Genomic DNA, 71,870 nt, shown 5'->3' on the forward strand with positions numbered 1-71,870 from the left:
TTTAAAAAATTATTAAACAACTTGTATTATATTTTATATTTTGTAAATACTGTATACCATGTATTATGTGTATATTGTTCATACTTGAGAGGTACATTATAGTTTTGTTATGAAAGTATGTATTTTGCCCTACCAAATGGTAGGTGTTTTGTATATATACAGTGGAGAAATTTTAAGTGTGCTAAGGCACATGGAAGACCAATTTATTTGCACAAGGTACTGGGATTTTTTTAAACAGCTATCTAATCTCAAGGTGAAGATCTAAATGTGAACAGTTTACTAATGCACTACTGAAGTTTAAATCTGTGGCACAATCATTGTAAACATGGGGTTTGTCTGTGTTTCTCTAAATTGATTTCTGCCTTCTAATCTGTAATTACTGGAAAACTCCTATTCCCATTTTTACCAAACTTAATTTCTGGTTTTTGTTTTATCCATTCAAATTTATAATACCTCTAATTTTATTGCCAACAAAATTGGTTGTAATCAAATTTTAAAATAATAATATAATTTGGCCCCCCCTTTTATACTAGTCTTGACTCTTTGTGTGTGACTTTCATGTTTGAATGTGTGACTAGGAGATGGATTTTAACTTCTCCATTTTACGGACTAATTGTCTTAGTATTATATTAATTGTCCTTCCTCTGAAATTTATAGAGAGTCCAGTAATTTAATGCTACTACCTCCAAGGGGAGGAATTCCCCATTTTACAATGGAAATAGTTGTCAAAAGTACAACTGACTAGTTTATAACTTAGAATATATTTTTATATATGAACTGTTTCATAAGTACTATTTGACTTACTCTATAATTTCAGTGAAAGAAAATGACACTTGGTTTGGTTTACTAAATTTATATTGATTTTGAATGGTGGTCCTTGAACCAAAGCAAGCATAATTTACGTTAAAGTAGTAGGTGGAGATTTGAAACCTCTTGACTCTTTCTGCTAAAAGAAATATGGTAGCTTCTGTATTTGTACTTTAAAATTCAAACTTTGTTCTGAGATTCTAAAGCACAAGTTTTTCCTGTATGGTTTTTAGTTCTACAAAGCTAAAGTTTATCTTGAAACAAAAGGAAAGTTTTTTTGAGCAGTCAGGCGGTACTTAGACATACGAAAAGGGTGTTGAGGGTATATATGATTCTCTTAAGGTGGAATAGATGAGAAAGGTGCTACCATCCTTCCAAGAAAAGGTAAATGGAAGAGTCTTAATGTCTTGCACGTGTGGTTCACACAGTAGGGGAGACGTTCTGGCTGTGCAAAGGTGGTTGGTGTGGGCACAACCTTAGAATTGTTATGGATGAGCTGTGCCAGGAGGGTATGAAAACTTACATCGCTGGAAAATCTGAACTCGTTAACAGAAGTGCCTGCAGTCTTGTTTACATGACACTTACCAGCCAACCATTCTTTGGCCCTGGCTATAAAATGCTTTATCCTTGTTATGTATGCCTATTTACATATAAGTTACATACAGCTTGCTTTAAAATGCATTTAGAGAAACCTAACAAAATACAGTAAGTTTTCAACCTTGCAAAATTCTGGAAATAGATTATTATAAAGTAATAGGTTTTATGAAGAGTAAACAAAATTGGCTGAATTACACCACAGACGGTACCGTGAAAAGGTATTAGCAAACTTAGAAGTTCAATAGTTTTGGTATTATAGTAAGATATATTTAGCAGCCTTAGTCCCTTTGGACTGCTGTAACAATACTAAAGACTGGGTAGCTTACAAATTTCTCAGGAAGTCCCAAGATCAAGGTACCAGCAGATCTAGTGTCTGAGAGCCCACTTACGGTTCGGTTCATAGATGGGAAGTCTTCACTAAGTCACAGGGCAGAAAGGTTGAGGGAGTTTTCTCAGGCCCTTTTTGTAATACTAATCCCATTTATGAGGGTTCTGCCTTTATGTCCTAATCCCTTCCCAAGGTCTCCACCTTGTAATATCATTAATTGTAGGTTAGGTTTCAACATAGACACTGTAGTGCAGGCCAATTTAACAATTATTTTTCTCCTACTGAGGTCTTCAAACATTTTTCCTCCAGTGTTCCTGTAACTGGTTTTGTGGGTTTACAAAGCAAACACTTTGCAGTTACCAGTTTCAGGTATATATTTTAACTAGTAGTCTGGTAAAGGGGGCTCATAATTGGAGAAGGGTGAGAGGTTTATATGTGAGTGGAAATTACATTCTATAGTGAAGTGCCATTGCATATATCAGTATGTAGGGTATTTGAAAGAGAGCACAAGTAGGCAGAGTGGCAGGGAGAGGGAGAAGCAAGCTCTCTGCTGAGCAGGGAGCCGGACGTGGGGCTTGATGCCAGGACCGCAGGACCATAACCTGAGCTGAAGGCAGCTGCTTAACTGACAGCCACCCAGGCCCCCCTAGGGTTTTGTTTTTTTTAAGATTCTGAGAAGGGAACACAAGCAGAGAGGGCAGGTGAGGGCGAAGTCGGCTCCCCGCTGAATGAGGAGCTGATCCCAGGACCTGAGCTGAAGGCAGACGCCTAGCGGACTGAGCCACCCTGGTGCCTCAGCATTCAGGTCTTTAGGCGTATAGTTGACCTTTGAATAACATGGGTTCGAACTTGTTGGTCCACTTAGACATGGATTTATATATATATAGTACAGTGCTGTAAATATTTTCTCGTGTTTTTTTTTCTAGCTCACTTTATTGTAAGAATACAGAATACAGTATGTAGAAAATACGTATTAATTGACTTACCGGGCTTCTGGTCAACAGACTTAGTAAGTTTGGGGCAGTCAAGTTATATGTGGATTTTTTGACTGCACAGGAATTGGCACCCCTAAACCCATGTTATTCAGGGGTCTACTGGACTATATAATCACCCCTTTCCTTCACAATATTTTAGTATAAAGCTAGTGCTACACAAATGTGGGACTTAAATGGGATCCAGTTGTGCCACACTTGGGGAAAACCATTTGTATTTCTCCTACACGTGATTTCAAACAATCTAAAAAAACCCATGTCACTTGTTTTGTCTTTACCTGCCCTCTTTAAAAGCCCTAACTCAACTTCTGGTGTTGAGAGGGAACAAAAGTGAGGCTCTACCCCAGTGCTCCTGCCCCTCAGCATCAGGCCCCAGAATGGACCTGGGACAGCTGGTAACCCACCCAAGACCCTGAAATAAGATTGTGAGGAGCTGTGGCGTGGTAGGCTGGACTCCAGATGATCTGTCCCTCAACCCCCAGCATGTTCTTAAAAGCACTGAGATGTCTGGGAGAGGGTTTGGGTTGTCCTTGCTCAAGGCCACCCACCTTTGCCTTATTCCTGGTTCTTACAGAAATGTTGGGGGTGGGGGGAGATACTAAATGGCTTGAGATTACAAAAAAGGGGGACTGCTTTTGAGATTAAGGAGGCCTTCAAGAGGTGGTAAAGACACGTTTTGAGTGGGGACATCAATCAGTTTAGAAAAGAAGGGAGGGGCGCCTGGGTGGCTCAGATGGTTAAGCGTCTGCCTTCGGCTCAGGTCATGATCCCGGGGTCCTGGGATCGAGTCCCGCATTGGGCTCCCTGCTAGGCGGGGAGCCTGCTTCTCCCTCTGCCTCTGCCTCTGCCTCTCTCTCTCTCTCTGCCCCTCATGAATAAATAAATATTTTTTTTTTAAAAAAAGGGAAAGGGTTTAAAGATGCAAAGGAACTTGTATTTGATGTTCGCATTTTGTATGAGGCTCCATTCCTGCTCATGTAGATGCAAATACCTTCTTCACAAATAGTTGGGAAAACTCACTTTAGAAGTTCAGACCATAGTTTGAAAATTTCCCTCAATATTTAGTCACCAATTTTAATTTTTTCTAGTAATGTAAATACTAAAAGTAATGGGTTGCCTTAGATCTGACCTCTCTCCCAGTCTGATTCCAGAAAATGGTTCATTCTTGCACAGGTTTGATAACCCATTTCAAGATTATAAAAATTTCTTAACAAACTAATAAAGAGTCACTGTCTTTGGAAAATAAAACTGTCTCAGCCACCCCTCCCCACCCTTGTTTGACATTTCTCAGCTCCTTTGTGACATTTCTGAGCAGCATGTCTACAGTTAATGTGTGGGGGCTTCTGTGTGAGCTATGTTCAGGAAATAACAAGGATAAATGGCAGAGCTGAAAGTTTGCAGGTGGCTGGGGAAGAAATGACAAATGTAACTAATGCATTCATTCCCCTTCTCTACAACAAATGCCTGAAGAGATGAAAACAAAAGTCATTGTTTCTTCCAGAAGGTAGTGGTGAATTCTGGTGAGTAGGAATTGTCTAGTTGGGAATCTGACACCTTAGAAGTAGCATTGAGTTGGGCCTTAAGATATTTGACACAGTATTTGACATGTAAAGAAAAGGAAAATAATTGTCAGAGGTAAAAGTCTGTGTAGACAGGGGTGTGAAATAGATGCGGAATATCCAGTAGCTCAAGACAAGTGCAACGAAAGAACATAAAATATTGGAAGGTGTACTGCGGGTCTTGAATGTCGTAAGAGTTGAACTTTATTCTGCAAGCGTGGCAGAGCCATCAAAGGTTTATGAGCAAGGGAAAGAGATTCCTGCTTCAAAAAGAAAACAGTTGGGGCGCCCGGGTGGCTCAGTTGGTTAAGCGACTGCCTTCGGCTCAGGTCATGATCCTGGAGTCCCGGGATCGAGTCCCGCATCGGGCTCCCTGCTCAGCAGGGAGTCTGCTTCTCCCTCTGACCCTCTTCCCTCTCATGCTCTCTATGTCTCATTCTCTCTCAAATAAATAAATAAAATCTTTAAAAAAAAAAAAGGTGAAAATACGGAGAACAGTTTGGAAAGGGAAAGCTTGAGGAAAAAGGATTTGTTGGTAGTTTAAAATCAGAGAAAGGAGCCTAAGGACATTACTGGAGGGAACACCCAGGCATGGACTTACTTGGGAGATGTTTTGAAGGTAGAATTAAGAATTGAGCAACTGCATGGACAGAAAAGTTTTTAAATTGGGCAATTAGGAAGACAAAACTAGCAATTAGGGAACTCTGGAGGGGGATCCAAATTATAGAGGAAGGCAGTTTTGATTTGCATGTTGAACGTTGAGAGGTGCGTAGGATACCCACATGGAAATAAATACACAGCAAGTAGAAGACAGGTCAGACCTAGAAGTACAATTTGGGTAATAGTGCACAACATGAAAATGGAACTGAAATATTTTCTCTTCAGGTGGCCTCTCTTTTTCTCCCGCAAGGCTTAAAACCTTTACCAGTACTCTTGACCGACCTCATCCCTTCTGCCTCCTGTGGACGCTGAACTTCACCTATGAGAGTAAATTAGTTGTTGAATTAAAAAGTATTTCCTCTGGAGGCGCCTGGGTGGCACAGTCAGTTAAGCAGGAACTCTTGGTTTCGGCTCAGGTCGCAATCTCAGGGTCATAGGATCTAGCTCCATAAGATCCAGCTCAGTACCCAGTGTGGAGCCTGCTTGAGATTCTCTCTCCCTCTGCCCCTTCTGCTCGTGCACTTTCTCTCAAATAAATAAATAAATCTTAAAAAAAAAAAAAAAAGGTATTTCCTCTGAAACTGTTAAATGGTGGTTGGTTCTCTACCTTCCTGTAAAAGTCTGTTAGGAGATAGTTCCAATTCAAGTTCTGAATTCTGATAGCAGGGGGGCCCATTTGGTGAAGGGAGTAATAAAGTTTATTTACTTTTTGTTAGTCCAAGATTTCAAACTAGGTAAAACTGACCTTTTATAACTTTTTTTAAAGTAATCTCTACACACATTGTGGGATTCAAATTCACAACCCCAAGATCAAGACTTGCATGCTCTACTACTGACTGAGCCAAGTAGGTGCCCCCAACCTTTTATACTTCTATTTCTCTTTTTGTGCGTCTCCCATCTCCCAATGACCCTCCATTATGTTGCTGAATACATTATCCTTTATTTAGAGGTTGGAAATCTCAATTCCCATGTCCTCTACGCAATTGATATGTGCTTCAGGTATCAAAGGGAATCAAACATATTTATGTATCCTTGTGTGTGGAAAGGCTGACAGTCTCATCATCCATATATATTTAAATTTTTGAAAGACATTGCTGAACTAAATGCATTTTAAAATCATAGGCCTGCGTTTCTGAGCATCTGATCTCTGAGTTAACTCCTCAAAGTTGTTTTTTTGTACTTCCTTTTCTCCTGAATCCATAAATCTATCAAAACCCCCCAAATACAACAGTTTTCAAGTGGAAAGGGGCTGTCTGTGTTGTGAGATGAGATGGCAGAAGTTTGTAAACACAAATCATGTGTAATTCAGAACTACTTGTTTTTAAATTAAGGAAATTTGAGTACATTTTAAGAACGCTATTTATCAACACAAAAATTTAACCTTTGAAAGAACTTCCTTGAAAGTTTTACGTAGGATTCTCTGAAGGTATGGGGTAGATTGAGTTTTTTTTTTTTTAAGGGTTAGGGAATCATCTATTTTGTGCTTCAGCTAAACCGCTTTTCTTCAAATCTCCTGGATTAGATTGTTTTGAATTAATCTCTGACAGTTTTCAGATTAAGTTACTTTTCATATCCTTCGCAATTATTTTGGAATTCTAAATTAAATATGCTGAAATGTATCAGTAATGTTCCTAACACCCAGGAATTGTATTTGTCAAACTTAAACTTGTGCTATAACCCCAGATAGAATTACAATTTAAGATTTATATAAGGTGTTGCATTTACTGAGGGTTCATTGTTGAGATCTTAGAATTCATTTTCTAAAGTGGAGTTTATAGTAGTGGTCCCTTAGTGTAGAATCGATGACACAAATTTAAAGTTCTTTCTGTTAGAGGAATAGTTTATCATAGATTATGTGACATTAATTACAGTCTCTGAATTAAGTAATGGTAGAAAGAAAAAATGGGAGGACTTGCAGAAGCAACCTACATAGAAAATCATATGCACATTTGTCAAAGGAGGCTACGTGTTCTATTCAAGCTCCATTTAATCAGATCATATATTGTGAACATATAATAGCTTAAAGGATATTGATAAACAATAATGATGAAAATACTTCATTTCTCTAGTAATTCACACAATAATAACTTTTATGTATAAGAAAGGATTCAGGAAATTTTTCCTAACCTAATACATAAAGTGGCAGAAAATATGTGGTATTTTATATTTGGTTGTAAAGATAATAGATACTAATCAAATTCCTCCAAAGCTGGTCATATATACATAGCTACTCCTAAATTACTACAGATAGTTCCTTTTTTCTAAAATTAGAGATTAACCTTATAGTTGTCAAAAGCAACAAATGTGTTCTTGGCAGTCTAGAATCTTGAGGAGGGGATGGCAGGTAGAAGACATTTTGACGACTTTTGATTATTTCCAACATGCAAATGTTTGGTTTAAATTGAACTCAAAATTGCCTTTTAACAGGAAGATCTTTAAATAGGAAGATTATTATTATACTGTACTTAGCAACATCAGATCACAGAGAGCTTTGGTTCTTCCTGTCAAAACTTTGGAGGGACGCCTGGGTGTCTCAGTTGGTTAAGCGTCTGCCTTCGGCTCAAGTCATGATCCCAGGGTCCTGGGATCGAGTCCCGCGTCAGGCTCCTTGCTCAGCGAGGAGCCTGCTTCTCTCCCTCTGCCTTGTTGCTCCTCCTGCTTGTGCACTCTCTCTGACAAAGTCTTAAAAAAAAAAAAAACAAAAACCGGGCGCCTGGGTGGCTCAGTTGGTTAAGCGACTGCCTTCGGCTCAGGTCATGATCCTGGAGTCCTGGGATCGAGTCCCACATCAGGCTCCCTGCTCAGCAGGGAGTCTGCTTCTCCCTCTGACCCTCCTCCCTCTCATGCTGTCTCTCATTCTCTCTCGCAAATAAATAAAATCTTAAAAAAAAAAAAACAAAAACCCGTTGGAGATCTACAATTTTGGGGATCATCCTGCTGTGAAATAAAGGCTGTCAATGGTTGAAATTAGCCTTACTCTTTAAGTGATCAGGCATTTGTTGCTCTCAAATTTTAGAATGAAAGGGCTAATATCAAAGATCAGATTGCCCTTTTCCATTAGCTTTCCAAAGGTCCTACTCACTGTTTACTTCTTAACCATCTGTGTCTCTTAAGTTCCTTTAATCTGATGCTTGAGACAGAACCTAAATTTCAAAGAAAAAGAGAATTAGGTTCATGAAAGTTCTTCCACTAAGGTTTTCCAAGCACTCTTTAGCTAATTGGAATACCCTCTTTATGAACACTCCAGTTTTCAAAATCTTAAATTCAAAATAATTGGAAAATACATGGATATATATGTGATAAAGCAAGTATAATTTACTGCTAATTGTAGAATTTAGGTAGTGGGTATATGGGTGTTCACTGTAAAATTATTTTTTTACTAGAGTTTTGTAACAAAATGTTAATAGAATTTGGGAAGATTAAAGCTGCTTTACTAGTTCACTCCAACATTGTAAGTTGAGTACATGCCAATAACTCTAAAAGCTTATATGTAGCATACAACACAAATTATCTTTTGAGGTTGTAAACCGTAAATCTTCCAAATGTTTTCCTTTGCACTTCCAGGTTGTCTGGTTAGTTGGTTATCACACTTCTAAGAGAACAACTCTAATGACTGAAACACCAAAGCCATTGTAAATAAGAACTGAAAGATTAGAGAGAGGAAAATGTATTTAAGCATTGGCTTATTTGGGAAATGTGACAGTCAACCTATAATGTTAATGTTGATATAAAATGTTAATGCTTGAAGAAACTTTAATTAGGGAGGATAAAGGGGTAGATGGAAACTATTATAAAGATTCTGAAGGGGATTTAAAATAACTGTCCATGGTTGGAGAGAAAAGTTAGACATTATCTAAAGTGGAACAACTTGAACTTCAAGCAGTGAAAGGAAAAATGTATGGATGACTCCCAAAAGAGAAGAAAGGGGATGGCTGAAGGGCTGGTTGTCATTGAAGTGATTAGGGAGTAGGAGGGCATGGGGTGTAAAATTCTTAACTCTTTAAGAATTAAAGTTCCTACTCTTTAAAGCCTTTAATGCTGAATTAATACCAGTGGTGCTAATGGAAAGCTAAAAGCGTTTACTCCTTAAAAGATGTAGTTCCAGGCGCCTGGGTGGCTCAGTTGGTTAAGCGACTGCCTTTGGCTCAGGTCATGATCCTGGAGTCCCAGGATCGAGTCCCGCATCGGGCTCCCTGCTCGGCAGGGAGTCTGCTTCTCCCTCTGACCCTCCTCCCTCTCATGCTCTCTGTCTCTCATTCTCTCTCTCAAAATAAATAAATAAAAAAAAAAAAGATGTAGTTCCACTTTCCATGGTAGACATAATTCATATACAAACCATAACCTTTTAGTCAAAATAGATAAAGGGTGGAAAAAGTATAGTCCACAGCACCTCTTAAAGAGTTATATTTGATTACTAACAGGTAGGTCAGACATCGGTATAAAGTGCTTTTCATATGCGATATTTTAGAACAAAAATTTTTCATCCATCATGTTTTTATGTTTTTATTAAAAAAAAACCTCATCTAGTAGATTATATGGTAAGAGAAGGGAATTACAAAGTATAAAACAATACCAAAAATGGTTCGACTCATATATACATTAAAAATTGTAAGGAATATCTTAACAAACTAGAACATTAGTATTTTTAATTCAGCTACATTTAATATTTTAAGGCCAAAATTTGAAGGTTTACTGACAATGAGGAATATCAATATTTTTCTGTAAGGTTCTTATAAAATCATAAAAATATTTCACAATGTGTTAAAGGAAACTTAACATTTCTTCCATTTTTAAAATACAAGATTTCCCAGAAGAGTCTGACCAGTTGTATAGCTTATGTCAATTTTGAAAAGGTCTTCAACAGAATACGTTTCTCAAGTTGTGAAGTATTATTTTCACAAAGCAGATACTGCCTCAACCAATGTAACAAGAATGATTCTTAATCCCCCCCTAAAAAGCTATTACAATTTATTTACTTAATTTACTATTAAAAGAAATAGGCTATCACTTGGTGCTTGGAAGACTTTTTTTTTTTTAAGATTTTATTGATTGGTTTACAGACAGCCCATGTGAGCAGTGAGAGGGACAGAGGGAGAGAGAGAGCCCGATGCACGGCTTGACCCAGGACCCTGATATATCACGACCTGAACTGAAATCAAGAGTCGGACACGTAACCGACTGAGCCACCCAGGCACCCTTGGAAGACTATTTGATGCTGAGATTTTTCTTGAAACTTAAGTCAACAGCATTTTAAGTCTCTATCATTAGGGTAAGCTAAGAAAACTAGAATGTAGTTATTTCTTTAGAAAATAGGTGGTCGTAGCAAAGAATTCTGGTTTTCCTCAATGTACCTCTATGAAGCCCTTTCTAAAAAGTGTATAGTACTTAGGCATTTCGTTCTTAGAATTACAAACTAGAGAAGTAGTCATTTTGCTTCGTGTTTCAATTACACTTTTTTCTGAGAAACTACTCATCATACACCTAAGATCAAACAGTAATGAACATGCAACCAATCCATTTCTATGACTAAGTACTAATTACTGGCTAGGCATTCTCTCATCTGAAGAGACTGACCCTCTAAGTTTTTGGTCAGTGTTCTGAAAGAACCTGAAACCTGAGATATAATAAGATATTGATTTTAATTTGTAATTTACTATAAACATGTAGGTTGAATATGGTGTTTTGAAATCTATGAACCATATACTTAAAGTCACCTTTTTTTAAAAAAAGATTTTGTTTGAGATAGCAACAGGGAGAGAGTTGGGGGGGTGCAGAGGTCGACGGAGAGGCAAGCTCTCCACTGAGCAGGGAGCCTGATGCGGGAATTGATCCCAAGATTCTGGGATCATGAACTGAGCCAAAGGCAGATGCTTGACTGAGCCACCCAGGCATCCCCAAATCACCTACTTTTAAAAAACAGTAACCATCAATCTACTCTGCACCCATCTACCCCAAGTTGATACTATTTATTTCCATAAGTTCAGAGTTGCAGTATATTCCTAGAATGTAAGATTCATATAGCCCTTTCCCCCAAACAGAATAAAAACATTACAATTTGGGGGAGAAAATACTACTGATGGGGTATAATAGTCTGTATTTTTTATTTCAATCTTTCGCATGATTCCTTTAAGTAAAAAAATGGTATGTCATTATTATATCAACTTGAGAGTAGTTGAATCAACCTGTTATGTCAAACACTTCTATCAGAGTCTATTTCCAAAAAAGCTTCTTGACTCAATTATCTTTAATTTGCTTAATTTTGTAAACATCTTTAATTTATTTTGTTAATCACCATACATCATTAGTTTTTGATGTAGTGTTCCATGATTGTTTGCATATAACACCCAGTGCTCCATTCAATACCCTCTTTAATACCCATCACCAGGCTAACCCATCCCCCCCCCGAACCCTCAGTTTGTTCCTCAGAGTCCATAATCTCTCATAGTTCATCTCCCCCTCCGATTTCACCCCCTTCATTTTAACCTTCCTACTATCTTTTTTTTAACATATAATGTATTATTTGTTTCAGAGGTACAGGTCTGTGATTCAACAGTCTTACACAATTCACAGCGCTCACCATAGCACATACCCTCCCCAATGTCTATCACCTGGGTGATATAAACATCTTTTTAAAGGCATACAAGACATAAATTTTCCAGAAGGCCTAAATTGACCTTATAAACCAATGCCAGAGTTCATGATATGATCCTAAATACCCTATTCATCAAGGGAGGGATTTAGATCTAAGGTGCATAATCATCATTTAATACTTGAAAATGTTTCTAGTCAAAGGTTAAGTTCTGACTCCAAAACCCAGGTCTCACTGAACCACTTGGTCCTTAAACTCTTGCAAGTCATGGACTTGTCTGAAAATCTACAGGGCCTAGACCTGAAGTTTTGGTTCCATGATGCCAAGGTAACATTTCTGCACCAGACCATACTAAGTACCGTGTGTGTGTGTGTGTGTGTGTGTGTTTTTCTAAGTAAACTCTACCCTCTACACTCAGTGTGGGACTCAAACTCACCACCCCAAGATCAAGAGTCATTCTCTACCAACGGAGTCAGTCAAGTGCCCCTAAGTAGCATATATTTATCTACATACAAATACTCCAGATATTCTACCACCTGTCTGGAAAACAAATTTTAATGTTTAATTCTAAGAAATTACAATTTTAATATAGTTTAGAGGAATTGTAAAAGTATTTCTAAATACTTCAGATTTTTACTAATTTTGCCTCTTGCAGTGGGATGAGAATAAAGGTAGACATTCTTATTTGTAATACAACAGCTGCATCTCAAGTAAACACTACAAACATATAAAGTCCTGAAATTAGTTGTTTTTTTTTTTTAAGATTTGCTTATTTGAGACCGAGAGAGAGAGCGTGAGCACAAGTGGGGAGGAGGATAAGAGGGAGAGGGAGAAACAGACTCCCTACTGAGCACAGAGCCCGACTCAGGGCTCGATCCCAGGACCCTGAGATCCTGAGCCGAAATCAGACGCATAATTGACTGAACCACCTAGGTGCCCCGAAATTAGTTCTTTTCATTTAAAAATAAGTTTTAGCCCAGTGCAAGATGAAATCCTAGGCTTCAAATAAAAAATTTGGTATATTCCACTGTTTGCAGCTCCAAGTATCAGTTGCTATACAGAAATTATTTTTTTGTAAAGATTATATTTATTTGAGAGACGGTGAGCAAGAGAGAGAACACAAGCGAGGGGTTGGGGTGGTGGGGGGAGAGGCAGAGGGAGAAGCAGACTCCTCCCTGAGCAGGGAGTCCGACATGGGGCTCGATCCCAGGACCCTGGGATCATGACCCAAGCTGAAGGCAGAGGCTTAACTGACTGAGCCACCCAGGTGCCCCCAGAAATTGCGTATTATTCATGGGGAGAAAGAAAACAAATAGTAGTGGCCATTTTTATTTTCTTTGACATTAACTTATCCTCTGATCCTGAACAAATGTAGACTGGTAGTTCTCCTACACTAAACTTGGGAAGTACCTGAGTAAATATATTGTCTTTAAAGGAAATGATCACAGATGTGTAAAACATTTGCTTTATTTATTAACAATCTTATCCTAAGTATCCTCTCCTAAATGGTCCAAGAAACAATTCTATAACAAAAGTGAATCCTAGAAGAGATATACCCAGAAGACAATTTCTCAAGGAACCAGCACAATTGTCAGTTTCCACTTAGTCACAGAACCCATTTACACTGAAAGCTTATAATCATTTTCCTAATTCTATTTTCTCCTTTCCCTCTAAACATTCTCTTAGTTTAGCATGTATCTGTCAAAGATTTCTCTTCCAAAAAGTGTGACAGACAGGGAGGGGCTGTCTGGAGCCCAGCCACTGTCCACTCCCAAGTCTAACAGTGTGACCTAGTGGTTATCACCGAACCTGTCTGCATCTCACTTTCCTTATCTGCAGTGGTATTTATCTCATATAGCTTTTGTGATGATGAGTGAATAATGTAAATCTTATAAAGCAGTGCCAAGTAAATGCTCACAAGTCTGAACTATTATTATTCCAGTTTTTCCATCAAATCAAAGAGTATCCTCCTAAGCAGCCTAAAGATTACAATGGAAAACCAAGTCAGAGGTAAATCAAAGGATAAGCATCTTCAGAAATACCGCTGTATTGACTTTTTACTAAGACATAATCAAATGCAAAGTATAGACACGATAATCAATTCCTACTTAGTATTTCAAATTACTGCATGTATGTGTGGATAAACCCAAACATTTATTTAGAAAATATGAAACATCACTATTAATATTTGTTCTTTCTTTGGACTATCCTTTAGATTTTCAACAGTGCCACATAATTTTAGGACTAAATTTTATTACAGCTGAACACTTCAAAGATTTTGCTATTATGATTAAATAAAGAAAATGTATTCAGAAAGTACTGTACAGTTTACATGAATTTATAGTACTTGTCCAAATATTACCAGCATATAAATTATTTTGTAAAGTTATTTCTTACATAGGGTCAAAAATGCAAAGTGGAATTTATATTTAAAAAAAAAAAAAATAGAAGCAACACTGGCTCCTATATGCCAAAAATATAAGACAGATTTTTTTCTTAAGCACTCTAGTTACAAATATTAACTATATGGGCTGAGAACTTTTAATTTTCAATATACTTCAACAAAGTACGTACACAAGTAGAACTCTATAAATATATCCCCTATAATAATCATATGCAAAACCATTTTATCACAAATACTACCAAAACCCTCTGAAAAACATAAACTACAAACACATTTTTAAAGAAATTCTGTTTTAACTACTACAAAAGCAATATCAATAAAGTTATTTGGTTTATAAAAATGAAGGGCAGTGTAAAGTAAATCTGAATACCACAAAGCTTATTGAGGATGCAGTCTTGAATTCCTTAATACAAGATACTAAACACTTTAAAAAATAATAGGACTTATTCTATACAATTTAAAGTCTTGAGCTGAACTCCAAAAAGAAAAAATTAAGTAGTAGATGAAAAGTAGGTATGTAGAAATGATGTTATAAAATATGGTTTTTATACAAAATGTACCACTCTTCAAATGTATAAGGCTTAATATGAGTATTTTTGGATTATGAGTGCTGCACATGATTTTTAGAGTAGTCTCCAACCATTCAAAATTCAGTATTTTTAAAATGTTTTGATACTTCTGAAGTGAATGAACATGGTACAGGATGCAACTTAATGTCAACTTATCTATACTGTTCTACACAGTAAAAATACAAGTTTTTTGAGCTCAGGAGAGAATGTATCTTTTGAATGCTTGATCTCTATATAAATTCTACTTTTAGGAATGTCAGAATTTTGTAATATGAACTAATATCCACTAGGAACTGGCCCAAGTTTAAACAAAAGATATAAGAGAGACATACGTTGTCAAGCAGTTTAAGTCTGCCCTATGTAATTATACAGTCATAATTACTTTTTACATGAAAGTAAAAGTGCTTTAAAGTAAAAAATATTTTTGTAAAAGGTATCATTAATATTACTAATACTTCATATCCAAGTAGAATTTTCTACATTAGTTTCATTTTACCCATTTCCTTTGAAAAGTATCCTTCTGCCACAATGTAAACAAAAAACGGTCCATAAAATGGTGACATATCAGACACATCATAATTTGTGGTATGGGCCCTTTAAATTGAGACCAAGTCTTTATTAACCCAGAACTAGAGAGATTTTATTTGTTGCACATGCCCAAAGTAACTCACATTTTCTATAAGCCTTGAAGAATTTTTATTTAACATAATGAGAGGTTTAATAACACATTCAAGACTATGTAGCGCTCTTCTGTGGCTGTTCACCAGCTGTTTTTATGACGATAACTCCGAGATCTGGAATGTGATCGAAAATGAGAGTGTTTTGCTGTTTGTGCTTTAGCTTCAGAATTGGTATACCCTTTGGGAGATTTACAAGGGGATCTTGCTATGGAGTCAGAATGTCTTCCATGTGATCTTGATTTTGTTCCTGAGCTAGTCTGCTTTTGAGGTGAACTTGATTGTGATTTTCCTATTGACTTGGACCTTTTTGGTAAGGACTTGGACCTTGACCGTCCTCTAGAACCAGAATTCCTTCTTGGAGTTCTTGACTGCCTTGCTGAGGTAGACCGCCGTGGTAGTGATTTGGAGCGAGATTTAGATTGGCTATAAGAAAATCGCCTGTGTCGAGACCTGCAAACATTCATAACGTTAAGAGTATATATTTTACACAAAAACGTTTAATGAAAGGTTAGGAAACAGCAATTTCAGGAATTTATACACTTTATATAATATTATGCTTTTCCTGGATAAACTAAAAGAAACAATTTTATTTTGCATACTTTTAGTTCAAACATAAGTAACAAGTTTGTAATATTTGTTATACTAGAATCTATGACCAAAAGATTTTTGCTTTGCTAGATTTATCTTATGATATGAGTCAGTTCTGAAAAATGCCCTGCATGTTTAATCTGGGTTATACAACTCCCAAGAGGTATGAAAATTTGAAGGGAAAAAAAAAGATAAAAAAAGAGAAAGTAATTTTTTAAAGTATGTCAAATAATGCTTATAAAAACAAACACAAAACCTAGATGCAGGACTTTTGAATCCTGCCATGATAGAACAATGTGTATTAGCCTAATCTTCCCATAGAAAACATATATATACACACACACAAGAGCTAAATAACATTATAACAACTATTTAAAGGCACTGGAGAATAACCAACCCTAGGAGAACTTGAGGGGTTACAAGCCATGGCTCTTTTAACTAAGACCATTTTCCAAATGCTGGCAGGGGGAAACTGAACCCAACCAGAAAATGGCTATTTGACTAAGCTGAAGAGGCAAGTTAGGATTCAGATTTATCAAAATGGTTGGGACTAAAGAGGCAAAATCTCAGGAGGGAATAGCAGACAAAAAAATCTCCTAAAATTTGCCTATAAATTCTCTTCAAGTCACTGGCCATCTTTTAAGCTGTGCACATAGAGGATGAGACTCCAAGAAGTCAGCAAATATAGCAGTTGGAAGTATTCAAGAATTAAGCTGAAATTCTATCAGACACACAGTGCTGGGGAGAGAGGCTGGAGTTCAAGCCCCCAAAAGGTCAAGGAACCTTGAGTAACAACCCACACTTTCAGTTAAGAACCCATAAGGGCCGGGCGCCTGGGTGCCTCAGTTGGTTAAGCGACTGCCTTCGGCTCAGGTCATGATCCTGGAGTCCCAGGATCGAGTCCCACGTCGGGCTCCCTGCTCGGCGGGGAGTCTGCTTCTCCCTCTGACCTTCTCCCCTCTCATGCTCTATCTCATTCTCTCTCTCAAATAAATAAATAAAATCTTAAAAAAAAAAACAACCAAAAAACCCATAAGGGCCATATCCTACAGGTAAGGACCACCCCCTAAGGGTAAGTGTAAAGCTAAAATAAATCAACCTTAACAATGCCTCAAACCAAGCCTTGACAGATCAAGGTGATTTGCCAATACTCCACCTGCTAGAAGAAAACAATTTTCTTTGGAGGTTATCATCCAAAGTGTTGTCAACAATGTCCAACATTCAATAAAGAAATTATGAGGTATGTGAAAAATAGATAAAAATTACTAAAAGCAAAGGAAATAAAAGAAAAAAAAACAGACCCAAAGTAATACAGATATTGGCATTATTCAGACAGGAATTTAAAAAAATTACTGTTGACTTGTATGTTCAAGGAAGTAGGAAGAAAAGACAGGCAAAACAGATTTAAAAATAGAAAAGTTCAAGAGAATACTGCAATCTATAGACAGAAGCAAATGGACATTTTAGAACTGAAAATATATTTCTGAAATTTAAGTCATTAGATCAATTTAACAGCAGTCTAGATATAGCAGAAGAAAAAGTGAACTAACCTGTAAAACAGGTTATTAGAAAAACATATCTACTGAAACACAAGGAAAGAAAAGGAATTTTAAGAAATCCGTAACAGAGCATATCTCATGCAGTACACAGTCACACAGTCAAAAAGAAAAACTGAATGAGGCAGAAGCAATATTTAAAGAGATAATGACCTAGAATTCTCCCAAATTAATGAAAGGTATCAACTCACAATTTCAAGAAGCTCAGTATACCCTGGAGAATAAGACACATTACCTTTATTTGATTATTTTTATTTTTTTTTACAGCCGTGTTAAAACAAGGCCTTGAAAAATTGGTTTAAGACCCAGAGTTGTTCGTCTCCATGGAAATCTTTTAGTAAAAAGTGAAAGATTTATATGAGTTGAAGAGAAACCAGAGCATAAGACACACATTACCTTCAAAGGAGCAACATTAAGACTGACAGCTGACTATAAATATCAAGAAACAATAGAATAATATTATTTCTAAAAGCGGGGCTAAAGTGGTGCCTGGTTTGCTCAGTCAGTAGAGCATACAATACTCTTGATCTCAGCGTCATGAATTCAAGCCCCATATTGGGTGTAGAGATTACTTACATACATACATACATAAATACAAAAGAAGTCCCTGCCAACCCAGAATTATGTCCCCAGCAAAAAAATCCTTCAAAAGTGAATATAAAATGAAGATTTTTCAGATAAACAAAAGCTGAAAGAATTCACTGCCAGCAGACCTGTACTGTAAGAAATACTAAAAATGTTTTAGACTAAAAGAAAATAATCTCAGAAGTGTGGAATTATAGGAAGGAATAAAGAACACTGGACAGTATAAATACATTGATTGAGAATATATTCTGGAATAAAAGCACAGGCTTTTAGAAATTATTAAATTTTGCGGCACCTGGGTGGCTCAGTCGTTTAAGCATCTGACTCTTGATTTCAGCTCAGGTCAGGATCTCAGGGTGGTAAGATTGAGCCCCACATTGGGTTCCGTGATGAATGTGGAGCCCGCTTAAGATTCTCTCCCTCTGCTCCTCCCCACCTTCTCTCTCCCTCTCTTAAAAAAAAAAATTATTAAATTTCATTCCTGTTGTAGACAGCCAAATGGAAAATTATCCTTCAGAAAAAAATCCAACATAGAAAAAAAAGGGGGAGGGATGCTATATTTGGGCTAAGGCAGCTGAGGAGTAATTTTTCAGGAATATATATATACATTCATTGAAGTATGAATTCAACAAAAATTTATGGAATACCTGACATGAGCTAGGACTACTGCTAAGTGCTGGGGATATAAGCATGAATAAGACAAAAGTCCTTGCTCCTCAAAGAGCTCATCATAATCCAGTAGATAGCAACAAACTAGTTTGTTTTTTTAATCCATATCCACTAAAAACAAAATAAGAGACCTCTTTTTAGTCTAAGATAATACCACATATTCTGTATTTACTTATCATTTTTTTAGGCTTATACCAATTCTGCCTCATTTACATATACACACACACACATATGCAGACACAAAATCTGATCCTTATGAATATAACGAGAGCTGAGTAAGATTTGCATTCTTTATAATACAATTTTACAAATGAAAAAACTGAGGTCAGGGAGGTTAAGCAATGATGTTATAATGAGCAGAAAGCAAAACAGTATTGTCTTACAAGATGTGGTTCATTCTATTCCTGATACTCCAATGATGATTTGGGACAAATGACGGACATTTTTTGTTTTTCCCCAGCTAAGTGTATTTTTTTTTTTTAAGATTTTATTTATTTATTTGACAGAGAGAGACACAGCGAGAGAGGGAACACAAGCAGGGGGAGTGGGAGAGGGAGAAGCAGGCTTCCCCACTGAGCAGGGAGCCCGATGCGGGGCTCGATCCCAGGACCCTGGGACCATGACCCGAGCCGAAGGCAGACGCTTAACCATCTGAGCCACCTAGGCACCCCTCCCCAGCTAAGTGTATTACTCACAGAAAGAGAATATAAGTGCAAATGCTGTTTTTCTTTTTTTTTTTTAAGTAAACTCTACACCTAACATGGGGCTCGAATTCATGACCCCAAGATCAAGAATACCAACTGAGCCAGCCAGGAGCCCCAGTGCTGATCTTTAAGAACAGAATTTACTTTTATTCTTTTTTTTTTTAAAGATTTTATTTATTAGAGAGAGAGTAAAAGAGAGACAGAAAGCACAAGCAGGAGGAGAAGGAGAGGAAGTAGCAGGCTTCCTGCAGAGCAGGGAGCCCAATGTGAGGCTCAATCCCGGGACCCTGGGACCATGAAGTGAGCTCAAGGCAGATACTTAACCGACTGAGCCACCCAGGCGCTGCAAGGACAGAATTTACCTTTAAATTATACATGTCTATGAAAAAATTATAGCATTAAAACTCAAGATAAATACTACAATTACTTAAGAATTTAGGCATGCTAATACAATTTCAGTTATTATTTAAATAGCTTCACCAAGTAATTCCCATTATGATTTACTATTATTATAACAGAAACTCCTGGCTAACAAAATGGATAAACTGCAAATAATCTTTTTCTGAAAAACTTACTATTTTCGTGTCTTCTTATAATACCAAACTTAGAATTTATCTTTGAAAATAACTTACCTTTTATAAATATATTGACTTACATTAATTTTAGGTTCAACCTCCTTTCACAAGTGATTCTATTTCTTATGAGTTTTTAATCTTCAGAACTTAAGATTCTTAATTACTGGGTTCAGTTGGGAAAATTTTATTTATTTAAAATTCCTTGGGGCACCTGGGTGGCTTAGTCCGTTAAACGTCTGCCTTCAGCTCAGGTCGTGATCCCAGGGTCCTGGGATCCAGACCCGCATCGGGCTCCCTGCTCAGGGGGGAACCTGCTTCTCCCTCTCCCTCTGCCTGCCAGTCTACCTGCTTGTGCGCTTGCTCACTCTATCAAATAAGTAAATAAAATCTTTAAAAATAAAATAAAATTCTTCATTTTATTTGTCAAGTGCACATTTTAAAATTTGTCTTTTTCTTCAGCCCATATTATTTTTCTATTAAAAAGGTTTAAAGGGGTGCCTGGGTGGCTCAGTTGGTTAAGCGACTGCCTTCGGCTCAGGTCATGATCCTGGAGTCCCGGGATCGAGTCCCGCATCGGGCTCCCTGCTCAGCGGGGAGTCTGCTTCTCCCTCTGCCCCTCCCCCCTCTCGTGTGCTCTCTCTCATTCTCTCTCTCTGAAATAAATAATAAAATCTTAAAAAAAAAAAAAAGGTTTAAAGTTAAATCTGCCATGAAATAAAAACACTGGAAGGTATCCAATAAACCCAAGTTAAGTAACAATACATTTCAAATAGAGAAGAGCATATCTTTTTTTTTTTTTTTTAAGGGGGGGTAGCAGGGAAGAAGGGGAAGTGGGAGAGAGAGAATCTTAAGCACACACCACACTCAGCATGGAGCTGGATGCATGGAGCCGGATGCAGGGCTCGATCTCACAAACCTGAGATCGTGACCTCAGCCAAAATCAAGAGTCAGATGCTTAACTAACTGAGCCACCCAGGCACCCTAAGAGCATATTTTTCTAACAAAAGTTGATCTTTATGTATATTGAATAAGATTATTCTTGTGGCCTGCTTCTGAAAACTCTTTAAAATGTCTTCCAGAAAAAGTAGAAAATTAAGTTTTCAATCCTCTTGTATTTTGTACTTACTCTTTAAGGCTATCAGACCGTCTCCTATTTCTTCCCCATGAAGAACTTCTACTTCGAGTTCTCCTTTGGCTGGGGCTTCTTGATCTCCTATGATCACTTGGAGAACAAGGGTGACGTTCTTTTGATTTCATTTGGCCTGGTGCTAGAATATGAAATAATTTATTACCTGAAAACCTCAGTAACAGCTACTTTAGTAGTAGTATTTTCTGAAAGAATTTGAAATAAGAAAAATCTGTCATAGCTAAAAGTCATTCTGCTGAATAAATAAGATCTAATGTTTAGTCACACTTACTTTTTCGATCACCTTGTGCAAACTGTATTTCAATTTGACGGCCACATACCCATTTTCTATTGAGGTTATAAAGAGCATCTTCAGCATCACGAACATCTTCAAATATGACTAGCTGTTAAGGATACTTTGAACGTCAGATATCAAGTAAAAAGGTTTTTTTAAAGAATTATTTACACGTGACATGAAATTGAAAAACAACTCCAAATATTAAACTTATATCTCCTATATACATATATATAATCAGAAAGAATTTCACTTTTATTATGAAAACAAATGCCCCGTTATGATTGAGAAGAATCTATCTAAAAGTAAGAACAGAAACAAAAGCGTAACTATACTTTTAATGTACACATTAGTGTAGCTGCAGTATGTGTTTATAATGTGAAACAGGTTATGAGAAAAAAGTAAGTCTAACCCTGGCTAGTATTAAAAAACAAACTGTACAGGACTCACTCCCTTCTTTCAGGTTTTTCACTGAAAAAAATCAGCATGCAAAAGCCTTTATTCTGAAATTACAATTACTCTTTCACTAAAAAGTGTTTTAATTATGACGTTTAGGAGAAATTACTTATTACAAACAAAACTGCACAAACACATGTAACCTAAAACATTTTACCTTTAAAAATGATATTTACTTCTGAACCTACTACTTTAAAATACTTTTATGTTCTTACTGCTTGGGATATAATTATAAAAAAAAAACACAAAAGCAATCTGTGAACATCTGGAATTACATATACTGGTTTGTAATATCCCACTAAACTTCCTTATCTATGTAAATTATATATTAAACCTAACTAAAATGGAAATAAACTATATAAAATGACTATATAGCTATCTTTCAGGAGGCTGTTCACTGGTTAAATTTTTTTTAAATAGAAAACAGAAAAAGCTCAAGAAATGCAATACAAAATGAGACTTTGGCAATTACCTCAATGTCACTTGATCTTGAACCTTGACCTTTACTCTTTAAGGCTTGCAAGATGGACTTTATAAGAGACGAAGAACCAACAAAATCAGACTTGGCTTTGACTCTGGAACTCTGAATAAATGTAGGAAAGCCGAAGTCTCAACCTGGTGTTGGCTTTGTCTTTTGCTTGATAAAGACTTCCCCTCTTCCAGGTCTTTATATCTGTGTCCACCCTCCCTCTTTACTCCTTGATGCTTGAACTTTAGGTGCCTTTTTTCTCGCCTGCTCGGTTTATGCTTGGATTCTAGCTAACAGGTTGGTTCAAACTGGGGGGCGCTTGCCAGCTACTGTGGACTGCTTTAGATTTTCTGAGATAAAGAAATAAACACAATTAGGCAATATTAATCTCATATAACATATGCTCCTGAATACACATGCGTATCTGCACACGTATACAGTACATTCACATGCACACAGTAAAACAAAGGATATTGAACATAAGCAAATCCTCTTGGGCGGCGGGTGTAGAAGTCAAGTGGAATGTAAACGTCTACTATAGGGCCATATCGACCAAACTCACGGCGCAAGTCCTCAGGCCTGAAGTGTTTTAGAAATAAGGCAAAGAAATATGAATATCTGGATTAAAATATTTTGCCTATGGAAATCCAGTTGAAACCTTCAAAAGAAAGTATATTATCTAGACTAGTATTATCTAAAATTGTCGTAAGAATCACCCAGGGTTTAGAAAGGAAGAAAAAAGAAAAATCCTCAGGCCTCACTTTTGGAGATTCTGATTTAAAAGATCTGGCTGGAAATCTGTATTTTTATAAGCACTCCAGGTGGCTGTTATGCTTAATCAGATTGGGGAAACAGTGACCCAGGAAAGTTATTATCCATCTTTGGAAGTTACTTCTATTACACCATATTTCAATTGTCAATATAAAGAGTTCTATTAACCCTATTTCATTAAGAACACATTCATTTACCTCACTGTAATTTCATGTTTATGTTCATTTTGTTTTCAGATCGCAAGAATTAGATTCTAAAGAAGTCCTAAAATTATTTCTCAGGCTTTAAAGAAAAAATGGATGTTTTACTTTTAAACATAAAGCAAAGTAACTACTGTATTCTTAAATTTGACAAATATTTTTAAACCTCCTATATATCATAGGTAGTAAAGAGGGGGCACCAAAGGAATATTTAGCATATTTGTCTTCATGGAGTAACAATCTAACTCAAGAGACAAAATACTTAGCTTTTACAGCTGACAATTATAGTGCATTTATAATTGAGCCACTGCTCACCTTAAGACCGCTTAATTCTCACAACAACCCTATGGTTGTTTACAGATGAGGGCACAGACAGATGAATTTACGTAAGGTCACCAAGCCAGCAAATGACAGAACTAGAATCAAACTCTCACAACCTGACACTAGTCTAGGTTTTGTTTTGTTTTTTTTTTTTAAAGATTTTATTTATTTGACAGAGAGAGGGAGAGCGAGAGCAGGAACACAAGCAGGGGGAGTGGGAGAGGGAGAAGCAGGCTTCCTGCCGAGCAGGGAGCCCGATGTGGGACTCGATCCCAGGACCCTGGGATCATGACCTGAGCCAAAGGCAGATGCTTAACGACTGAGCCACCCAGGAACCCACTAGTCTATGTTCTTAACCACTATACCTGCCTCATGGAGATCTTAGAGGTTCAACACCAAGTTATAAGCACAAAACATGGCTAAGAAGAAGTAAGAGTACTTCAAAACATATTGTGCCGAAAGAAGACTCAAAGATGACTGCAAAGCTGCTAGTTTGGGCAAATGGAAGAAAGATGGTGTCAGTGACAAAAATTAGACAGCTGGAAAAGAAAAGTTGAAGAGGGAGGCGAAAGAAATGCCACATTTGAGGTGATGGTAGAACATCCATAAGAATTCTATAGACAGGGGCACCTGGCTGGCTCAGCAAGCCGAGCATGTGACTCTTGATCTCTAGGTTCCAAGTTCAAACCCTACATTGGGTACAGAGATTACTTAAAAAATGAAATCTTAAAAAAAAAAAAGAGTCCTGTAAACAACTAAAAATTATGATTATACAAATTAGTTTTATTTTCTTCTCCAGACTAGAAGTCAGTGATTAAAGCTAGAGATGTGAGGGACACCTGGGGGGCTCAGTCGGTTAAGCGTCTGCCTTCAGGTCAGGTCATGGTCCCAGGGTCCTGGCATAGAGTCCTGCATCGGGCTCCTTGCTCAGCTGGGAGCCTGCTTCTCCATCTGCCTGCCGCTCCCCCCTGCTTGTGCTCTCTCTGAAAATAATCTTTTTTTTTTTTTTTTAATTTTATTGATTTATTTGACAGAGAGAAACACAGCGAGAGAGGGAACACAAGCAGGGGAAGTGGGAGAGGGAGAAGGAGAAGCAGGCTTCCCACTGAACAGGGAGCCCGATGCGGGGCTCAATCCCAGGACCCTGGGATCATGACCTGACCCGAAGGCAGACGCTTAACCGACTGAGCCACCCAGGCGCCCCTCTCTGAAAATAATCTTAAAAAAAAAAATTAAGCTAAAGATATGAATTAAACTATGATTAAATGTCCACTATATACAAGGCAGTGCAAATGACATAACATACTTATACTTTTATTATTTATTATTTCATTTAATACTTCATATAAAACATTTAATTGTCCGCCTTCCCTGAAACTATTATCTTTAGAGGGTAGTGACAATGTCTTTTTCTTTCATTTATTCATTCAACAAACTCTTACTGAGCACCTACTATGGGCAAACTCTAGGGATGTGATGGAGAACAAGGAAAACAATTCCTGCTACCACAGAACATGGACAAAAGAGTAATGATTCTCAACCATTCCTGAATATTGGAATCTTTTGTGAAGGAAATGTTACAGAAAAGGTACTCCAGCCCGATGCATTAACCCTGGACCCAATTAGTGCCTCCCATGGTGGGCCCCAGTTAGGTTTAATTTTTTTAAGGGTTCACAGGCAATTCTGAGAATCAGTGTTGAGGATCACTTTTAAAATGGCTGTCTTCACCAGTGTACCTAGCATAGTTGTTTGGCACAAAGTAGGCACTCAAAATAGAGCACCATTTGATATTACTGTTACCCATTTAATAGTCAAGGAGGCTGAGAATAAGAGAAATTACCTTGCCCAGAGGTACATAGAGCCAGCAGCAAAGCTAGAATTTAAATGAATATTTTGAGACAATCAATCCCATCAACCAAATATGAGTGGCTGATAGGGAAAGGATCCTAGATAGTATAAAAGAAGGCTGGGGCAACGTGTGTCAGGGAGGATTGGAATCCCAGAAGCCAAGGGTGACAGGAGTCTGAAGGAGCCAAACTTCTCAAAAGAGCTGGTTCCCATTCACTGTCACCACTCCTACATCTGTTAGCTGTTGTTTTGTTCCATTTTTGTATTTTTGGTGTCATCTATTTTGACATTCAGAAGATAGAGCATAAAACAAACACCTATATACCCACCAACAGCATTCACTGTATCTCAATACTTGTCATCATTTTCAGTAATGTTTTTTTAGAAATGAGACATTTACATTTATATTCTTCTACCTTAGAAACAATCATCGGTGTTCATCATTCCTCTGCATAACTTTGTATTTTTTTTAAGATTTTATTTTAAGTAATCTCTATACACAACATGGAGCTTGAACTCACAACCCTAAGATCAAGAGTCACAGGCTCTACTGAGCTAGCCAGGCATCCCTCCATAACTCTATTTTTACTGCAAATGACTATATCCATACTTAAGTGTTTATATATCAAATTTCATATAAATAGTATCAGACAATTTGTATAAATTTGCTCCTTGCCTTCTCCTCCTTTGCGATTTCTCTATGTAGTTCTAGTTCACTCAATTTAACTCTGTATTGGTATTATTAATAAACCACAATTTACTCATCCATCTTTCTGTGGATAAACATTTAAGATGCTGCCTTTTTTTTTTTTAATTGCAAATTGTGCTGCAGCATACATTAAAATACATGTGCTTTGGGGAGCTCTGTGAGATGCCTGAGATGTATCACAATGCAGTTGGTGAATTGGAGAGTATGCTTATCTTCAGCTTCACTACACATTCTCCAAAGTGACCAAATCAACTTATACTCAACACTTGCATAAGAATTCCTACTGCTCCACTTCCTCATTAACATTTTTAATTCTTATCCTGATGGATGAAAAGTGAATGGGTATCTTACTGTTGTTTAATTTTAATTTACCTAACAAACAGTTAGATACAACATCTTTTCATGTGTATGGGCCAATACTTTCCTGTTAATACCTACCAGCAGTATTTCTGAGTTAAATAGGATGTGTATATATGTAATTTTTATGAAACTGCCAAACAGTTCTGCAAAGTGGTTGTACCATTTTATACGCCCACCAACAATGTATGAGTTTCAGTTGTGCCAATCTTTGTAAGCACTTGGTGCTTATCAAAAAACTTGTCATTTTTTTTTTTTAATTTTAGCCATTCAAGCGGGTATTAAGTGGAATCTCACTGTGGTTTTAATTTGCACTTCCCAAATGACAAATGACGTTGAGCACTTTTTCATGTGCTACTTTTCCTTGTGAAGTGTCTGCTGGAGTTTTTTGCCCATTTTTTCAAAGATTTTATTTATTTATTTCAGAGAGAAAGGGCGAGCACAAGCGGGGGGAGCAGCAGAGACAGAGGGAGAAGCAGTCTCCCCACTGAGCAGGGAGCCCGATGTGGGGCTTGATCCCAAGACCCTGGGATCCTGACCTGAGCCAAAGGCAGATGCTTAACCAACTGCGCCCCCCAGGCATCCCAGTGTATATGTTTTGTGAATATCTTTTCTCATCTGTAGCTTGCCTACTGTACCTGCTTAATGGTATTTTTTAGTGAACAGAAATTTTAATTTTAGAGAAACCTAATTTATCCATATTCTTTTTTCTTTTATGGTAATTGCTTTCTTTGTCCATAAGAAATCTTTGCCTATCCCCAGATCATGAAGATATACTATGTTTTCTTCTAAAAGTTTTATATTGTTATCTTTTCCATTTCAAATGATGATCCAGCTCAAATTATCATGTGAGGCCACGGTTCATTTTTTTCCCAGTATGAATAATCCAGTTGTTGCAGCACCATTTGTTGAAAAGATTTTTCCTTCCTCTCCTGGACTGCTTTGGTATCTTTGTCAATAATCATTTGACTCTGTGTGGATTATTTATGGATTCTATTCTGTTTTATTGATTTATTTGTCTACACTTAGGCCAATATCACACTGTCTTGATTACTATATATTTTTAGTAAGTCTTAGGTCAGGTAGTGTAAGTCTTCCACCTTCAGTGATCTTTTTCTAGATTATTTTGAATATTCTAGATCCTTTGTATGTCAATATATTTTAGAATTAACTTGTCAATTTCTATTTTTTATTTATTTGTTTTGTTTTTCAAAAGTTTATTTTTTTTACTAATCTCTATACCCAATGTGGGGCTCAAACTCAGGACCCCAAGATCAAGAGTCGCACACTCTTTTGAGCCAGCCAGTTTCTATTTTTTTAACAGCCTTTGATCAGAGATGCCTTGAATCTATAATATAATCAATTTGGGAGAAAACTGATAACTTAATATTTTGTCTTCTAATCCAAGAACATGGTATGTCTATCAAATTACGTTGTCTTCTTTCATATTTCTTGGCACTGTATTGTAGTTTTATGCTGTCTTCTTTAATTTCTCTTGGCACTGTATTGTAGATTTTTATTACTTTTTTGTTGTTGTTCTTTTTAAAGATTTTATTTATTTATTTGACAGAGAGAGACACAGTATCATTGGCTTTTTTTTTTTTTTTTTTAAGATTTATTTATTTTAGAGAGACAGAAAAAGAGAGCAAGCGGGGGCAGCGGCAGAGGGCGAAAATCTCAAGGCAACGCCACACCGAGCTCAGAGCCCAACACGGGGATCTCACGACCCTGAAATCATGACCTGAGCTGAAATCAAGTGTTGGATGCTTAACCAATTAAGCCACCAGGCACCCCTGGCTTGTTCTGATCTTAGGGGGAAAGCATTCAGTTTTTACTATTAAGTATCTTGTCAGCTATAGGCTTTTCATACATGCCATTTACTGGACTAGGGAAGTTCCCTTCTATTCATAATTTGCTGACATTTTTTCTCATGACTCTTGCTGAATTCTGTTTAATGCTTTTTCTATACCACCATCAATATCAATATCCTTACATACACTATAACCAAAAAATGCTATGTCCGAAAGAAGGTATCTGATGGCTGCTCCCCAACCCGACATGATATTATGCATCAAAATGGGAATGTTATATTTGGGATTTGGACATTACTTTGTTCCATTAGAAAACTGTACCCAGACCTTGCTTCACCAGTGAAAAGAAAAATAATACATATTATAACATCATAAAATGTGTTTTTTTTTAAAGATTGTATTTATTTTTTTAAGTAATTCTACAACCAACGTGGGGCTCAAGCCTACAACCCCACGATCAAGAGTTGCACGTTCCACCCACTGAACCAGCTAGGCGTCCCTTTAAAAATTTTTAAATCTTTCTTTGGTTCTTGTACTCAATTTCATTCCTAACAAATTTTATGCTAAGCCATAATACCGTTTAATGTCTTGTGCTTTTATGGCATATATTAAAATGGCTACTGCAAAGAAACATTTTAAATGAAATTTGGCTTTGTTATAAAAACTAACATTTTATTAAATAAAATTTGAAAACAGGAAAAAGAAAACCACTCAAATGGATTTCTTTCCAGGCTCATTTTCTATAGTTTTTCCTTTCTTCATATACTAATATAATTGAAATCACACCATACAGATAATTTTATGCCATTTGTTTTAACATTTATCCCAGTGATTTTCTTTATAAGCATACTAAATGTTAAAGCTAACTTAAAATGTGTCTAGCTGTGGGGCGCCTGGGTGGCTCAGTCATTAAGCGTCTGCTTCCGGCTCAGGTCATGATCCCAGGGTCCTGGGACTGAGCCCCACATCGGACTCCCTGCTCTGCGGAAAGCCTGCTTCCCCCTCTCCCCCTCCCCCTGCTTGTGTTCCCTCTCTCGCTGTGTCTCTCTCTGTCAAATAAATAAAATCTTAAAAAAATAAAATTAAAATTAAAAAATAAATTTAAAAAAATGTGTCTAGTTGCCATATTGCTAGTTAACTTATACTGCATGCCATCTCATACAAAAAACCTTTTGTTTTATTTTTTAAGGTTTTATTTATTTGACAGAGAGCGCGCACGCAGGAGAGAGCACAAGCAGGGGGAGCTGAAGGCAGAGGGAGAAGCAGGCTCCCCCCTGAGCAAGGAGCCCGATGGGGGACTTGATTCCAGGACCCCAGGATTATGACCTGAGCCGAAGGCAGACACTTAACTGAATGAGCCACCCAGGTGCCCCGAAAAAGCTTTTAATATAGGTTACATGTAATGATTCGACCTTCACAAAACTACTCAGTAGCTGTGTAATTTTAGGTAAGATACTTAATTTCTAGGGGCACCTGGGTGGCTCAAGTCAGTTAAGCATCTGCCTTCAGTTCAGGTCATGATCCCAGGGTCATGGGATCAAGTCCCGAGTTGGGCTCCCTACTCAGCGCTCCCTGCTTCTCCCTCTCCTCCTAGCTCATGCTCTCTCTGTCGCTCTCTCTCAAATAAAATCTTAAAAAAAAAAAAATTTCTCTAAGCCTCAGTTTCTAATCTGTAAAATGGGATTAATGAAGAATATACATTATAGGGTTATTGTAAAAATTTAATAAGACAATATACACAAAGTGTTTAGTACAGTGCTTATCACACAGTGAATACTCAACAAATGTTAGCAGTTACTATTCCATTAACACAAACCTCCTAGGTGATTGCCCCCAGGGGCAGTGCTAAAAAGTGGTGAAAAAATTGTAAAAGGAAATCAACAAATCTCAGTTTTCAGTCTCGATTACTCATGGTGGATTATCTAGATTAGAGATCATGTGTCACCTGCTGATGTGTTTTATTTGGCCAGCACAATGTTTAAAAAATTTTTAAGGTGTGCTGAAACACAAAACTGCCGATATTTCATAGCTTTTAAATCAACAAAAATGGGAATCTCATACGATTCAACTTAATAAACGCCAGCATTTTGAAACACAGTTTACACACACACAGTTTTCTGACTTCTTTAGAAAATTAGGATGATGTGGCAACAAGTCCAAATGTCTACACAGTAGTTATTAGCTGGAGCTAGTAGTACCAGCTGCTGTCCCCTTTAGATGGCACCTATTCCTTTCCATTTGCTACAGTCCACACCATCCTATTGTGCCTTATAACCTGACAAGTCCACACCATCCTATTTTGCCTTATAACCTGACAACTTCACACATTCATACTACCCCGGCTGGTGGCCATCAGAATTGGAAACCTCTTTTTTTTTTAAGACACACTGGAGAGGCTTGATACTTATTTAGCATTCAAGTGGTCTGTTTAATTGTGGGAATTTTTTTTTACCCTGTCCAAATTATAAATTTTGCTCGTTTTCTATGTAATGTATTGATAAACAGGTTGAGAGGAGAAATATAAACACAGGCATCTTTTAGACGTTAATTAAGGTATAATAACTCACAGTCTATAGCTGTGACGTACATAATAGTAGGGATCAAATAAAAAAATATTTAACATTTACTCCTCTAAGGTAAATTATGACTACTCCATATGGCTCTGGAGTCGGGGCTCCAATATATTTGTGGCCATGAAGCCCCAGGTAAATTAAAACTCTGAGCTTCAGCTTTTCCTTATGCACAATAAAGATAATACTGCATACCTAAAAAGGTTGAGCGGGGAGTAAATTAAGGAAACCCAGTGAAATGGAAACATCTCTTAATGCCCCGATCCCACTCTCAGTCATTCCCTCTGGTGTCTATTAAGGGAAAAGTGCTTTATGAAGTAGTCATTCCTTAATAGTTATCTTTAAGCACTATGTAGACAAAAATTCTCAAGGCGGGGAGGAGAATGTGTAGATTGAGAGCATCACACTTGACCAGGGAAGTCTACGCAAACCGTTATCATGGGTGTTTATATTGAACTCTGAACTTCATAGGAAAACATCTAAATCTGATTCACTGAAGCCATCCTTTGTATTGTGTAACAAATAAAATGTCACCGGCATCGCCTGTAAGTAGACCAGACTGAGGGAACCGAAACTGTAAGGCCCAAGGTACGCATTATTTTATACCTTCTCACCATCCCCAATTCTTCATCTAGGACGCAGGACGCGCAGCTTTATCGGGGCCCGGCGACAAAGGCGCCAAGCGAAAACACTCTCGGCCAGGGGCAGGGAGGGCCCTCTGGCTACCGGGAAAGCGGCAGCCTGCGCGCCGCCGGTGCTCGAGCAGGGGATGGGCAACCAGCCGATCCCCTGGGCGCCGGGCCCGGCCGCGGGTGTGCGCTGCGCCTGGGCGGAACGCGGGCCGGGAGGGCGGAGGAGCCAGTCCCGCCCCTGCCCCGAGTAGCCCGAGGGCTCGCACCGCCCCCGGGAAGGGCGCCTCCTCGGGAAGCCCGGGCCTGGCCGGCGGGGAGGCGCCGGGCGCAGCCGCCGGGCCGCGACTGGGCTCCGCGATGCTGCCGTTACCCCGCCCCTCCCCCGCGCGCCAACCTGCGGCGGCCGCCGCCGCTCACCTGGTAGCGTCCGCGACGTTCCTGACGAACAGGGAGGTGTTGGGGGGCCTCGTGTAGCGCGACATGACCGCTTCCTCCGTTGCCTCCGGGCCTGCCCGCGGCCGCCGGGCTCGCTCCGTTTCTCGCTGGCGCCACAGCAGCTCAGCCAGCCCCCGGCGCGACCCCCTCCCCTCGGCCTCGGCCCCGCGAGCGCGCAGCCGCAGAGGCGGGCGCGGGGGCGGGGTGGGGGGGGACGCTGCGCGGCTCGAGCCTGTCCGTGCGGACCGTGTGGGGGCGGGGCCGTAGCCGAGGGGGATCAGGGGAGGGGGCGGCGCGGGTTCCGGAAGATCGAAGGGATCCGAGGAGGGGGCGGTGCAGGGTACGCGAGGATCTGGGAAGGGGGTTGTGCGGCAGTTACAGGGTCCGAAGAGATCCGGGGAGGGGACGGAGCTGCGTCCCGCAGATCGAGGGGTTCTGAGAAGAAGGGGGCGGCGCAAGAGAGGATCCGGGACGGGGCGGTGCGGAGGGTCCCCGGGTTCCGAGGAGATCTGGGGATGGGGCGGTGCAGGGGTCCGCGGGGATCCGGGGAGGGGGCAGGCCTGGAGGCTGGAGTCCGAGGGATCGAGGGACGGGCGGCTGGGGTCCGAGTGTGTCTGGACGGTGGAGGCCAGACGGGTCCTAGGAGGTGATGCTGAACTAGGGGTTAGAGGATCCGGAGAGAGGGTGTCGGGCGTCGTCGGAGTGAGTGGGGATGAAGACTGAGTTTAACTGCTGAACAGCTGGATGGCCACCGGGGCCTTCATCCCTGCATTCTCAGTCCAAGACCTTAGCAATTGTTCCTACTCCTGTCCTTTTAGGCCTGAGCCTAATAAGATTTTCAAACTGTGAGGATTCGGGGTTTGTCTGTGTTTAGATTCTTCATCCATTATTCCCTTAGGGCATACTATTCAAAAGCTGTGGGTACATTCATTTAGATGTTTATTGAGGGTCTACTATGCACCAGGGACTGTGCTAGGTGTGGGATATGGCAGTGAACACTACAGGCCAAGTCCCAACTCTCAGAGCTTACACTGTAGAGAGAGGGTCCAACAATAAACGAATGAAAAAATGAATATATGATGTAGAAGAAAGCGCTGAAAATGCAGTGGCAAGTAAGCAAATTTAAAGTATCCTCTTTTCCTTGCTCCAAAATGTAGCCCAGCCCTTTCTAGTTCTCCTCCTTCAGGTTTGCTTTTGTGGTTGGCACAGCCTATTACCCAGAATTGTAACCAGGTAACTTGTAATTTTTAATAGGACCCCTTTTTATTCTCAGAAGTGGTCGATTTTGGTGGATAAGTAATAGGGTCATCCTACACAGCTCACAGCTTCCCAAGGTTTAGAAACACTTCTGGAACAGTGGCCATTCGTTCAAAGGGGAATTGCTTTGGCACAGCAGTCACAGGGCTAGACAGGGAATATAAAGGTAGGGAGTGAGCAGGGTTCCTAGTGTCACGGAGCTTACAGTTTGGTAGGGAGGCAGAATGTAATAACACTAATAAACACATAAACTATGGTAAGAGCTGTATGCTGCTGAAAGGGGACCTTATAGTGGTTGGCAAACAGGGCTAGAGGGTCACTGAACTTTTCCCTGAAGTCTTGGGAGGTATTTGAAGAATGAAAAAGAGCAATCCATGTACTGAAATAGCATGTGCAAAGACTTTGAGGCAATATAGGACTGAAAGGAGGCAAACAGGAATAAAAAGCTGAAGAACAGGGAAGTGAGGCTGGAGAGCAGGCTGGGTTTATAGTAGGGAAATTTGGAATGCTGAGTGTACTGGTTTGCTAGGGCTGTCATAACAAATTACCTCTAATTCAGTGGTTTAAAATAAGAAAAATTTATGGGGTGCCTGGCTGGCTGGGTCAGTGGAGCATGAGACTCTTGATCTCAGGGTTGTCAGTTCGAGCCCCATGTTGGGTGTAGAGATTACTTAAAAATAAAATCTTTTTTTAAAAAAGAAATTTATTCTCTCACAGTTCTGGAGGTCAGAAGTCTGAAATCATGTGTTGGTAGGACCATACTTTCTCTGAAGGTTCTAGGGGAGAATCCTCCCTTGCTTCTTTCAGTCTCTGCTGCCTCTAGACGTTCCTTGGCTTGAGGCTACATATCTCTAGTCTCTGCCTCCATCTTCATGGGACCTTCTCTTCTGTCTTATAAGAATACTTGTCATTGGATTTACAGCCCACCCAGATAATGCAGGCTGATCTCATGTCAAGATCCTTAATTGTAGCTGCAAAGACCCTTTTTCCAAATAAGGTCATATTTAGGGGTTAGGGCTTAGACATACCTTTTTGGGGGCCACCATTCAACCCACTATACTGACCTTGTGGAGAAAAGAGAGTTGACTTGGTGGGAAATTAGTTATTAATAAACGTATTCCCTGACATATTAAGTAGGGTAAAAACTTCATGTGAACTATGAACTTGGGGCACCTGGGTGGCTCAGTTGGTTAAGTGTCTGCCTTTGGCTCAGATCATGATCCCAGGCTCCTGGGATCACATCTGGCTCCCTGTTGAGTGGGGAGCCTGCTTCTCCCTCTCCCTCTGCCTGCCACTCCCCCCTGCTTGTGCACTCACTCTCTCTCTCTCTCTCTGTCAAATAAATAAATTTAAAAAAATCTTTAAACTGTGACCTTATGTAGTTAAAAATATATGTATTTGTAAAAATATGTATTATGTATGTAAAATATGTATTATGAATGTAAAATAATATATAAGTCCATATATAAATGGGATTCTTTTCTAGGTGGAGGCATTACACTCTGATTTTTACTTTCTTCTTCTTATCTTTGGTACTGTCAGATTTTTTTGAAATCCATTTTATAATTGGAAGAATCCTACAAAGTTCCTTTACAGTTTGAAGAAAAGCTTTTGTAGGAGTATGTGATTTACAGTGCATGAGGAGTGGGTTTTTTCCTGTTCCTATTGATGGAAGTATCTGAGGAAAGGGTTTTAAGCTGTGAGAGAAGCTTCATTTAGAATCTTGAACTTTAAAAGTAGCTGGAATTGGGGGCACCTGGGTGCCTCAATTGGTTACATGTCTGACTCTTGATTTCAGCTCAGGTCATGATCTCAGGGTGGTGGGGTTGAGAGTCTGCTTGAGATTCTCTGCCTCTCCCTCTGCGCCCCCCCCGCCCCCCACTTGCACGTGCTCTCTCTCTCTCTCAAATAAATAAATACCTTTTAAAAAGTAGCTGGAATTGATTTAAAGTAAGTTGTGGAAATGGTAACTGTGAGGAAATGTTAATTATCTTGACTATAGTGATCATTTCACTGCATATATATATATCAAATCATCATACACCTTAAATGTACACCTTAAATGTGTACATTTTTTATTTACTAATTTAGTTGTGGAGCCATAATTATTTATATTACATAAAAATGTATGCTTTTCTTGTTTCCAAATATGAAGTATAAAGAAGTGTAAGTAAACTGCTTTCTAGTTGGAAGACCTGAGGAGGGACATGGTCAGGCATGGACAATGAAAGAAGGTTATATAATGCTAGGCTTGGCCAGTGTCTTGACCAGGTCATCAAACCAGTTGAGATGAGTAACTGATGAAACTATACTTTGTCTTTTCCTTGGCATTTTGAAGTACTCTTAAAGAAGTAGGGAAAAGGCTTAGGTCAAGACTAAATACCCTGCCTGTCACCAGACTCACAAATCTACACATATTTACCCTAAGCCCTAGAATTTAGCGAAGTGCCATTTAGTAAATCAGTCATTGCTTTGAGGCACCAAATGGTATCCTACAGGCATGGGAGAGTTAATGTTCTTTCTAAATCTCCAGGAAATTCCCAAGGAGTATACCACTGGCAAAATCTGACAATTGTTGAATAACTATAGCCCCTCTTCTACAGCAGAGTTTAATATATTGTTCTTGGCAGCAACTGCTTCCTTTCCATTTAATCCATTTTTAAAATTACAGTCTATCCTCACCACAAAAAGGAAATAATAACTGATTGAAAATTAAATTGTACTTGGGTATGTGTGAGTGTCTTAAAATCTGTGCAATGAAAAGCACTTTGAAAAAACAAATTCAGAATTAATGAAGTCACCTGATTGTGACTCTCTCTTATGCTGGGAACTCACTCCCCAACAGATGGTGCTAGCTCTCCTCTAGTTAGAGCTGCTCTGGTCTACCCTTTCTTAAAATGTACCATGCATGACCTTGAAGGTGAGGAGTGATGTGATGGTTGGCATAGAATGTATTGTAAACTTTCTTCTATTTCCTGGAACTTTGGCTTATAAAACATTATTCCACACAATCCAGGTGAAAAATCTATGATTGTATCCTCTTACGAAGTTGATTTCTTCCACGGCAGCTATAGGAAATAATTTAAAAGGTCATTTATTTGATAACAATGGATAGTATTTAATTTTTTCAGAAACATTGGCTTACAGAAGGCCCGTCACTTTACCTGCATATTCCCCAAAATGACACTTGGTCTTGAAAATGTTAGAAGTGTGTGCTTCTTCCTAACCTAATTAATTTGACAAATGTTTAGTGATGATCTACTGTACATTAACCATAGTACTAGGAACTGGGGATGAAAAAAGAAGTTACGCTTCATAATTCTGAAAGACTCAGCCCAGTGTTTCCCAGACTTAAGTCATTTTCATATATCCTATGAGATTTTTGCCATGATGTACTGCTTTACTGTAATAGGTTTATTATTTTTCTTTAAATTAGTTTACTTTTAAAAGAACATTCTATCACTAATATTAATTTTAGAAGTTTCACAGAGGGTAATCATTACAAAATATCATTTTAGAGAAAAAAATGTAAATTCTAGCCTATTACTTTTATCTACAAAGGTTCCAAGACTGAGGCCTGCTATCTCTTAAAAAGGGAAATTAATCACACAATAGAGAGATGCTAAAGCCACCCAAGCACCAAACTAAAATGTTTTCCCTAATGTAGATTATTAAAAGGGCACCAACTCTCACCCTATGCAATTCAATCTTTAATGATATTTAATGCTGCATCAGTGTAACACATAAAACCATCCGTAGTACCACTAATGGCTGAGTGTCCTACCTTTTGGGATACGTTCTAGCTAGGGAGAGATGCACATGTAAACAAATCATTACAGTACAGTTTCATTAGTGGTACATAAAGATTTCAGAGTACTATGTAGAACATGATGGAAACAGATTAGCTCTCTGTGGGGAAGGGAGGCTGGAAGTCATTGTAAAGAAAATCGATGTTTGAGCCATTTATTGAAGGGTGAATATAAATTCACTGAGGAACGGTAAAAACAGGGCACTTCGAAGAAAGTTAACTAGCTGAGCAAAGGCGCAGTGTGGTAGGAGTAGTGTGGTGTGCTGAACTAAGAGGGGAAGGAAGAAGGACTACTAAAGAGTTTGGGATGGAGATTAGGAGCTAAATTTTGAGAGTTTCTGTGTGTGTGTGTGTGTGTGTGTGTATGCCAAGGAGCTTTGTCTTCTTTTGGTAATGGGATTTCATCAAAAGTTTTTACACAGGGGATTAAGAAAATTAGATCTATGTTTTATAAGGATGGTTCTGACGGAGATGCATAGGATAAATCTCAGGGAGTAGTGAAATAGGGCTTGTTACAAGTAGATCAGTTAAAAGTCTCTTGCATGTAATATATATATATATATATATATATATATATATTTTTTTTTTTTTTTTAAGATTTTATTTATTTGAGAGAGAGAGAGCCAGCATGCACAAGAGTGTGTCTGAGTGGTGAGGGGGGCAGAGGGAGAGAGAGAAGCAGACTCCCCGCTCAGTAGGGAGCCTGACATGGGGCTCGATCCCAGGACCCTGAGATCATGACTTGAACTGAAGGCAGATGCTTAACCAATTGAGCCACCCAGGCATCCCTGTAATATATTCTCTCTTAAAAAAAATTTCTTAAATCAGAGAAAGACAAATACTCTGTGATCTCACTTATATGTGGAATCTAAAAAAAAAAAAATAGAGCTCATAGATACAGAGAACAGACTGGTGGTTTCCAGAGGCAGGGGATGGTGGTTGGGCAAAATAGGTTCAGAGAGTTGAAAGGTATAAACTGCCAGTTATAAGAAAATAAGTCCTGGGGTTGTAATGTACAGCATGGTGGCTGTAGTTAATCATACTGGATTGTATATTGAAAGTTGCTAAGAGAGTAGACCTTAAAATTTCTCATCACAAGAGAACAAAAATTTGTTGAGGGTGTCCCTGGGCTGACCTCTTGTTGCGTGGCCGCTTAGAGAGCACCCACGTCGGCATAAATAACCCAGAAAGCAGCCCGAAAACTGGCAGAACAGACTCTCTGCAGCCCGGCACAGACAAGAGGCCACAGCGAAGCAGATCCACCCCCTCCGATCGCTCTTGGCAAGATCCCATCAAAGCAGTGCCACAAGCCTGGCAGTGTGCACGCGGCCCAGACAAGGGTCAGCACCACTCCAAAGTGAGTCCTGCCCCAGGGAGAGGGGAAGATAAACACACACCCGTCTGACTGTGATCCCAGCAGTGGGCTGAGGGCAGGCAGCTGGTCTGACTGCAGGCCCCACCCACCAACAAAAGCTTCTCCGGGGACGACACAGGGACAGGGCCTGCAGTTTGGTGCTCCTGCATCTCTGGCAAACGCCTGGTCTGACTCAACTCCAGCCCAAGGCAGCCCCGGAGCAACCCACTAACACCACGGGCACCAGACTCTGCCCACAACAGGCAGGGAGCCATCGCAGACAACAGGACTGAAGGCAAACACATCCCAGCCACAATGGGAGGACACCCCTGGGGCAACACACATAGGAGACACCCCCTGAAGCACCAGGTTCTAGGGAACAGACATTGCACTACTTTCAGACAAGCCACTACTTTCAAGTGCAGGAGATGGAGCTGACTTTCCTAACACAGATAAACAGACAATGCAAGAGACAGAATGAGGAGACAGAGGAATATGTCCCAGATCAAAGAACAGGACAAAATCAGAGTAGGAGACCTAAGCGAAACAGAGATAAGTAATATGTCTGATAGCGAATTTAAAGTAACACTCATAAAGATGCTCACTAGAATTGAGGAAGGACTGCAGGACCTCCATGAGACCCTCCACCAAGAGCTAGAAGACGTAAAAAAGAACAAATTAGAGCTATTGGACTCACTAAATGGAAATAAAAATAGAGCATCTGGAATAAATAGCAAGCAAGAGGAAGTAGAAGAAAGGATCAGCCACCTGGGGGACAGAGTCATGGAAAGCAATCAAGCTGAGCAGATGAGAGGGGGGGAAAATACGCAAAATGAAAATAGACCCAGGGAACTCAGCAACACTGTCAGGCATAACAGTCGCATGATAGGGATCCCAGAAGGAGAAGAGCGAGGAAAGGGCGTAGAAGATTTGTCTGAAGAAATAATAGCTGAAAACTTCCTGAATCTGGGGAAGGAAAAAGAAATCCAGATCCAGGAGGCACAGAGAGCCCCCAACACAACCAACCCAAAGAGTTCTGCGCCAAGACACAAAGTAAATAAGATGGCCAAAAGTAGTGATAAAGAGAGAATTTTAAAAGCAGCAAGAGAAAGGAAAGCAGGTACATACAAGGGAAACCCCATACGGCTATCAGTGGGTTTTTCAGCAGAAACTCTGCAGGCCAGAAGGAAACAGCATGATAAATTCCAACTGCTAAAAGGAAAAAATCTACAGCCAAGAATACTCTATCCAGCAAGGCTTTCATTTAGAATAGAGGGAGAGATCAAGTTTCCCAGAAAAACAAAAATTAAGAGCAAAACCAGCCACGTCCCTGTCACACCCGATGCCATCGGCCTGTGGGTCCCAAATTCATGGTTCACCCGCCCTCCTGCCCAAGTCAGCGTGCACGGCCTGCCACCTGCTAAATGCCAAATCAACATGCCTTCACCTCAGATTGCCAAGGGCTCAAATTGACTGTTCCCCTCAAATTTCAGCCCCTGTGCCCAAGTTTGTGCACAAAAGTGGGAATAATTATAACAGCAGAATGAAGCAACCCAAACATCTATTTCTGTGGAATGTAGAATGGATAAAAGGAGTGTGCTAGGCTGAGAACATCTCCAAAAAGCACATAGACAATACATACAGCATGATTCTGGTTAGTAAAAAAAAAAACTTGGGAAGAATAAAACAGGTGAAACCAGAGAGGGAGAAAAACCGTAAGAGACTTCTTAAGCATAGGAAAGAAACTGAGGCTTGCTGGAGGGGAGGTCGGGGGGATGGGGTGACTAGGTGGTGGGCATGAAGGAGGGCACGTGATGGAATGAGCACTGGGTGTTGTATGCAACTGATGAATCACTGAACTTTACCTCTAAAACTAATAATACACTATATTGTTAAGTAATTGAACTTAAAATTAAAAAAAAGGAAACCCCCCCCAAAAAAAGAGAACAAAACTTTGTAACTGTGTGGTGATGGATATTAACTATACTTGCTGTGGTGATCATTTCATCATATATACACATACCAAATCATTATAATATATACCTAAAACTAGCATAATGTTGTATGTCAATTATATCTTAATTTTAAAAAGATATTTCTTAGCTTTGTCCACTGAAAAGACTTAAAAACAATGACCAGCCCAGCAGCATTTGGCATTCCTAGAGCCCACACTACAGTCTCTATTATTTTCTCCTAAAAGGAACCATAACTTTGGAAGAGTGGCTAATGCCAGGTCTAGGGCAGGAAATGAACAAGATAAGTCTGGGATATTTTGTCACATCAGAAAGAAAGAAGCCGCCAAAGTTTTCTGGGGTCATGTGAAAAGGATTCAAAAGACAACACTGGATAAAGAGGGGAAAAATTTAAATATCAATAAGTATAATAACGGCAATGGATTAAAACATATCAAATATTTTTAAGTGTACAAGTTCATAATTATACTAAAAAACAAGCTTAATTGATCACCTTTTGTTTTTTTCTTAGAGAGGAAGGGGGGGTGGGAGGAACAGAGGGAGAGGGAGAGACAGAATCTGAAGCAGGCTCCATGCTCAGCTCAGAGCCCAAGGCTGGGCTTGATCTCATGACCTTGAGATCATGACCTGAGCAGAAATCAAGAGATCAAGGGTCAGACACTTAACTAACTGAGCCACCCAGATGCCCCAACAAGAAGCTTTTTTAAATTGAATCTTCTGGATTAGCTCCACTGGTAGACTGCTCAGGTTGGCAGTATGAAATGTTGACAGGTATTACTAGGGGGAGTTTGTTATGGAGCTAGTGGGAGGGCTGGTGGAGACATGATAACTCAGCAGAACTCTGTTCTAGGCTTTCAGTGCCATGAAAGGGCTTCAAGCCGTTGTAGAGCTTGGCTTCAGGTGTCCTTGGGAAACCACAAGTGGTGGTGGTAGAGCTGTGGCTGGATGATGGGAATCTGGACCCTGCCCTCTGTGGTCTCCAGTGGGGAGTCAGTGGTGTGTGCATCTGTCATTGGCCTTTTGGTGGGTCTCGTATTAGTTTAGACTTGTCCAGTTGGTTAGTTTATGTGAAATAGAGAATGCTGCTTTCACAAACACTGGCTCAACATGTCAAAAACACCAGCTGCAGTAATTCAAGATAGTGTCAACTCCTTGACAAGCCTGACTTTGTTCAAAAGGGGAATGCAGGTATTGAGTCATCTTTGGAGGATACTGGCCTAAAAAAAGGGTCATCAAAAATTCAGAGCCTGGTGGACACCTACGGAAAGTGGAAGAGAACAAACTTTAACCTGAAGGAGAAAATTATTTCCCTCATAAAAGAACTTAATGAAGAAAGATCCAGACACGCAAAGTAAGACGAAATGATGGCTAAAGTTATAAGAATGACCTGGTCACTGAGCGAGGAGTCACCACATCTCAATAAGCTTTTCCAGCCAGCAGCTCCCTCATTATCCCTCCAAAGGGTGGGCTTGGTCTGAAAGGTGAGCTGCTTTTTCCGTCTGCTCAGACCTCCTGAGCTGCCAAGGCCACATTCACCCACCTACGCTCCAATATGAGGTTCATTACTATCCCTCTTCCAAGGAAATGGTCCCTTTGGAGACCTCATTTTCCTTCTCATTTCCTGGGAAGCATTTATGGGGAGTCCCCTTCTGGGGCTGGAGTTTGTCCTCCACCTCCGAATCCTAAAAACTGGTGCTGTTTTGAAGTTAATCCAAATTTCAAATGAACCACCTATTGGAGCCAACATCAGAAACTCAAGACTTTTATTTATTTATGTTTAAAGATTTTATTTATTTATTGTCAGAGAGAGAAGGGGAGGGAGAGAGAGCACAAACAGGGATGGGGCAGAGGGAGAGGGAGAAACAGACTCCCCACTGAGCAAGGAGCCCGATGTGGGACTTGATCCCAGGATCCCACGGTCATGACCTGAGCTGAAGGCAGACACTTAACCAACTGAGCCACCCAGGCATCCCAACTCAAGACTTTTAAAATGGTATCTCTTCGGGGCACCTGGGTGGCTTAGTTGGTTAAGCAGCTGCCGTCGGCTCAGGTCATGATCCCAGGCTCCTGGGATCAAGCCCCGCATCCGGCTCCCTGCTCAGCCGGGACCCTGCTTCTCCCTCTTCCTCTGGCTCTCCCCCTGCTTGTGAACTCTCTCTCTCTTTCTCTGTCAAATAAATAAATAAAATCTTTAAAAAATAAATAAATAAAATGATATCTCTTCAAAAGGAATTTTAATCTCATTCATCAGCATTTTAAATGTTACTTAAAGGACCATTCCTTTGATCAAAGTAACATCCAATAGAACTTTAATTCTCAGAATAATGGTTTTTGTTTTGTTTTATTTTTGTTTTAAAGACTTATTCATTTATTTAAGAGGGGGAGAAGAGAAAGAGAACCTCAAGCAGACTCCCGCTGAGCTCAGAGCCCAACGTGGGGCTTGATCCCAGGACTCTGAGATCATGACCTGAGTCGAAACCAAGAGTCAGACGCTTAACTGACTGAGCCACCCAGGAGCCCCCTCAGAATACTGTTTTATAAATATTATTTTTATACAATTTTATAAAGCTATTTTTACTTTATTTTTCTTTATGCATAGTATAGATACTGTGTTTTGATTATATGTGCAGTTTGTCAATAATGTACAATTCCAAGTGGATTCTATAGAGTTCTTCAGAAGATCCCAGGCAGGATTGATCTCTAGCTCTGTCTAGTGATTCAGTAATATACATTTTATTGGCTTTCACTTTTTCCCCGTATCACTCCCCTGTTTTCTGGCATTATCTTCCAAATAAGTCACTTGCACTTATGAGTCCCTGGCTCTGCTTTCAGGGGAACTAAACAAAGACATTGGAATGTACATCCAGCCATACTATATATAACTAGACCCTCTTGCCTCCTACTACTAGGGTTGTAGTTAATGTGGACATTGCCATCAATAAATGAAGCTTAGTCACATCTCTCTGAACATCAGTCCTTGTCAGAGAGAGAGCATGCAATGGGGACAATGTCATCCCCAGATGGTGGATGCCTCTGGCCCATGAATTCTCTAGAGCTCTCCCATGCTGTGCCTTCTCACATGTTCCTGAATGTATCAATCACATTAAATCAATGAGATTGACTGAGTCGCTCCTTGCTTATTCCATTGTTTCTCTGTATCACCCAGAAAAATATTGGAATCTTTGGTCATAGTCATCCCTCAATAGCGGTGGGTCTCAACCAGTGTCTGGTTGAGTAAGCTAGTAATTCGTTTTCAGTAGAAAAGTGGTGAATGGCTGCATTGGGTAATTTTAGTTGCTGAGAGACTGGAATAGTTCTGCACTTAAGCCAATCCTGATGTGTCAGAGACCATCTCCTGAGAACTAGGTATACCCCATCAATCTTGGAGTGAATGATAAACAACAAGATAGAGCATTGTCCAACACAGACCACCGGGCATGAACAGTCTTTTTTTTTTAATCACCTGCAGCCTCTGAAGCCAACATATGCCCTTGAACTGAGAGCTTCAGGATTAGAACAGGTGTCTGTTACTGGTATCTCAAGGATTCATGCTCACAGGCCCTTAGATTGGCAATAGGGTTGATCTGGCAGAGAGAGTCTTTAAAACTCTGGTGATTCTTGGCTCTCTGACTTTATTTAAGAGAAAAACACCAAAAAAAAAAAGGATGGGAAGCTTGGCTGAATGTGCTAACTGGTGACTTCACTGTACTATCCTTACACTTAGGTCTTACTTTGTAGGCACCCAAATATTAGCATCTGTGGCTTTTTTTCTCCTGGGCTAGTTTTTTGTTTATTTGTTGTTATTGTTGTTGTTGTTCTATTTTTCAGGAGAGAGATCCCTTCTATCCTCCTGCAGAAGGTACAGGCCTGACTGCTGTTATTCTGAGAGCTGAGCAGGGGCAGAGCACTAAAGGTTCTCACAACTCAATACATAGAATCTAACTTAACCTCCCTATTTTACCATCTGCCTTACTTCCCTAAAATATCCAGCTGAGGCTGGAGCTGTTTTAACTTTTACAGTGAGAATACCTGTCTTCTTCCATTGGAATGGGAAAGGTTTAGCTGCCCGGCTCTGCCATGTTAGAGCCAGCATCTGGAGGGCTAGCAGCTCCTTATATGGGCTGACATCTAATCTTGTCACTTCCAAGTGACAGGCGCCTCCGATGTCACAGTTGTTTTGTCTTGCTTTTTGGCTTTTCTGACTGCAAGTGCTGAAATTTCAGCTTCCTCTGCTTTGTGACGTCTCCACACCTCCACCTGCTTGCCATTTTCCACGTTGTATTCTAGCAGCAAATCACCTCTCTGAAAACACTTTTCTCAGCTTCCCTTGCATCTAGTTGTGGCAACATGACCAAGCTCTGGCCAAAGACACACAGGGGGAAATGCTATGAGAGACCCCTGGAATGCCCCCTTAAAGGGGTCCGATTCAGATGAGGGATACTCCTTTTGCCCTTCTCCCTTCTTACTTCCTGGAATGTGGACATGAGGGCTGGAATGCCGGGGATTATCTTGAACCCATGTGGAAACCTTGGGGAAGAAAGCTGCATAGTGAGGATGGCAGAACAGAGATGCAGGAGCCTTGGTTCCTGGTGGCTGCAGAGTTGCCCTAACACCAGAAATAAAATTCTATAAGTTGGGTTTTGGGGTTAAATGCTGCTGCATCTAATCTTAGCTGATTCATCTTTTATCCTACCCCTTTAACCAAATCTTTGGTGGTGGCAAGAGACAGGGAGAACAATCCTCAAAGTTGCTAAAATAGTGAGCAACCCAACCTTGCTCCTCAAAGCACTTGAATGGGATCCCCATCTTCCAGCTCAGAGTGTTCTCTGTGCAGTGATGCCAATAAGTAGGGCCAGAAATAAATCTAGAATTTGATGCTTCTGCAGTTTAGGGCATTTGTCTGAGAAAAAGGAATACAAAATTAGATACTCTTTTGGGTGGGGTTCCCTAGAAGCAGAGCCTGAGACTGGGATTCTTGAGCAGTGATTTATCAGGGCTCTCAGGAAATTGTTGGGGAGTGAGGGATGCAGGAGAAGGCCAGAGAAGCTAGGCAAAGATGTGGTTTCAGAAGATATCTAGCCTTGGCCTGACCTTCTGGGGAGCTCTGGAATGTTTGCTATAAGGCAGGGGCCTTTACATCCCAGCATCAGTCAGTCATGGAGGTAAGTCCAGCATCCCATTCATTTCTGGGAAAGCGGCTCCCCGACGCTATGGGCAGTCAGCTGCAGCAGGGTACAGATGTGAGTCCTCTGTAATCAACACTTGCAGCAGCTGGGATGGGTACACTGTCTTGCTGGAGGGAATTAGGTCGGGAGGCCGACAGTTATTACTACAGGTACAAAAGTAAAGAATAGAAATAGTCATTTAAAATTGTTTGAAGTTGGGGTGCCTTGCTGGCTTAGTTGATAGAGCATGTGACTCTTGATCTCAAGGTTGTAAGTTTGAGCCCCATGTTGGGCATAGAGATTATTAATAAAAGAAAATTTTAAATTTTTAAAAGTTGATAAATATTATAAATATCAGAAAATCCAGAAAAAAATTATATATTGCAGGTACCTGTGATCTCTCTATAATACTAGTTCTTTTTTGTTTTACTCCACAGACTTTGATCTCTCTCTCTTTCTTTTTTTTTTGGTGGGCATGGAGCCCAACATGGGGTGAGGCTTGAACTCATAACCCTAAGATCAAAACCTGGGCTAAAGAGTCAGATGCTTAACCCACTGAGCTACCCAGGCACACACCTCTCTCTCTTTCTTTTTTTAAGTAATCTCTACGACCAACATGGGGCTTAAACTCACAACCCTGAGATCAAGAGTCACATGTTCTATTGACTAAGCCAGCCAGACACCCTTGATCTCTTCCTCATATGACAATGGTTTGTAATATTGGATGATTGTATAAGGATGATTTAGTTTAGCATGATTGTTTAAACTTGTTTTTTTATTACTGATAATTTGGAAAAGTTTTTTGAGCTTCATAACTCATGACTAGTAATGTCATGTATATTTTTTTTTAAGATTTTTTATTTATTTATTCATGAGAGACAGAGAGAGAGAGAGGCAGAGGGAGAAGCAGGCTTCCCGCCGAGCAGAGAGCCCCATGCGGGACTCGATCCCAGGACCCTGGGATCATGACCTGAGCCGAAAGGCAGACGCCCAACCATCTGAGCCACCCAGGCGCCCCATGTATATTTTTAAAATTCTTGTCAAATATAGTAAAGCCTCTGTCACATACGAGCTGTAAGATTTAAAGACATTTCAAGTTTTCTTGGGCAGTGATAAACCTTAAATCTTTTTGAATAGGACACAGTCATCAACAAGTTTGTCTGCCATGTCCTGTCTCAGTGGAATATAATGAGCTTTATGTTATCCTTATTGATGCCAGTATTTGGCATTAAATCAAGAGCCAGTTAAATCTTCTCCCAGTGAGTGACTTGTCATCAGCTTTTGTGAAGAGCAGATGCATCAGGTCTGCTAAGACACAATCCAATACTTTGCATATACAACATATGACTTCATAGACAGATGTACTCATTGTGTAGAGTCCTGTTAAGTTTGTACGCGACACACACAGAAATTCTAATAAATTCTATTATGTACAATCTCCAACAAAAGAGGGGGGAGAAACGATGATACATTTGTGATCATATACATTGAATTGTTGAGTATATCACTGACAGCATAGAACTTCTTTTTTGAGTAGGAAGATGAAAACAGACTCTTGCCTTCTTAACAATTTTGCGTATCTAGTGTTTGGAAGAATTTCCAATTAACTGACTTCCAGTAAACTCCATTAATTTCAAACCTTGTTTCTTCCGCTCTACCCACATACTTACAGTGCTGTGCTTTGGAGGATAAGGTCACATTGCAATATGACCTCTGTCCCTGCACCTTCATGTGACGGGACGCCGGGAGAGATGATGTAGCAGACAGTAGGGATATTCCTGGAAGCCATTTCTACACCGGGACAGCTAGCAATACTTTCCTCTACACAGAAGGACTGCAGTACACATAATTACATTCTGCTAAACCCAAACCAAATGTATGTTTAGTTTAACTTCCTGTTAAATGGATCCCAACATGCTTATGGCCATTCCAATGTAACATGACCGAGGGAAAGTCAGAATGGAAAGAGATAGTGGTCTTAACTGACTATGATTAAAATATCTTCTTCAAATTTTACTCAAATATATGATCATGTGAAACCATTTCTAAGCCCTTTTTGGGCCTTGAAGCTTAAGCTTCATTAAGCTGTGCGGTGTATCTGCCTCTGGGTAGGACAGGAGAATAACACTTATCCAGGAACATTTAGTTTATTTATGCTGTTGTAACCACAGCACCAGGAAAAACAGCACCCACTATGTCCCAAATGTTCTTGAGATTCAGGAACATCCTTTTATCCACAAATCCGACCCTTCTCCTTGACCTTAATCACTGGTTTTTGCATAAATTGCTCCCAAATTTCACTTCTTTTTTGTGGTTACAGGAATTTCAAACTGTGGAGTCTCATCCTTTTCATTAGACCTGTGTTTCCAAGAATCTTGCTGAACAAGACACATCCTTACCAAATGAGTCATGTTCACCTAACTCTGCTAATTCAGTGCAATTTATTTCTAACATATTAATACACAAAGTATTTTTCAAATATATAATCTTTTATATCATTTCTACCAGATATACTTATCTAACCAGATATATACTTTTATACTCAGAAAAATTCGGTGTTTTATATACTTATAATAAATAATAAAATATAATATTATATACTTTGTTAATCTTATAAATTTCCTCAGAACAGATTTCTCTTTTGATCAATTCTATATTTCATCATAAGTTTAAAAAAAAGTGGCAGTATAGCAAAGGATGGTGGCCAATTTCTCTGGTATGAGTAGCAGAGGCTAAAAGTGGAATCCATTGAGGGGTGCCTGGGTGGCTCAGGTCATGATCTCGGGGTCCTGGGATGGAGCCCCGCATTGGGCTTTCTGCTCAGTGGGGAGTCTGCTTCTCCCTCTGTGCTCTCCCTCTTTCTCTCTCAAATAAAGAAATAAAATCTTTAAAAAAATAAAAGTGGAATCCATTGCTACAATATTTTTACCTTACAGACCAATTGATACTTTCATAAGATGTTTCTGTCAGCTTTTAAGGTTTTTCCACTTCCATAGGCTTGCTCTCTGGTCAGGATGGTGGACTGGTTAAGCTGATTATCTGTAGAGCAATGTAATTTCCTTGCATGCACCAGCCTCAGTACTACTGAAGCTTTACTTATTATTGCTGTTTCAGATACTAAGTCAACCAAAGGTGACTAACAAACACTTGCTGAGTTTCTCTATTGATTTTAAAATATACAATGAAGCGAATGGGAATATTAGTACTCAAAAGTCAAAAGGGGACATCAGAAGCACTTCAGAGAATTTTGGGTTTGAAACTGGAATCCAGGTTAAAGTGTGTGGAGTTTGTTTATTTCACAGCCTTGGGTATTTGAAGATCAAATTCTCTTAGATTAGCAGCTATGATAGATGATCCTATTGTGCAATGTAGAAACTCAGGTTTAATATGATGCATGAAACTTATTTAGCCATTAATTGAAAGCAGACGAATAGACTGGTTAGGTCATGAATTGGTAACTTTGGTCATTCTATTTATTTATTTAGCTTAGTTTGTTTTCTTTAACTTCACCTTCAGTGTGTGATCCACGGGCTAAAAATGCATGGGTTTTTTTGGTGTGTATTTTATTTATCACAGACTTAATTTTTAAAAATATTTAAATAAGACTACAACAATGTAAAAAATTTTACTGCTGCATAGTTTGCTTATTTTCCTTCTTTCTTTCCCCCCTCTCCTTCAAACACATTGCATTATTCATTGTATTTTTCTCATAGTTTCTCTAGTATTCTAAAATTATGTGGCATAGGATCTGTCTCTTAGTGATGACTGTAAATCATTGGACATTCCAGTGTAATAACTTTAAGCCTTTTATTCCCATCTCAAATATAGTGGTATACACTGTTACACAATTAATTTGGTTCTGCGCTAAATTCTTTTTTTTTAATTTTTTAATTTTTAATTTTTTTTTGAGAGAGAGAGAGGGCATGCTGCCGAGGGGTTGGGCAGAGGGGGGGAGAGAGAGAGAGAGAGAGAGAAAGAGAGAATGCCAAATAGGAGCCTAGCAAATAGAATGCCTAGCATGGAGCCTAACACACAGCTCGATCCCATGACCCTGAGATCATGACCTGAGCTGAAATCAAGAGTGGGTCACTCAACCAACTGAGCCACCCAGGAGACCCGGTTCTGTGTTAAATTCTGATGTTGAATATTATAGTCAAATCTGGGTTTTAAAGTTTTCAAAGCAACATGATAGATCCACATTACATGTCCTCATAATTGCAGATCTCTGAATGGTCATGTATTACCAGAGAAAGAAACTAACATTGGGGTAACAACAACACTTCAGTACAATTATAAACTGATATTTGATAAGAAAAAACATGAGAGCATCACTTGTTGCCATTTGGTATAAATTAGGCAATGAATAAAATGTTTGCTTTTCTAAAATGATAATATAAGTGACATTCTAGATTTTTAAAATTGGCCAGCTATCATATTAGCCTGAAAAAATTAAAATATTGAATTAAATATCTCTTGTCCCATAATTCAGTTTGAATGAACTTTTCTCATAAGCCAAATTCATTTATAACAAAGGAAGCTAGTTTTAGTGAAGTCAAGCAGCTTATAATAACAATAATTAAATTTTAGTTACTTGGCATAAAAAACTTATTAGAGCAAATAGGACTGTAAAATGCAACTTTTGAGGAACATTTTAATCTGATTCACATTTATCACTAAGAAAAAACGTGAATTTTCAAGGAATACTCTCTTGAAAGGAAATGAACACTTTAAATTCTAATGTTATCACAAGTGTATATTAAGATTTTCAATTTCTCGAGGAAAATACTTGGAAAGCTTTTATGAAGAATTTGTCTAATTCTGTGTGTTTACTATAGATGTCTCTTTTTATTTTTTTAAAGATTTTATTTATTTATTTGAGAGAAAGAGAAAGAGAGAGCGTGCACCCGCACGAGCAGGAGGGAGGGATAGAGGGAGAAGCAGATTCCCTGCTGAGCAGGGAGCCCGATGCAGGACTCAATCCCAGGACCCTGGGATCATGACCTGAGCCTAAGGCAGACACCTAACCAACTGAGCCACCCAGGCGCCCCTAGATGTCTCTTTTTAGAAATATTTAACGTTATAGCTCATAATGAGATCTTGATTCAAAACAAATCCTCTGCTTTGCTGCTATATAGTTATCTTGGACTACTGGTGTTTGGTAGATGTTATGAACTAAATTGTGCTTCCCCCCCCCAAAAAAAATTTAATAGGTTGAAACCCTAACCCCCAATGTGACTGTATTTGGAGATGGGGCCTTTAGAGAATAATTAAGTTTAAATGAGGTCATAAGAATGAGGCCCTAATCTAATAGGATTGGTGTCCTTATAATCAGCAGTCCCCCCCCCCCTTCCCCTGCCCTCCCCGCACCGCTGTGCAATCACGAGGCGGGGGACGTCCATTTGAAGACACAGTGAGAAAATGGCAGTGTGCAAGCCAGGAAGAGAGGCCTCACTATAGCAACCCTGATGGCAATTTGATCTTGGACTTCCAGTCTCCAGAACTGTGTGACAATAAATTTCTATTGTTCAAGCTACCTAGTCTCTGGTATTTTGTTATGCCAGCCTGAGCAGACTACAATAGTAGATAACTGCACAACATCGATATAGGAAGACAGCACATTATATAAAATTCTGGGCCAGCAGATTGGCAAGTGCTGCTGTGGCACTGATTTGTGGCACCGGGTTCACTTTGGGAAGCATCATGACAATATCACTTTTGAATAGAGGCGATATTTCCAGTTAAAACATCACAACCCAAGTAATTTGATGGTGGTGATGCACCTGCTTTGTTTAGCTCATCACAAAATTACAGATGCTCACAGTATTTCAAGAACCACAGAAGAGACTGGGGACTTGTAATGTCTATTATTTTCATTTAAAGCACATCATAGACCCGGACTTTTGTAAATGGAGAGTGAGTGGAGAGCTTTCCCTGGGTTAAGAGATCCAAAGGACATGTTGAAGGGACCAGGGTGCTATCACGGTCATCCTGGGACCTTCATCCCAGAACTCTTGGGGTATGCTTTGCTGAGCTGATGGCGACCAAGCAGACCCTTGGGGGATCAGAGAATCAGTGTGTGGACGCCCAACCGCTTGGATTTGCCAGGTTCTTTTTCTTTTCTCTCTCCTCTCCCACTGGTATGTGTCAAAGTACATGTACACAGAGGAACTGACTCACCCTGGTACAGTCAACAGATGGTTGAGGTTTGTCCAAAAGAGGCCTGATTGGAGGGTTCTGCTGAGCCAAGTCTGCATGCTTTGAGGAACATAGTGAGCAGGGGTCCAGAGGCAGCTGGGGCGGCTGTGGAGGAAGTGGTGTGCAGGTGGGGAGACACGAGGCCCTGCTAGATGGAGAGGGACTTGGAGGGAAAGAGAGATGCTGAAACATTTGAAGGAACTGTTACACCGTAGGGTATGATGCAATGCTGTCTTTATCTCCCTTCAAAGCATTCAGTGAAAACTGTAATCATCATCAGTGGTTTGCACTGGAATTTCATGATTGGTCTGGCCTAAAGATGAAAAAAGAACCTTCATGGGAGCCACAGAGGGGGACTGGCCACAAACAGATTACATTTGTAGCACACACATGAACATACCTACATCCAGAGAGAGAGACAGACAGGAGTCTGGAAGCACACGCACCGCCATATTGTTACTATTCCGTAGCAATAATCATAGCAATGAGATCAGAAACTATAAATAATTTTTATTATTTTTGTGTTTTGCTGACTTTCCTGATTTTTAGGGTGACATGTAAAAAAAATAATGCTAATAATCCCAATGAAATCAGCTAATGCTTCTGAGTACGTACAGGACTATATGCCAGGCACTGTTCCAGTGTTCACATTATACTGAGTTCATTTAATTCGCACACAGCCTTACCTGTGGGATGGCTATAGAGGTACCATTGTTTCCATTTCACAGATGAGTAAACTTTTATGATGTATTACATTTAAAAATCAGAAATAAAGAAAATGACATTTAAAAAGAAAATAAAAGAGCAAAAGGAAAATGGGGCTGGGGAGAAACAATCAGAATCTAGAGTGTACTATGTCCTTTCTCCTCACCCTCTGTGATCAACTAAATCAAAGTGGAAAGCATGTCTTACTACCAAACCACGCTTTAAAAATAAAGTATTTTAGGGGCACCTGGGTGGCTCAGTTTAAGCGTCTGCCTTCGGCACAGGTCATGATCCCTGGGTCCTGGGATCCAGCCCCGCATCGGGCTCCCTGCTCCGCGGGAACCCTGCTTCTCCCTCTCCCACTGCCCCCTGCTTGTGTTCCCTCTCTCACTGTGTCTCTCTCTGTCAAATAAATAAAAAATAAAATAAAATCTTTAAAAAAATAAAAAAATAAAGTATTTTATTGAAGTAGTTAAGCAGGATAATTAAAAGATGGGATACTTGGGTGGGGGGGTGGGGGTATCTTTATTCTAGAATGGGTCTTAGACATAACTGAGTCCAATTTCATTTCATAGGTGAGAACCTGGGTTGTCCGAGGAGACACAGATAAAGTGTCAGGGCCGGGATGAGATTCCTGTCCCTTGTTGCTACATTAACCTAGGATACACAATTTAGGGGCATGTTTTAAACCTGTAAAATTAACAATAATTTATTGCCATAACCACTAATATTTAAATGTTCTCAGCCATTACTTAAGCTAAGCCAGGAACTATTCCTAGAGTTGACTGGAGTCCCCCAAAACCCTTTAACTTGGAAATCACCAGGCTATGGGAGAAATCTGTACAACTTTTTGAAGGTTTTCACGTTCTTGCAAGCACTTCTTTTTAATAAACCACTTTATTGAGGAATGGTTGACAAAATGCTGTACATATTTAATGTATATAACTTGGTGATTTTGGATATAAGTATATACCCATGAAACCATCAACACAGTCTATGGCATAAACATATCCATCACCTCCAAAAGTTTCCTCCTGCCCTCTTTATTGTATGTGTGTGTGTGTGTGTGTATGTATGTGTGATAAGAACACTTAGCATGAGACCTATTCTTCTAGCAAAGTTTTAATATTGTCAGCTATTGGCACTATGATGTATAGTAGATCTCTAGGATTTAGTCATCTTACATGATTGAAACTACCCTTTGCATAACTTTGTACCTTTGACCACTTCTGGCCAGCCATTGAATCTTCTAGTTTTGCTCTGGTTTCAATTTAACCAATTGTCAGAGGCTTATTTTGTGTCATGTTAACAAACAGTAAATATTTTGAAATATTAACTAGTAAGAAAGACTTAACTTGGCTTTCCTATCTTTTCTGGTCAGCCAAAGTTTTCCACCAGGGTCTCTTCTTTCCTTATTTTGGTCTCACACCTTGCAGCAAAACAGAAGGGGAAAACCTTTGGGAACACTGTAATTGTTTTTTCTTAATCGGTTTTATTGGAAATGTTTAGTTTGCTTCCTGCTTCATCTACCAGCATGCCTCTAATTCCTAGATGTTATTTATTAATATTTAGACCACACATTTTTTTATTTATTAATGACTCTTCATTACCACATCTTTTATAAAACATCCTGAGTATTTTAAGCACCCTATGACCATCTTCACCATCCATTCCTGCTAGCGACTTTAAAATAATGAACACCAAAATGACCAAGAAGTTTGAGAAGTGAACCTTTAACATAAGTAATTACTAACATGGCCAAGCTACACACATGGCTTGAGAGAGGAATCTCGAGAAGGACCCTCAAGCATGGGGTTGGGTCCAAGCTCTAAATGTTTTACCAATGAGGAGCAATAAAAATTCGGGGTGCCTGGGTGGCTCAGTCGGTTAAGCGACTGCGTCGGCTCAGGTCATGATCCCGGAGTCCCAGGATCGAGTCCCGCATCACCAGGGAGTCTGCTTCTCCCTCTGACTCTCCCCCCTCTCATTCTCTCTCTCATTCTCTCTCTCAAATAAATAAATAAAATCTTTAAAAAAAAAAATTCTCTCCCTTTTTCTGCACCATAACCTTAGGAGAGAAGTCTTCTCATCCAGCACAAGCCAGGCCACATCTCCCAGTGTTGGAGTACATAAGCCCTAGGGAATCGGGGCAAAGGAGAAGCCTCCTCCAAGAACCTCACTGTTCTCATTTCCAGGAGCGGTCATGGTCAGCAGAACAGCTAATCTCACTGCCAGGAGAGATGGAAGCCAAAGGGAGCCTCAAATAACTGTGTACCAGGATGTTCTGGGCTCTGAAATAGCTGCCTTCACCTCATGGGCCACTTGAAGAAATCTATACAGAACTTAAAAATAAGTTGTAATAGAGCCTTACCCAACAGAAGCAAGATTCTGCCAGACACTTTTGCTTCTTCCCTTTTTGTTTTCCAGAGTTTCTTCCTCAGCTTCATTTTTTTCCCTCCCTAGTCACTCACTCCCTGGATAGTTTAATTCTCCTCTGGATATAACCATTACGCATAGTAGATAGGCAGAAATGCACTTTCCTTGGTGCTATTGCTGGTCTCTTGAGTGGGGGCTTCCACCTCCTCTTGACTTGTCTAACCCACATCCATCAGCTTGCCCCTCATGCTCACATTGCCCCTATTTTGTTTAATGACTGCACCATCCACATACCTATTCACACTACAGACCTCAGCCATCTTTCTTCCTTCTCTCTATCATGCCCCCCTTCCCCCAAACACATTCAGTCAGGCCCCAAGTACTGTCACTTCTGCCTGTGGAATGTTTCTGGAATCCTGGGACTTCACAGGAACCGGTTAGCTTGTCTCAGACCAAAGTCGGTTTCCAATTTACTTTCCATGTGATCATCAATTATTCTTCCAGAACAAAAATCCCGTTTTAACTCTCCCCTGCTTCATAACATCCAGTAGTTACCCATTGTCTGGATAAAGATTTCTTTTTTTTTTTTAAGATTTTATTTATTTATTTGACAGAGGGAGACACAGCGAGAGAGGGAACACAAGCAGGGGGAGTGGGACAGGGAGAAGCAGGCCTCCCGCAGAGCAGGGAGCCTGATGCAGGGCTCCATCCCAGGACCCTGGGATCATGACCTGAGCCAAAGGCAGACGCTCAACAACTAAGCCACCCAGGCGCCCCAAGGTTTATTTCTTTAACGATGTGTACACGATTCCTCTGGGTTCCTTCACCTTCAATCAAAATTCACCTTTCTGCTGAATTCTTAGCTCGCTGCTTTCTCTCAAAATGACAGCCAGTTTTTCCAACATCTTAGCCCAGAAGTGATTTCTTAATATGCTGTCTAGTTCGAGTTGCATATTTATATCAACTAGAGAGTCCTCTGGAGATGACTGTAAGTATTTGAGGTGGGGGAGCACGGAGAGGGGGTTAGGGCAATGTTGTGAACAAGGAACATCCTAGAGCAGCACTGTAGTTTGCTTACTCGGCATGCTGCCAATGGTAGCCCCAAATCACCCAGGGCCACGGTTTGGTTCCGAAGAAGAACGTTCCGATTCCAAATATTGTTAAAATGAAAAGATAGTCGGCAAGAATCGCACTTTTGGAACTAATTCCTTTTTTTAAAATATTTTTTAAGTTTTTACTCTAAGTTTTATCTATTTTCTGGTAAAATATCTGCACTCTCTCTATGGATGAAATCATTTTAGCACCTTCTATTCCTTTTCCCTCCAGCACTACTGGGGAAGATACACCTTCAACAAATTATCATCATTTATTCAACAAAAGGGTACAAAGCACCATGAGCAAGAAATATAGGGTGCCCACAAAAGAAACCCAACATAGGGACACCTGGGTGGCTCAGTCGGTTAAGTATCTGCCTTCGGCTCAGGTCATGATCCCGGGGTCCTGGGATCGAGTTCTGCATCGGGCTCCCTGCTCCGCGGGGAGTCTGCTTCTCCATCTGCCTCTGCCTATCTCTCTCTCTGTCTCTCATGAATAAATAAATAAAATCTTAAAAAAAAAAAAAGAAACCCAACATATACAGCATGCGTGTGCACACAAACGGAACAGAACTGGAAACGAATCTATCTTTCCTCTGCCTCAAGTGACAGCTTTGTTAATTCATGACAAACCATATAAATAGCTTCTATTTAGAATTTATATGTATGCCTTTTCTATTGCTGTTTATAGCCGTCTGGTAAGAACAAGCAAACATGGGTTCTACTTATGTCAACAGGCAGAGTTCCTACAGTATAGCTATTCAAAGTAAGTGATTTTTAATGGGTTCTGATGTAAATAGACAAGCTACAGATGCATTTATGAATTTGGATGTCTGCTTACATAAACAATAAAGCATGGTGGCTGAAAGCAGATCACTGGGAGCCAGACTGGCTTCTGTCCCATCCTGGGTCCACTATTTACTAGCTTTATAGATGCAGTCATCTTGGACACTGCATCTATAAAGATAAATAATGACATTAGCAACCTCATAGGTTATCATGAGGATTAAATAAGTTAATACATGGAAAGCACCCGGCACATGTTAAGTGCTTACCACGGGGTAAGTGTTCTACGAATGTCCCCTGTTGGTTTTGCTCACATAAAGCAATAATACTGTATTTCATAGATAAAGGTGGGATTTTTGTCAGAAGTATACCAGGGCCTGATATACTAAGTATAGATAAGGGGGTCCAGGAATTTAATACCACATTTGTTACCTTCAGGGTTGAGATTTAGTTAGCGTGTTAAGGAGAATGACAGTATTTTCCGAGTTCAAATATGACATTTACTCTGGTATTGTTAGCATATTAAATAGTTACAACAGTAGTAGAGAGTCTTCATGTATGCAGCTTCCCTTAGACTTATTTTTGAAAAGTACATTTCTCTAAAATAAATAGATTAAATTTTTAAAAAACACATTTTTCTAATTATTTGAATATATTATGTCCCATTTAACCTAATTGTGACAAATTAAGGGAAGGAAGCTGAGCTGAGGGAAGCTTTCACTATGTGAAACACGTTAGAATATCATCAACAAAAGTTTTGTTTTTTTTTTTTTTCTTCAGACTTTGTGCTTCATTCTGGAGGAAAACAAGAGTATGGCATCTTGAATTTCTTCACTGGGTAATTTAAAACCCAGTTATATTGTGCACAGCAGCTGCACACAGCATGTTACTTGAGTTCAGCATCAATTAGTTACAAATGAAACTGGTCATATGTTCTCTTTCATAGGTGTTACTATTCAAATCAAACACCCAAGTCAACAAAATGGTATGAATATTTACAACCATAAATCTTTTTATTAACTCTTTAGTTTGGGCTTTAAAAAAAGAACCCTCATTTTCTTTCTTTCTTTCTTTCTTTCTTTCTTTCTTTTATTTATTTATTTGACAGAGAGAGACACAGCGAGAGAGGGAACACAAGCAGGGGGAGTGGGGGAGGGAGAGGCAGGCTTCCCAAAGAGCAGGAGCCCTATGCAGGGCTTGATCCCAGGACCCTGAGACCATGACCTGAGCCGAAGGCAGACGCTTAACCATCTGAGCCACCCAGGGCCCCCCCCCAAAATCCCTCATTTTAAATTCTTAGTTCTACTCTACTCAAATAGACTATAACAGCTAATAGCTAATACATATCCAGTCCTTACTATATTCCAGGTGCTGTTCTAGACACTAGTGTCACTCTAAAGAGAAAACTATAGAGTAGTTGCAGCTTTTAGATAATACAGCAACCTCAAGGAGAAGACAGTGAGGGCAGTACTGAAACACATAATACATTTTTCGTTAAAAAAAAAAAAGAAGAAGATAGCAGGAAGGGAAAAATGAAGGGGGGGAATCAGAGGGGGAGACGAACCATGAGAGACTATGGACTCTGAGAAACAAACTGAGGGTTCTAGAGGGGAGGGGGTTGGGGGGTTGGGTTAGCCCGGTGATGGGTATTAAAGAGGGCACGTATTGAATGGAGCACTGGGTGTTATATGCAAACAATGAATCATGGAACACTACATCAAAAACTAATGATGTAATGTATGGTGATTAACATAACAATTTTTTTTTAAAAAAGAGTATGGAGTCTATAGACCACTGTTCTTGTATAGCATTTTTATACTGACATCTAATTTTATGAACTAAAAACCTTGTATAATTTTTTTATTACTATTCTAGAAAGGAGAGTGGCGTTTTTCAAGGACTATGTTCCACTTGGTCTGTGTCTGATGCCAATTAACCAATAAAACCGTCCTCATTCTGCTGCTGTGGGAAATAAGCAACAGCAGAAAAGTAATAATGACTTTAAAGCATAATTCAGTTGTAAGCACAGCCAAGGAGACGGAAGAGAGACGAGTCCCTCAACAGCACTACGTCCCAGCGCTCTCCCCTGGGGGCGCTTGCCAGCTTCCCCTCCCCCACTCCCCTCCTCCCGCGGACGGGAGCATTTGCCGGGAGCAGAAGGGGCGGACCCTGTACCGGGCGAGGAGCTGGAGGCGGGTCCCGGGGCTCGGGGGCGGTGCTCCCGGGAGTCGCGGAGCCGATCTCTGGGCCTCCGGCGGGTGCTCGCGAACGCCGGAGCGTGCACGGAAGCGGTGAGCAGCTAGGAGGGAGCCGCCGAGCGGGCAGTCTATCGGAGTGCTGGCAGGTCACCGGCTGCGCGCACGATGAGACCCGGAGAGGAGCGGCCCGTGGAGGGGGGCGCCTGTGCCGGCGTCTCCGAGCTGGAGCTGCTGAAGCTGCGCGCCGCGGAGCGCATTGACAAGGCGGCCGAGCGGCTGGGGGCCCTGAGCCGCGCGATCTGGAGCGAGCCCGAGCTGGCCTACGAGGAGCACCGGGCCCACGGCGTGATGACACGCTTCTTCGAGTGCGAGCCTCCGGCCGCCTCGTGGTCCGTGCAGCCGCACTACCACCTGGCCACGGCCTTCCGCGCCGAGTGGGGGCCGCCGGGGGTCGGCGCGGCGCCGCGCCCCCTGCAGCTGGGCTTCCTCTGCGAGTACGACGCGCTGCCCGGCATCGGGCACGCCTGCGGCCACAACCTGATCGCCGAGGTCGGGGCGGCGGCCGCGCTGGGCGTGAAGGGGGCCCTGGAGAGCCTCCCCGGGCCGCCTCCGCCGGTGAAGGTGAGGTGGGGCCCTGGCTCGGGACTTCCATCGCCTGCCCAGGCCGGGCGGGACCCGGGGATCGCAGGACCCCGCGCTTCCCGTGCGAGTCCGCTCCCCTCGGGGTCCCGGCCTCGCCTTTGCCGGAAGACAGAACCCCTGGATAAAAGCCTGTAGTTCACGAGTTCCCGGCCCAGCGACATTTTTCAGATTTTTCGTTTTCTCTTACGTAGTTGTAAACGATTGAGTAGACTCTCCCTAAGGAAAGAACTTAGAACCGAGCCTGGTTTTCGCTGTGATTTATTTTTGGTAACAGAGGTAACCGCAATTTGCTGACAAGGTTGTGCAATCTCTGGAAGAAGTAGTTATTGTAGGGAAACCTATAGTCCCTCGTTACGAGGCTCCAAAACCTCTTTTGTTTGTGGCAGTCATAGGAGCTGTTGTGATTCGAATCATTGGTATTTGGATAGGAAATTTTCAGTCATTAGAACTACCAAACCTCCCCACAAAAAGTGGGGAAGTGAATGAACATTTACTGCATAGGTGAATTCATCCTTAAATTTTAGTATTTCATGATTTTAAGAAATTTCTCCTTCTTTAAGTGGGGGAAGTGCCGTTTATGTTTGTTATAGGGCAAGTGTAATCTCGTGTTGCTGTGTTTTTTCAGATGGTATATCCTTCGTTCTGTGAACTAAGATACATTCGTCTCCATTCGGCTTAAGGGCAAGACAGAGGTTTTCTTTCATATTCTGTAGCCCATTTTTTTCCAATGTCAGTAACTTTTCTTTTAACAGTTACATCTTTTGTGGCTTAGCCTCTTTTAGCTGCCTTCTCTTTTCTGCTTCTGGGGGCTTGATTTTGCATCTGGGTAGGTTTTTGTTTTGTTGGGGGGTGGTGTCCTTTGCCATTGCACGAAACACTGGAGATGCTTAACTTCAGCCACGTTTATGAAAGATTCAGGGAAGTCAGCAAAATTTAACTTGAGAAGTCATCAGATTTAAGGAGTCAAGGACTCAGAGTAAAAAGTAGGTTAATGTAAGAGTTTGAGTGGTTTCTAGACTTCCAAAGAAGGTTCAACTTCGGGAAATGTACACTTTTGAAGGGTACTGCATAGTTTTAGCAAGGTTATCTTTCCTCTCTGAAAATGGAATTTATGTTGATTCCCTTAAGGAGCCAAGCCTTTCCCCAACCTGTTTCATTGTATTCCTATACATGATCTTGAAAGTGTATTGTTTTGTTTTTTTTTAAGATTTTATTTATTTATTTGAGAGAGAGAGAGAGAGCACACGAGAGGGGGGAGGGTCAGAGGGAGAAGCAGACTCCCCGCTGAGCTGGGAACCCGATGCGGGACTCGATCCCGGGACTCCAGGATCATGACCTGAGCCGAAGGCAGTCGCTCAACCAACTGAGCTACCCAGGCGCCCGTATTGGTTGTTTATAGATCATTTTTCTTTGTTTTTAAAAATTGAAGAAGTTAAGCTTAAATATCAAAGTAAAATGTATATTCTGTAAAGTTCTCTCTTGTTTAATTAGGTGTTTGGTGACCAGTAATTCTGCCTGGTTGAACTGATGGAATCGAATTAGTAAGTTTGTGTAATAGTCGGCTGTTTCTAACTGTGGTGTTAAGGTTTATTTAATGCTCTTCCTAAAAGTTTAATAAGTTAAGACCTTCTAATGAGGTATCTCAGTAAGGAACCAGAGTTCAGGCCTGAGGATCAGGACATCTAATCCCTGCTTTGCCTAGAGACTTGCTTTGTGTCCTGTGACTTCACCCCTTGCCTCCAAACCACCATCCCTGAAAAGATGACACACATGGCTCACCTACCTCACAGGGTTGTTGTGGGAATAACTAGGAAGTAACTGGAAAGTTCTTTACCAGTAGAGTGCTTATGAGTAGTTATATACGTTACTAAAAGACTTAGTCAAGAAGAAGCTTTAAGAAACAAGTCCTAAGGAATTTGGAGGAGCTCAGTAAATAGAATTTATCTCTTTTTCATCTCTGCCATTAATTATATAAAATTGAGTTACAAAATGAAGCTTCCTGTTGTAGCTTTAGTGCATATGTGTCACCGAATTGGTATAATAGTGTAAATTAAAATTTGTGGTTAATTTAGCACCATAGGTTTATGCCCCCTGCATTATTGAAGTGTCAGAGAACAAAACCTCTCTCCACATAGTTTAAGCACTTTAATGTAGGTTGTGAATACATATGCAAGGGAACCTGTTTGATATTTTCCTCCGAGGATTTTTTGTTGTGGTTTTGCTCTGACACAGGTATCTCCTTCTAGGTAATTGTCCTGGGAACCCCTGCAGAAGAAGATGGTGGTGGCAAAATTGATTTAATTGAAGCAGGGGCTTTTAAAAATCTTGATGTTGTTTTTATGGCCCACCCATCCCAAGAGAATGCTGCTTATCTACCTGATGTGGCTGAACATGAGTGAGTAATCAAGTTGAAATAAGCCCCTTCGTGGAAAACAGACTATTAAAATATTTACATGTCCTAACTGGAGACTAAAACTCCATATTTATACATTTAAAAAATAAATTGAAAAATGATGATGTGATGCCTTACTTGATTTCCTTTGAATAACATTTGGTAAGCCTCTTCTAGTTGAGATTTAATATGGTATTCATAATTAGACTATTAAAACAGTGCCTTTAGAACAGCAAACAAATGTTGACACATATTCTACTTTTCAAAAAAGATTTATTTATTTATTTATTTATTTATTTATTTATTTGAGAGAGAGAGAGAGAGAGCACAAGCAGGAAGGGCCAGAGGGAGAGGGAGAAAGAATCCGAAGCAGACTCCACACTGAGCAGAAAGCCCGCGGTGGGGCTCAATCCTGCAACTGTGAGATCATGACTGGAGCCAAAACCAAGAGTCTGACACTTAAGAGACCAAGCCACCCAGGCGTCCTAACACATATTCTACTTTTTTTTTAAAGGATTTTATTTATTTATTTGAGAGAGAGAGAACGAGCGGTGGGGAGGGACAGAGGGAGAGAGAGAGAGAAGCAGACTCTCCACTGAGCAGGGAGCTGATGCGGGGCTCCATCCCAGGACCTGGAGATCATGACCCGAGCCAAAGGCAGATGCTTAACCATCTGAGCCACCCAGGCACCCCCACATACTCTACTTTAAATTGAGCAAGCTGTTTTCTGGAAAATATCTACCCTTTAATATGGGGTTGTCCTTGCAACTGAATAGATTTGTAAGAGGCAGCTTTATTAGACTTGGGAAGAAAACACACTTCTATACTTGATTGTAATCTGAGTTCTTTACGAAGACGGTAAATTATATTTCTGAGAGAGGATACAGAAACTAACTAGCTGTGGATTTTAGTGGAATTTGTCAGTATATACTTTTCTGATTTGTCTGATGCTGACATTTTACTTCTTTTTTTTTTTATATATTGTTGGTCTGGCTTTTGCTTTCGAAGATGAAAGAATATGTCTTAAAAATTATTCCATGTCAGTTTGTTTAAAATATGTTTTGTTTTTGTTTTTTTTAATTTTTATTTTTTATATTTTTATTTAAATTCAGTTAGCCAACATACAGTACATCATTAGTTTTTGATGTAGTGTTCGATGATTCATTAGTTGCATATAACAACCGGTGCTCATCGTAAAATATGTTTTTTAAAATACGTTTTAAAATATGCTAAAATACTAATGTTGGTATAAAATGACCATTAACATTTCTTTCCCTGTAGTTTATTGTACTTTAATTGTACATAGATTTGGGCCCTGGGAGAAATGGTGCTAGAGCCATTTTCATAAAGACTGTCCTTTTCCATTTTATATTTATCACCAGTTTTGTTAAAATTCCAGTTTCAATATAACGGTGATAAGATATATATCAAGGAAATAACAAGTATCCAACAAAATCTTAAAAATGTGTTTGGATGCTTTCACTTGTTTTTCTTTTGCTAACAGAATGTTTTGAATTTGTCAAGAAATACGAGCATACCAAGGACTCTTGAATCTAGTCCATTAAAAAAAAAATAAGTCTAGAGTAGCTTTTTAATAATTTAAATGTGGATACTATTAGTTAGGCTTAAAAAGTGTTGTCTAAGCAAGTCATGTTTATAAATAAACTATTTCATATGCAATCCTTTCCTTAAACCTTATTTTTTTTATTGTATCTGAGTAGTTAGATTGATATGAGAACTGTTTGGAAGTAGAACAACAGTAATTGATAAAATTTTGAGATACTAGTGACACAGGTGTTTTGGAACACTAATAAAATATTAGGAACAACGGACAATGCTAGAGTATCTTACAATATTGTGAGTATAATCTGCTATTCAGAGGCTGTCTTAACGCATTTCAAATTGTCACCTATTGCGGTTTTCCTTTACCTTCTCCCACCCTTAAGACAGAATCATCTGAGTTTTGCAGACCTTTGATATGAAGTTATCACAATGCAATGTAGGAGGAGACAGGAGCCAACTGTTTTGTAATTCCAGCACCTAACACAGAATTGCATGTTTGTTTGACTTGAGTCGTATACAGATTTAATTCGCACAGGAGGTCGACTGAGCAAAGTTGTCTTTTTCTCTCTCTTTTGGGGAATGCCATCTTTGTGTCAGTCACTGTGTTACATAACAGTAAACTATAACTAAGGTACATAAATTGTTACATTATTTCTACAAATGATTTGCGAATAAAAATTCCAGCAGTCTGAATTAATTCTGAATACTTGTTGGGTAATTCTAATTACAGTACCTGGATTTTCTTTAGTGATTTTGAAAAGAGTAATTCCAAATGATGTTTGATTTCCTAGCGTGACTGTGAAATACTACGGAAAAGCATCTCATGCTGCTGCATATCCCTGGGAAGGAGTAAATGCATTAGATGCTGCTGTCCTGGCTTACAACAATCTGTCCGTGTTGAGACAGCAAATGAAACCAACCTGGAGAGTTCATGGTACGAATGTCAGATATTTTGTGTAATAGACGGTGCTTAATATATTTCAGTGCAAGGTAATTAGTGCTTGAGTTTTAAAAATTGGAAACATTTTACGTACTTCATGTGAATATTCCAAACTTTTTAAACATTTTCAGAAATTCATGTGACAGAATACTAGGATGTTTGTCTATGTTGGGTAAGAAGACAATTAAGAGAATTTATGCGTAAATGGAATGGTCATTTTGAGTATTAGAAATAATGGTTTTACGTAAGGACATACATGCTTTCTGTGGGTATTTGAAAGTTGAATCTTGATTTTCCAGTTATCCTCACTGTCTTTTAATGGTAGCAAATAATTTCCTCAATTTAAAAACAGTTAGGGTTACTGGTTTTATTTTTTCAAGTGCTGTTAATCCTGAGTAACATCTTTTTAAGTTATGCGTATCACCTTAATGTAATGACAGTATCACCTTAATGTAATGATAAATTATGCGTTACCTTAATGTAACGACAGTATCTTGAAGGTACCAATTTATTTTTTAGTTTATTTTCTCATGATATGGGATATTGTTACACTTTAATATCTGTTCTTTACCTGATTTTGTTACAGGCTGAAATTAGTTTATAGTGGTACGTTTACCAATTTTCTTAGTTTTTTTTTTAAGAGAAATATGTAGAAATAATATTTTTGAGAGCAGGTCATATAAATTTAGATTTTGTATATCTATTTTAGTTATTACTTTGAATGGCTAAATCTTCCTTCTCAGTGTAGTTCCAAATAAACGCATTTGTTTTGACAATTAATAGTGCTTAGTGATCTTTGACCTGCATTGGTTTCTTGCTGGTATAAAAATTATGTTCCCATAATTTAAATGCCATTTAAAATATTCATTGGATTCTGGAAGTATGAGGGTAATTACAGAACCTTACACCATTTTTTCCCCCCTTGGGTCAAAAGTTTTTCAAAATGTACAACTGTAGTGAAGCCTACTGAAATAAACGTCTCTTTCAGAAGGCTGGATAATTATAAAAGTTTTTTAACAGTTTCTTTATAGTCATGCAACATAATTTCTTAACATTATATAAATTCCTTAGAATAAAGTACCTATAGACAATTTTTTTTCCTATTAGCTAAAAAGTATTACCCTATGTATAGAAACTTTTGTACAACACATCAAAATCTTTGATTGGTATATCTGTGAGGCTAGTAAATTTAAATTGTTTTTCTTCATGTACATATTGGCTGAAAACTTTATAGGTGTATTTTAACCTAAAGAAATGGTCTCCAAGCTGAATTTCAGTAATTTGGTTCTTTTTATAGGCATAATAAAAAGTGGTGGTGTAAAACCCAATATCATTCCCTCTTATTCTGAATTAATCTATTACTTCCGTGCACCCTCAATGAAAGAACTTCCAGTTTTGACCAAAAAGGCAGAAGATTGCTTCAGAGCTGCAGCTTTGGCTACTGGGTGTACAGTAAGAACTTTTAAGAGTTAATCTAAGTTATAATCAGAAGTATATATGTGGGCTGGGGTTGTTTAGTTAGAATATTACCAAGTTAGATTAGAACCTGGGGCGCCTGGGTGGCTCAGTTGGTTAAGCATCAGACTCTTGATTTCAGCTCAGGTCATAATCTCAGGGTCGTGAGTGACATTGAGCTCCACGGGGCTCTGCATTCAGCACAGCATCTGCTTGAGATTCTCTCTGTCCCTCCCCCACCCCGCAGGTGCACACGCACATGAGCTCTCCCTCTCTAAAATGAATAAATAAGTCTTTTTTTTTTTTAAGTTAGATTAGAACCTACCTTGCTCCTTTATCATTTGGCAGTGTTTTGAATATGTAAAATCAATTGACTGAATAGGTGATGTGAAGGTCTTTAATTCTTACTTATTTTACTCAGTGCCCGCATAGGGAGGACTACAGTCCTCTTATTACACTGTTCTTGGAATAACTCTTCATAGGGCTGAACTATAATCCCTGCTTTTTTGCAAGTTATAACCTTCCTTATTGGCAGTTATGTTTTCAGAATTACTCAGTATAGTTCCCATAAAGGGAACTTTATGGCAAAATCAACGAAAGCTATTTTTGGTGAAGTTATAGGTATGTGCAGTAATGATATAAATACTTACGGCTTGCTGGAAAGTTTGTTCATTTGAACCATAAAATCAGTGACATCTATAGCAGTCATACAGGGCATCCAGTGTAATGCGAGTATTACATATTCTTGCCCTGGGAGGAGCTTATAGTCCAGTTGGAGAGTCAAGATCTGGATTGGTGCTGATTTTGTAACTTTTGGAAACATTATTACTATCTTATTATTATTTCATATGTTTAGGCCTCCATTTTCTCTTGAAAAATGGAGATAATATAATCTATCTTAGGGTTCTTGTGAGAATTAAATGAGGTGTTTGTTAAGAGTTAGGGCCTCGCTCTCATCCTTACTCCCTTACTTGTTTCTGCTCTCATTAGACTGGAGGTGTATGACTTACTCAGAGAGTGAATGGTGTCTCACAGTAGCAGTGATTCTCGGGCAGTATAAATGTCCAGAGAGGAAAAAATTGTTAATTTTATATAATAATATAAAAATTATATTTTAAATATTTAAATTAATATATTATAAAATAATAAATTTTATATTTAATAATATAAGTTAATATTTAAATATAAATTAAATTATATTAAATGTAATATAATTACTTACATTTTTAATATATTGGCTGATTTGTAATATATGACCAGGTGGTCATTATTTCTAACTTAGATGTTGGCTAAGAATAGAAGAAATGTCCACCCTGCCATTTTATAATTGGCTTTTACTAGTGTTATTGACATTACCTTTCGTTTGAGGGGCTGTTACCCATTTGGATTTAATCAAAACAAAATCTGTAAATCCTCTTAACTGGCCACCTATAAAGTGCTTGTAAATCTTCATACACTGAAATACTGAAATTAATAAGTGAGGACTCAGGGGCGCCTGGCTGGCTCAGTCGGTAGAGCATGCAACTCTTGATCTCGGGGTTGTGAGTTTGAGCCCTACGTTGGCTGTAGAGATTACTTTTAAAATATAAATAAATAAATAATAAGTGACGACCGTAGTCAACCCTTCTTCATTGTGAACCTCCTCTATCTTTCTCTCAGGGTACCTTTAAAGCTTTCGGACCAAGCAGTGGTGTCAGTGTTGGCTTGTATTTTGGGTATGAGTAAAGCTTAATTTTTTCTTTTAGAGGCTACAGCCTAGGGCTCAGTGTTCCTCAGTGTCTGGTTTTTGGACCACCTGCATCAGAATTACGTGGGGGTGCTGGTTTACATGGAGATTCCTGGGTTCCCCCTGTACCCTACTGAAGTTACTAAAGTTGAGACTCACTGGCCAGTAGAGCAAGGTGACATTGTGTGGTTTGGTACATATATCACATTAGGAGATAGGGTCCTAGGGAAGTCTCATTATAGAAAATACATATTTTTTAAAGGTAAAATATTTGAGAGAGTTTATATCTGGAAGGGAAAGTGTGCCCTTAAACCTCTTGCTGGTTTAAAAATTAGATAGTGAATGAGTTTTTTATTTCAAAATTTGTTTTATAATTTCTTATTAGGTAGAAATTAAAGGTGGAGCACATGATTATTACAATGTTCTTCCCAATAAGAGCCTCTGGAAAGCTTATATTGAAAACGGAAAAAAACTTGGAATAGAATTTATTTCAGAAGATGCAATGTTGAATGGCTCTTCAGGTAATTAGGTTCCTTCATATATACTATATTGTGCTGTTTGGGGAAGGAAAATATCATCTTTGGTTAAATGGTTTTGTTTAGCAGCTTTGGAGGTGGGGGTATTGCTCTTGTTTTTGATAATATTTTTCACAAACTTAATGGTTAGGGGAAAGAAACTAATGAACTCTTCAGTGAATGTAAAGTGTTAAGTGAGCAGATTTGTTTTTAGAAATAGCCAGCATACTTTTTCCTTTGTATTCTAAATATTTCTAGTGTTTAAATTTGCTTAGTTCTAATTTTTAAGTAAGCTACTTAAAGGAGAACTACAATTTTAATTCATTCTCAGTCATCAGTAGACAGGCTAGCAAGTTATAAGGGGGCATTCCAGTTTTTGAGGTGTGACTATTACGGTTGTTTACTAGTAGTTGTTTAGTAAGCAACTATTAGAATTTAAATAGTTATAAGTGTATTGAGGGTTATTTTAGATTTTGTTCCTTTTAAAAGCATCATTACTAATATGTTTGCATGTTAGAGTGTTCTCCTAAAATATAATAATAGATGTTGACAAGGTGGACTCAAAAGGAGTTGGCCGTAGAAATGGGATGTTAATGTCATTTATTGAGATAAGGAGTTCAGGAGAAAGCAGGTTGGGGTATGGTATGTTGGTATATATTATTAGTATGTTAAGTTTAAGGTGCTTATAGGACTTTTAAGGGGAGCTATTCAGTAGCCTATTGAATCCAGAACCCCCAAAAGATGTCTAGGTTGGAGATATAGAAGATGTCAATATCTGAAAGGTGATTGAAAACACAGGAGTTTTTGAGGTCACTCAAGTACACAGAGAAGATGCCCAAAGATGACTCCCTAGGGATTACCAGCACTTAGGAGACAGGCAGAGGAAGTCAGTTAGAGGAGACAGAAAGCCAGACAATCAGGAGAGATTCAAGTCATGGAAGCCAAAGGAGTAGAGAATTTCTAGAAGGAAAGGAATGGTAAATCATGTCAGGTGCTGTAGAGATTGGATAAGTATGGTCTGGTGTTCATTGGACTAGCAATTAGAAATTCATGGATTGTTGTGCCTTTCCAAGGATCTACTGATTTTGGAAATGTTACTTTTGTGGTTCCTGGGATTCATCCATATTTTTACATTGGATCTGATGCCTTAAATCATACAGAACAATATACGGAAGCTGCAGGTAAGTGTTCTTAGAAGTGAACGTGTTGGCATATGCTCTCTTTTTGTGGTTATAGCTGCCCATGTAATTTAGCCTATTGTTATTTCATTATCTAACATGACCTCAGAAAATACTGTATTGTGGTGGGCATTTGGAGAGGCAGTTTGGTATCGAGTGCTAACCTGAAAACAGTTCAGTAATTTATAATAAATATGGAGGTTTCTTCATTTATTTTCTCCACCTTTTAGGATCACAGGAAGCTCAGTTCTACACTTTACGTACCGCCAAAGCTTTGGCAATGACTGCATTGGATGTTATTTTTAAACCAGAGTTGTTACAGAGAATCAAAGAGGACTTTAAATTGAAACTTCAAGAAGAGTTTTTAAATACAGTAGAATAAAAGGAAGATCTAGGAGCCACTTACGGATCATTAAGAAGTAATAGTTTTTTTCTTTAATCTTTTTTAATGATGGAGAAAGGCATCCTTAATTTTTAGTCTTAAGGGAGTCAAGTTCCTCTTATCTGAAAAATGAGGACATGATGTGGCAAAAACACCTGACCTCAGGGGCATCTGGCTGGCTCAGTCAGTAGAGCACGTGACTCTTGATCTCGGGGTCATGAGTTTGAACCCCATGTTGGGCGGAGAGTTTACTTTTAAAAAATTAATTTAAGGGCGCCTGGGTGGCTCAGTTGGTTAAGCGACTGCCTTCGGCTCAGGTCATGATCCTGGAGTCACAGGATCGAGTCCCGCATCGGGCTCCCTGCTCGGCAGGGAGTCTGCTTCTCCTTCTGACCCTCCTCCCTCTCATGCTCTCTGTCTCTCATTCTCTCTCTCTCAAATAAATAAATTAAAAAAAAAAAAAATCTTTAAAAAATTAATTTAATAAATAAAATGAAAATTTTCACAAATCTGTGTTTGATGCAATTGTGATCTTTTAGGAGCTGATATGTGATGGCATTTCTTTCTTTTTTTTTTAAGATTTTATTTTTAAGTTATTTCTACACTCAACATGGGGCTCGAACTCAACCCCGTGAGATCACAGTCGCGCACTCCACCAACTGAGCCGGCCAGGCTCCCCTGTGATGGCATTTCTTAAACAACTTGGATGATGCATGGTTTATCAGTGATAATATTTTATAAATGTTAATTATTTTAATTAATATTATTGATTAATAATATTAATTAAATATTTAATTGTTGTATAAGTGTATTTTAAAAGATGCAAGGGATTTCAAACTTTATATTCAGAATTGACCCGTGAAAGATTTTTTTCTTTTTTGATATAAGGTGGTGAAATAGTTTAAAATTCAAGTGCTAAATTTAGGGAACGTTCATTTTGAATATCTGACTATATCTGTTTTGGTTTAGAGAATCTTTTCATTGATAATAAAAGCAGGTTTTAATCAGAAATGCTGTGGGAAACAACTAGAAACTCAGGTACAAAGAATAAGAAAAAAAATTTTTTTTAATTAACTCTGAGAAGTGGCATTAAAGTGCTATTCCTAATTCCATATTTCTGTAATAGGACAAAATATAGACGGGTTAGACTCATTTCTGTGAAGTGTTTGCTTGGTAGCCCAGTGTGTTCTAGAGGGACTTAATGAGAAAGGAGCAAAGTCTATTTGCTTTGAATATTAATGTCATATAACTGGTCACCTCTACCCAGCAGCCCTATTCAGGCTTCGACTCAGAAGCCATCCTGTCCAGTTTACTGAATTTAGGAGACAGAATTCTAAGCCTCCTCAAGCCCCATGCTATCTCAATACTAGTTTAAAAGTATTGTAAGTTTTTCTTGGTTCTGAGTGTGAATTTCTTGAACATGATAAAAGAATGTGAAAAAAAAAAGTATCTGGTAAAGCAAATACTTTAAGCTGTGAATATAGTAAGGCTCTAGTATACTTCATTTTAAAGGGAGTCCTCAAATTTGAGTGTATTCCAAAAATGGAAGGTCAAAGAGAGACAAGTGTTTGGTCTCTCTGCTCCAAGCAGGTCACTCAGGGCCCCTGAGCCTTGAGCTCCCCATTTGGAAAGTTAGATCGCTCATCCTTACAGTCCTTTGAACCTCTAATTCCTATTCTCTCTGAAATTATTTAAAGTTGAAAAAAAGAGAAGAGTTAGTAGTTGAGAATTGCTTTTCTTCTATATCAAGGGGGACTACAAGCTATGGCCTCATTTGGCAAGCACCCGATTTTATATGGCTAGCATGCGAAAAATAATCTTTACATTTTTAAAGAGTCCTAGGGAAAAAAAAAATATATCAGAGACCAAGATCAGGTCATGTGACTAGTAAAACTTAAAATATTTACAGTCCAGCCCTTTATTTTAAAAAAATTTACCAGTCTCTGTGCTGTATAACAGTAAAATAAAATCGGTCCTTCTTTGACTCACATCATGCAATCAGATCTTCTCCTAGGATAAACCTGCAAGCCAACTGAAAACTCAGAGAAAGGGGTTTAGCTGGCAGGGCCCTGGTGTTGACCTTGCAGTGCATCGGCGGTTTGTCCTCGTCTGGCGTTCTGGTACCTTCAGCAGTTTGTTTCTTTTAGCATTTACTTCACTGTGAGCCACAGCTCTCCTGATGCCTCAGTCTGTCCTCTATGCAAGCCAGTCTTCCAGCTCTTCACATCAGCCGTGAGCTCTGGCTCTCCTGTGACACACCTTGTCTGATTATTTGTAATCTCAAAGAGCCATGGTTGGTATATA

General features: G+C 39.4%; 3 protein-coding genes and 1 non-coding gene across 6 annotated transcripts in view; 2 read left to right on the forward strand and 2 right to left on the reverse strand.

Moving 5' to 3' along the window:
• The window catches only part of PNRC1 (proline rich nuclear receptor coactivator 1), a 4,229-nt gene extending 3,700 nt beyond the window's left edge, over nucleotides 1–529 (forward strand). Inside the window, exon 2 of the mRNA XM_034991371.1 lies at nucleotides 1–529. This exon is cut by the window's left edge and continues 559 nt beyond it. The gene's annotated coding sequence lies outside the window, so the exon portion shown is untranslated.
• Nucleotides 530–13,563: 13,034 nt separating this feature from the next.
• SRSF12 (serine and arginine rich splicing factor 12) lies at nucleotides 13,564–32,058 on the reverse strand. 3 transcript variants are annotated; one of them, XM_034991372.1, is made up of 5 exons: nucleotides 31,845–32,058; nucleotides 22,681–22,787; nucleotides 21,281–21,382; nucleotides 20,989–21,130; nucleotides 13,564–15,635 (listed from the first exon to the last, which is right to left on the reverse strand). In XM_034991372.1, exons 1-5 carry the CDS (start codon nucleotides 31,907–31,909, stop codon nucleotides 15,266–15,268), a joined length of 786 nt encoding a protein of 261 aa, XP_034847263.1. In that variant the 5' UTR covers nucleotides 31,910–32,058; the 3' UTR covers nucleotides 13,564–15,265. The 3 variants fall into 3 exon arrangements, with proteins under 3 accessions (XP_034847263.1, XP_034847264.1, XP_034847265.1); XM_034991373.1 differs by lacking the exon at nucleotides 31,845–32,058 and having other exon boundaries at nucleotides 21,281–21,384; nucleotides 22,683–22,830; XM_034991374.1 differs by lacking the exons at nucleotides 22,681–22,787; nucleotides 31,845–32,058 and adding an exon at nucleotides 22,212–22,341 and having other exon boundaries at nucleotides 21,281–21,392.
• On the reverse strand, nucleotides 17,595–17,711 carry LOC118001643. The gene has a single exon (XR_004676753.1). It is a non-coding gene; the product is annotated as a U5 spliceosomal RNA (small nuclear RNA).
• A 26,340-nt stretch (nucleotides 32,059–58,398) lies between the features above and the next one.
• PM20D2 (peptidase M20 domain containing 2) lies at nucleotides 58,399–69,803 on the forward strand. Its single transcript, XM_034991375.1, has 7 exons — nucleotides 58,399–59,394; nucleotides 61,662–61,810; nucleotides 64,162–64,304; nucleotides 65,608–65,762; nucleotides 67,877–68,012; nucleotides 69,080–69,187; nucleotides 69,415–69,803. The coding sequence occupies exons 1-7, from the start codon at nucleotides 58,939–58,941 to the stop codon at nucleotides 69,564–69,566; spliced, it is 1,299 nt and encodes a 432-aa protein (XP_034847266.1). The 5' UTR covers nucleotides 58,399–58,938; the 3' UTR covers nucleotides 69,567–69,803.
• Nucleotides 69,804–71,870: the final 2,067 nt, after the last annotated feature.

Source organism: Mirounga leonina, unplaced genomic scaffold (genome assembly GCF_011800145.1).
Source record: "Mirounga leonina isolate KUSES-001 unplaced genomic scaffold, KU_Mleo_1.0 Mir_53, whole genome shotgun sequence".
Lineage (NCBI taxonomy): Eukaryota > Metazoa > Chordata > Mammalia > Carnivora > Phocidae > Mirounga > Mirounga leonina.

Excerpts from the sequence above, each read along its gene's own strand:
- SRSF12 (XM_034991372.1), bottom strand. The coding sequence starts at position 31,909 with ATGTCGCGCTACACGAGGCCCCCCAACACCTCCCTGTTCGTCAGGAAC. Across the intron at positions 22,788-31,844 it reads AACGTCGCGGACGCTACCAG|GCCTGAGGACTTGCGCCGTG; the intron begins GTGAGCGGCGGC and ends AAAACACTTCAG. Across the intron at positions 21,131-21,280 it reads TGCACAAGGTGATCGAAAAA|CACCAGGCCAAATGAAATCA; the intron begins GTAAGTGTGACT and ends TTCATATTCTAG.
- PM20D2 (XM_034991375.1), top strand. The coding sequence starts at position 58,939 with ATGAGACCCGGAGAGGAGCGGCCCGTGGAGGGGGGCGCCTGTGCCGGC. Across the intron at positions 59,395-61,661 it reads GGCCGCCTCCGCCGGTGAAG|GTAATTGTCCTGGGAACCCC; the intron begins GTGAGGTGGGGC and ends ATCTCCTTCTAG. Across the intron at positions 65,763-67,876 it reads CTTTGGCTACTGGGTGTACA|GTAGAAATTAAAGGTGGAGC; the intron begins GTAAGAACTTTT and ends ATTTCTTATTAG.